Here is a 71417-nt window from a genome sequence, read left to right as displayed (position 1 = left end):
TAAAATCTCTGGTTTTGTTTTGTTTTCTTTGTGTCCCTCTTAAGTTTCAGTCCCCATCACTCTCCCACAAATAGTAATAGTATTACTGCAGTTGGTAATTTTCCAACACTTAATCGACATCACGACTTTCATTAACTGTGCAGGATAGCAAAGCAGAAAAGTGTTTCACTGAGGTAACGATTGCACCACTGCTTCTAAAGAAAGTCTTTTGTTGGGGAACAATGTGAGTGTGAGTCATGTCACTTCACATTTCCTGTTGATGATCAGAAAGGGGGGGGGGGGGGGGGAGACAAATGTAAAGAAACAAAATGCCCAAATTGCTTTTTGCTCTCATAAAAAGTTGATTCGGGCAGTTTCAGACCAACAGAGGATGGATTAATAATTTCCTCAAAGGAACAAGGCCCAGTGACTCAGGGAGAACATTTTCAGTTCTAAGAGGAGTGCCTGTAAAGGATAACCAAACTTTCTGACCTGGGGTGTACTGCTGAGCTGGTGCTATGTGTATGTTTTGTTGAGCAGCCCTGCTCTCTCTAAACCTTTCTGCAGTGATAGTGTCAGTATCAGATTGTTTCTGTTGGACAGGGACAATTCAGTGACACAATCACAGGGAAATACAGACCTGGGTTTACTAGATATGAGCAAGAATTACAGGAGGCCAGCAGGTTGTCAATGAAAGTGTTTACTATAGGTACAAGTTAAAGAGACTGGAGGGAGCATAAAGACAAGTGGGAGGTCCTCTGCTAGGATTTAGGGTTTTTCCTTGTCTGACCATGGTAAGAGCCTCACAACGTAGGGAGAAGGGGTTTTATTGCCAGGACTGAGAAGCTAAGATGCTAAACAGGAGCACAAGGGGAAACACACAGCAATAACAGTGTATGACACAACAAAAGGCAAAGGAAAACACAGGGCTTAAATACACGAGGCAGTGACGAGCGAATGGGAAACAGGAGGGAAACACAGCAGGGCCTAATCAGACATAATGAGACAAGGGGAAGCAAAACTAGATACACTGCGCACAGGACTATCAAAATAAAGCAGGAAACAAGAAACATTCACAAAGACAGGAACTTGACACAGAGACAGAGGGAACATGGAGACAAGTTGAGAAACGTGAAACACGGGAAAGGCAAAGGAACTGGAACCTAAGGCCTAAGAACAAAGAAAAGAAAATAAACATAATAATGAGAATCAAAACTATGAATAACAATAAAGAAGGAATATGCATTAATCCACAACCACACGACACCATGACACAAACTCAATGTAGGTGATATTCTTATGATTTTATAGCCAGCGGTGCCCAATGTCTCATACCATAGCTCTGCCCAGATGGAGTTAAATGATGTGGGCAAGATGTATCCAGTTGCAGCTAAACATCTGGACTTGGGGACTGAGAAAGTACAGTTCTGACCTAGAGTAGCCTCACAATAAACTGGAAGTACAACTCTGGTTTAAATAGAACTGGGGCTGAGATTAACTGCATCTTCACTTTTTTTAATTAGATTTTTGGGCACGTTTCAGACAGAATTTGGTTGATACTCAGAGGCTGTAGCATATTTCATCACTGGATTAGCTACTGATTAGTTGTCTGCTCATGCCCCACTAAGGATTTTAAAACTTGGTCAGTACAACATTACAACACTTCCTGGCTAGCTAGGTCACAGTGGACTGCAACAGTGGTTTTGACAAGATCGTCTGGTTCATGACAGAACCAGAACAAGTGGACTCAATTATGCAGACACAGGCATCAAACACAGTTCAGAGATTTAAAGTGAAAGCCAAAGGAGTATTCCTCACTGAGGGGAATTGGGCTGAGGTAACACCGAGCAGTGGAGAGTGGGTTGGCAGGTGAGTATTTCCAAGAGGTAAGTTTCCCAGAGATGCTCGTTTCAAGGTGGAGGTTACTGGCAACAGGCAGCTGCACCAGAGGACTGTAAGAAGTAAATATTCAAACAAACTAGGAGCCGAACGTGAAGCTGTACTATCTGGTGAAGCATGGATGACAGAGTTGCTCCACGAGTACTCAGGATGGGAAATGTGCTGATGAAATGCAGGTGTAGCAGCCAGATATCCAGCTGGAACTCAAGATGCCACAGATATGATAAGACCTGCCCACTCACGTACACTTACACCCAAAAAAACAAGGTGAGAAAGAAGGTGAAAGAGAGAGAAAAAACTAGAAGAAGGGAAGAGAAAGAGAAAAATGAACCATGAGGAACTGGAGGCAGCCACGGCGTATGACAAAATGATCTGCAAATCATTGCATTCTGCTTTCATTTACACTAAACAGTACTGCTTTTGTGTGTTACAATTTATTACCAATCCTTGAAGCTTTGCAAACCAAATGCATTTAACAAGTAGATGTCCCTTTCAAAGAAGCCACTCCTCACTGGATAATGGCAAAAAGAGGAAGCAGTTCTCTTTTACATCTGCTGACATGTTCTGCTAGCTGCCTCCTTTTCTCTCTGCCTCTCATAGTTAACAATGACAGATCCTGTCTTAGTGTTTTCTTGAAGTTGCTCTGATGATGAGCCACTCTGCTTTCCCCCCATGTTATTATTCTTTTTCATGTTTTCAAGCGTCATGGATGAATATGTTTTCAGGGACAGATGTGGGAGGAAAATAAATTCTTCTTTCATAAAAAAGTCTTTTGTGTATTTATGTGCAGCGCACATCGCACTCAGTCATTGTGGAATGTGAATGTATGTATGTACACCATGCTCTCTGCAATGTTGGCTTTGCTATGAGTGACACAAATTGCATGCTGCTGTGTAACAATTTTTTTGTGAATACATACACCACTGGGAATGAAATGGAGGCTGTGAGTTAGATTTTTAATGAAGGCAGTTGTGGATCCTTTTTAGTCTTGAAGGCATCTTTTGTGATTTAAATAATGAATCCAAAATGTATCTATGCACTAACAAACAAAGAAAAAAAGGTTTAGCATATCACAGCACAAAAATGTCATAGATCTTCAGGGTGAACTTTACTCTGATCACCCTACATGGTTAATGCTTATACTATGTAACAAGTACACGGGGAGGAGGCTAAGCTAACAAAGGCCAGTCAGTTATGTACGTAAATCCAAGCAAACTTTTTTTTTTTTTTTACCATAACCACAAAAAGAAAAAAACGTATTTGGTTTGAAGTGATAAATTATCTTTAAGCAATCTCCACAGGCAATTTACTTGGAGCCAAATTACTTTTGATTGGAGTTAATGGAGCTTTTTATTTTCCATTTGGTTTTTAATTTCTATTCTGTTTTATTTTGCTTTATTTATTAAAATCTAGCCTTAAAATCTAAGACGTTCCAAATAGGTGTTAGAATACAAGCATAGCACTTTGTGAAGGCCACAGTCACAATATTCTCATTTTCACACATATGTTTTTTTCCCCTGTAATTTTATTCTCTATTATTTTCTAAAACTCTTTTCTGCACATACAGGTGAAACTCGAAAAATTACAATATCATGCAAAAGTTCATTTAATTCAACTCAAAAGGTGAAACTAATATATGATATAGACTCATTACTTGCAAAGGGAGATATTTCAAGCCTTTATTTGTTTTCATTTTGATGATTATTGCTTACAGCTTATGAAAACCCCAAATTCAAAATCTTAGAAAATTAGAATATTGTGAATAGGTTCAATATTTTAGACTCAACGTGTCACACTCTAATCAGCTAATTAATCCAAAACACCTGCATAGGGTTCCCGAGCCTTTAAATGGTCTCTTAGGTTGGTTCAGTAGGAATCTGAATCTAATTTGGAAACCAAGGTCCCAGAGTCTGGAGGAAGAATGAAGAGGCACGCAATCCAAGATTCTTGAAGTCCAGTGTGAATTTTCCACAGTCCTCACAGTTGATTTGGGGCGCCATGCCATCTGCTGGTGTTGGTCTACTGTGCAGAGTCCAGAGTCAACGCAGCCGTCTACCAGGACATTTTGGAGCACCTCATGCTTCCTTCCCCAGACAAGCTTTCTGGATTTCATTTTCCAGGAGGACTTGGCACCTGCCCACACTGCCAAAAGTACCCAAAACCTGGTTCAATGACCATTGGATTACTGTGCTTGATTGGCCAGCAAACTCGCTTGACCTGAATCCCAAAGAGAATTTATGGGGCAATGTCAAGAGAAAGATGAAACATGAGACCGAACAATGCAGAAGAGCTGAAGGCTGCTATTGAAGCATCCTGGTCTTCCATAACACCTCAGCATTGCCACAGGCTGATAGCCTCCATGCCACACCGCATTAAGGCAGTAATTCATGAAAAAGGGGCGCAAAACAAGTACTGAGTACATATGTATGATTATACTTTTTAGAGGTCCGACATTTCTCTATTTAAAATCCTTGTTTCATTGATTTCATGTAATATTCTGATTTTCAGAGATTTTGAAATTGGGGTTTTCATAAGCTGTTAGCCATGATCATCAAAATTATATAAAAATAAAATAAAGGCTTGAAATATCTTGCTTTACATGTAATGAGTCTATATTATATATTAGTTTGACCTTTAAGTTGAATTAGTGAAATAAATGAATTTTTCAAGTTTTACCTGTATATCTACTGAAAGTCTGAACTGGTGTATCAAAAGTCCTGCAGACATCCCCAGTCTCAACAAACATCTGTACAAACGTCTCATCAGGCTGGTTGTTTGGTTGTTTGTCTGTATTATCATTTTAGTTTATTTAGTTTTCTAATGATAAAATCTTTTTCAAGTCTAAAATATAATGTGTGCTTCTATTCACTTACTCATAAATTGAGATGATTTGATTATTTTCAGAAACCTTCTGTTGCACAAATGTTTGCATAATCCATGATGGAGATCAGACATTCATTCAAGCTGGAAGATACCGCTGGTGAGCAGAAATCATGGTCCTGTTATTTATGACAGCTCATGAAGCAGGAAAGCAGCCTCGCTGCAAGGCTGCTCGGGGCTTCACTTGAGAAGTATTTCTTCTTCACTCTTTTTTTTTTTTCAATCACTATGTGTTTATGCACCACTCTGCATTTAACCATTAGTTATGTGCTCTTTCCACAACATCTTCCTCTCCTCACTTGCCGCCCCCCCCCTGAGCCTGGTTTTGCCAGAGGTTTCTTCCTATTAAAACAGAGGTTTTTCTCCCCACTGTTGCAGAATGCTTGCTTTAAAAGGGTTGTTTGATTGTTGGGGTTTCTCTTTATTATTGTAGGGTCTTTACCCTACAATACAAAACACCCTGAGGTGACTGTTGTTTTGATTTGTGTTGATTACGCTGTAAAGTTGAATTTATTTAAACTGATAATGGCTTTTTCCTTGGTTCTCTGGTGTCCCACAGCTTCATGGCTTTATAACCCTTTAAAACTGATAGATGAATTTCTGAGTTTCTTTCGATTTGTGGCATGATGTGTTGCTTTGTGAGATCTTTTAGTCTACTCCACTTTGTCAGGAAGGTTCCATTTTTGAATTAACTCCGGTGATCTTGACTAATATTGCTGCACTGCAGTATTTCTTTTTATCTGGGATCAAATGAGTTTGGTGTGCAGGGTATAATATCTTTTTATATGAAATGTAAAAGTCCAATTAAAACCTTAAAAAGAATATTTCCATCAGCTGTTTGCATAAAATTTTTCTGACATCTTTACATTACTGCTTGTCACTTTGAACCTCCATCTGTTCCATGAATTCTTCATTTTGTGCCATATCCTGTTGATACAGCTCCTCCTGCAGTGACCCAGTTTCTATACAGCGATCAGTACAATTTTATCTAATTTGTCATATTCTTGTGTACATCCAGCTATATTCACTGATTTGCATGCCATGTGTTCTGAATTTTGTGCGAAACGTCTTCCTCCAACCCTGAAGTGAGTCTTGCATGGGGAGGCTGACTTGCCCCGGTTTCATAACCAAGGAATGACAAACTCACCAGAGCGCCTGCGATGCATGACTCATAAAGATATGATTTTTGAAATGCTAATGAGGTGAAGATTATACAGAGTGGAAGAGCAAGATAGAGTGTGAAACTGTGATATAGAGACAGTAAGACAGTGGGAGCGATTCTCCGTATCTTGCTGGGTGTTTTGCTGGAGCTGACAGTCATGGTTTTCTAATGAATGTATAAGATAGTTTTTTAAATAATCCCCCTTTACCCGCTTTAGTATTTCATGACTTTGCGATGAGTCAGAGAGGGAAAGCGAGTCTATGCGGTAAAGCCTGCAGCACTGTGAGAACACTCCTTACTTTTTTCTCTGCCTCTCTCTCTCGCTTTCTCTCTCTCTTCATCATGTGTTCATCTCCAGCACAGTGAAACAGGGCTAAACAAGGTTAAAGAGAAGGTCAAACACACATGGACACAGTTAATCTAATTCCTGTCACTCCATCCACATGGGATACGGCTCATCCAGGAGAGACTCAATTATGTTTGGTAGTGAAATACACTGTATTTTCTGCATGCATGGTTATTGTCTATTAGTATGTGAGCACAATTAAGGTGATGTTATGTCACTGACGAGCGATCAGCGGGGCAATCGAGCCCTTCAGGTCAAAGATTTATTTTAGTACACGTGCTGTGATCTCACTCAGTCCCCCCCCCCCAATTCTTTACTCAGAACGTTTTTTGCTCCGTCTGATCATGCTTGTATAATTTTTCACTCTTTTCATCATCCTCTTGCTATTTATCCTCCTTCTCAAAACACTTCCTTCTGCTCGTTCACATCTGTACTTCTCATTCGCGTCTCTTTATCCCACTCTGATTCCGTCGTTCCCTTCTTCCGGCATGTTGAACTTGTGAAGGTCATTTTAGTGTTGGAGACAGAGGGGAGGGGAGGGGATGATACAGCTGCAGTTTTTCACAACTGCTGCTTTGGGTGAGTGCAAGAGGACGGCTGGATGGATGGATGATAAGAGGAGGAAAGTGAAAACCAAGAAACGGAAAAGACAGACGGTATTCAATCCCACCTTTGTCTGCATCCTGATGAGGACACAGTGAGCTGGAGTGTGCGTGCTTGCCTCTCATGATTAACTGTGTTGTTATGTGTGCACTAAAGCATACTGCTACCATTTGATTTCATTAGTAGTCCATCCAGAGGGGGCCCCCTTCAAATTACCTTGCTGTTAGCTGCAGCGTCTTTATTTGTCTTTGACATGAAGCATGGGGAGCTAAAGAAAAACGAGAGCCTTTTAACCCCCAAATGACCATTTGCTAAAACCCGCCTTCAAACAGAGACGAGATATTTCAGCAATTTTAACATGCCAAAAAGCTGCATAAAGAATGGAAAATAGTGTCGTCACATTACCTGCTGTAAATCTTAAATGTTTTTTGCCTAAATGGCTAGTGGTAACAGTGTTATATTGTTTCCAAGACCACTAAGTGTTAACCATTTTGGTGTATTACATAGCAGCTTTGGTAGCTCCACTTCCCTTCAGTGCTTTTTGCTGGAGTTTAGAAAGCACTAGTGTTTGAGATTTTAATGGATTTTGAAAATTTTCCACCCCACCCCACACAAACTTTTTACTTAACACTGGTCTTAATTATGAAATACTTCATTTGGAAGTACTGGATACCCTTGAACATTAAAGGGGTGACTGGGTGCATTTAATCCAAACCAAAGAGTGAGTGAAAAGGAAGGAAAAATAAAGTTCCACAGCTCTGGAAATGGGGTATAAACCATGTTGTCCAGATTTACACTCTCCCGATTTATGTCACCACAACCCCTACTGCCTCCTTATGAGAGCTCTATCGCTCTTTCAAACAGACTGTTTGCTCTTGCCGTGGCCACAGCATCAAGGTTCAGACACCACAGTACACATTGTGCATATCTCATTGATACCAGCAGCTTCTGGCAAAATGACAGTATCTGACACCTGAGATGAAAATGGGTGGAAGTACTACATCTTTTAAAAGCTATTCTGCCCATTGTAAACAACAGCAAACTGGAAAGGTTAATTGCCAGAATAACTAAAGATGTCAGAAGACCTGGTGAGCAGTGTTGGTCAAGTTACTTGAAAAAAGTAATCAGTAACTAATTACTGATTACTTCCCCAAAACAGTAATCCCGTTACTTTACTGATTACTTATTTTCAAAAGTAATTACTTAGTTACTTACTTACTTTTAAAAAACAATTTACAACCTGAATAGGTGATAAAGCGATAGATCTTTCAGCCCAATCTACTTTTTCTACATAATCCATCATACAAAATGTAATCAAATGGAAAAGTCTCTTTTTAAAACTTGTTTTATTATTTTTAATCTTTTAACTTTATGCATCAAGCAAAAATTTAATTATATGCAACATTCTCTGACTGGAAGAAATTTAACATTTAAACCTATTTTCTGCACATTCCAGCACATAAAATAAAATATTTTTTTGTGTTTACACTCACTCTTTCAAATAGATGCAAGTAAAACACAGCAGAAAATAAATAAAGTCAAAGACTAGCGGTCCTTTGGCTCTATTTTCACCTGTAAAGCAGGAGTAGGGTAGGCGGAGGTTTACCCTGGTGCAGGTGTGCCGCAGCAGTCAGTTGAAGAATCCGCGAGTTTCTCTGTGAATTTCCCATTACGTCGTAGCGCACTCGGTGCTTGCTTGGAAGTTTAGGGGTATTTTACTCGTTACTTGAAAAAAGTAATCGGATTACAGTAACGCGTTATAAGTAACGCGTTACTGCCCATCTCTGCTGGTGAGTCTTCTGCTGTTTACTCGCAACATGCTAAAAGCTGAATTTCTTTTCACTGGTGTAAAATATGATTCTGTTACAATATGTTGAAGAGAATTTGCTTTGAAATGGAACATAAAATAGAGCTATCATGTCAAGAGAGATCAAAGAGCTCCAGCAGGAAGCAACTTTTCAGTTTCATTTGGTCTTGCATCAGTTAGCTCTATGAATATGTTGCTATTTTCAGGTGACAGCGGTATCGAACAGAGGACAAAGATTTGTGCCCTGCAGGCTATAAACACATGCACACTCTGATAAACAGCTGGGGAGAAAAAAATGTGCAGATTTTGTGTGGATGTTGCCAAAAAGCTTCTTCCTCTGTCACTGTCAGATATACATCTACACATCTCTTCCTTTGGCTTGGCAGTAACTGCACGCGGGATTTTGTTAAACCTGAACTTTTCCTTGCCTCAGTGAAAAGTATATGAAAGAGATTGAGTTAAAAGAAAGCTGCAAACAGAGCTCAGCCTGAGCTCGATCGCTGCTGCACAAACTGATGTTTCATGAGTGGAGGTGGTTAACAATCACAGGTATTAAATGAACGGGAGTCTTTCCCTCTTGTGGATGTCCTAACTTGATAGTGTAATACAGATTAGGCACTCTGCAGTGAGATAGCATAAAGAAGAGGTTGCTTTTGCATGTAAGGTTATGCTTACTGAAAATGTCTAATAGACATTAGCTACAGCTGCCCTGCACCCTGCCTACTGTCTGACACGCTGTGTGAAACGTGTTCCGATTCCCTCAGGTACTGAACCGGGGCAGCCCTGGCATTTCCATCCTAATAAAAACAATGATGAGAAAAATATGTTAATCTGCTCGGCTGTGGTTGGCCGAAACAAACTGTGCTCTTTTAGAAAGGCCACACGCTCCTGTGAGTAATCACCTATGGCAACTGAATCCATTTAGCTGTTACCATTATGGCTCTCTATTTGACCCATGCGTGTGATGTAAAGATTGATATCTGGCTAGCTTGTCATTTTATGACAGAGCTAAAATCATCCTTAAGTGTCAGGTCACTATTTACAGGTAACGGCCCAAAGGGAAAATCTTTCAGGAGGAACCATCATTGGCAAGTTTGAATAATCCTGTTCAGTGATGCAAAGTGCTGAAAATCATCAGTTTTACACAGAGGACTAAACCCAGTAAACCAGAGCATATCACAAAATGAGCTGAACTGCTTTATAGAAATAGTATAAAGAGTTAGGCTGTTGGATCTTGACCAATAATGTCTCCAAGGGAAGGATTTAGTCAGGCAGAGGCACTCTTAATGTGACTAATCACAGAAGAATACACAGTATGATACAAACACTGTAAAGAAAAATGTATTCGGTACAACTGTCAGTTATTTTCATGAAAACAATAACAGTGAAAAATAAATATACAATAGAGACTTACAGTTTTAAGCTATGATAAAAAAAATGGAGGTGGTTTAAAGTAGAAAAGGAAACACAGTCAAACTCCAGTCTTCTGCATGAAGGTGCTAAAATTAGCTTGTGTTTTTAGAGAGGGGTGAACTACTTATAGTTAATAGTATGTACAGCTAAGACATTAGCATTGCTTATTCTGGCAAGAGTTGACAACAATACTGAACAGTTGCTATGTAGTGTGCACGCACCTGTGTACTGGTGATGGCAGTTCTGACAATGCAGCTACCAGCAGCACTGCATAATTTGAAGGTGGTTTTAAAATGAGAACAGGTTCTGACAGACAAATGTTCCAATTAGAGCGTCAGTCAGCTGATGTGATGACAACAAATCATTATTAAAGGACAAACATGTGGGGAAACAGCTGTAAAAGTTCCTGTTGGGCTGTGTTATGTTTTTAAAATGATCTGGATTCTACTGCTCTAAAAATGATTACACTCACACTGACGCTTATTCACCAGTATGTCTGAAGCAATGTTCTCATCCTACACAAAATATAACACAACACACACACACACACACACACACACACACACACACACACCATTACGATCAAAATCATGAATCGCGCATACCGGCTAATACCGTTCCTACGTGGAGAACAAGGGACATCTGATCTGTCAGCCCTACATGAAAATCTCACTGTAATTACTAAAAACAGTGGGTTATCACCAAGAAATGAGAGTTTATTTTTCAAACTGACGTTTACTGGTGTGTGTAAAATATCTGGAGATGTTTTTGTCTGGTGTTTTGCCTTTTTCTTTGTATTGTAAAGCTTAGTGCTAAAAAGGTCACCTATTAGAATATTTTAATATAAACTACAGCATTACCATTATGAGTCAACATTTTAAGCTTTTTACATGTAATTTAACTCCTTTTGGTAATTTATTTAGTTGAGGGGTTGGTAAAATTTACTATCAAGAGAGTAATTTTAAGCAATTTTTGACCAGAAAATCTGTACAGAGCCGCAAAACATATTCAAGCCTTGTAATTAAACCTAAAATTTAAGATGAACCTATCAGTATAGGGCTATTTATTACTTTAACTTTCTGTTTTCATTTCAATAATACCCTTTATTATTTACTGCATTTATGAAATTATAGAAATACAATAAATTAATCAAAAATGTTTAACTGTTATTTACTTAATTTAATCATCAATTGAACGATTGTGATGTGGATGAAAAATATAATAGCTTGTTGGGTAAATGAATCAGTTTAAAGTAACCTACTTCGATTTTAAAAATTATTCTGTAAACTATTTTAATAATAGAAAATGTTTTTTATGTGTTTTGTTTTTTAAAGGCTAGTTTCAATTTCATTTTAACTAAAGGTTGAGCCATAATTTAACCATTAGCACTGAAATTAAACACATTTGTTTACGCACTATTAAATTCTCATTAATTCTGAATCAGTAGGTGGACTCAAAAATATTTATGCATATACATCCATGGTAGCCACCTCTACAGCTTCAACAAGATTAACTGGATAAAGTGGCAGGTGCTCGATGTAAGCTGTAATTCAGATGTAAAAACATTAGGAATATGAACTACACACATTTAAAACTGTAGAAGATGATCCATAGTGAAGATAAATTTGTATTTTTTTTTTTGTTTGTTTTATGAAACCCACAGAGAGCTACTGGAGATGGGTAAAAGAGCTGCATGGAGTTCAAGAACCACAAGATAACCCTGATTTAGTTCTGATTCTCAGCATGTCTTTCTCATATTATTTTGGAAAGCTGTAAATACTCACCAAAATAAATGGAAAAAATAATAATAATAATAATTAGAAGAAGTAGTAATTCAGTAAATTCAATAAGACGAGGTGCTTTATACTGTAAGGTAAAGACCCTGCAAAGAGAAAACAGAAAACCCCTACAGTCAATTAAATCCCTATGAGCAAGCGCTTTGGTGACAGTGGGAAGGAAAAACTCCCTTTTAATGGGAAGAAACCTCCTGCAGAACAAATTAGTAGTAGTAGTAGTAGTAATGGTGTTGTATTATGTTCAGAGATGGGCAGTAATGCGTTACTGTAATCCGATTACCTTTTTCAAGTAATGAGTAAAGTAAGGGATTACTATTGCAAAAAAGTAATTAGATTACTGTTACTTTTCCGTAAGCACGCTGCGTTACTGCATTATTAAACCTGATTTTGTTTGTGTGAGCGTCTCATGACAATGGCGTACAAGTGTGCGACGCCCGTGGTAGCAACAGATGTGTGTAGATTAACAATGGATAATATGGAGTGCGGGAGAGAGTATGACCATACGGCGCTTAAAACTTAGAAGTACTGACATTACTTTGAGTTTGATCTCATAAAAAGTGACAAAAACAAACTCTGCATTGGAAGAAAACTTCTTTCTACAGCAAAAAATTTAACTTCAAATTAAGCAAGCACCTAGCACACTGCCACGGGAATGTGAAATTAACAGAGAAACCCCCGGATCCCCCCACTGACATGACCGGGCAAACCTCCACCGGCCCCACTCCTGATCTAATGATCATCAAATTAATAATCAATATCTTTGTTTTTTCCCCAAAAACGTCCATTTAGAGATGAAGACACAGAAAATGTTAGAATGAGGAGAAGCATGAAAAACCCCTAACTTTTTTTTGTGTGTACTGTTATGCGTGTACAATATCCTCTGTGTGGTGTGCCTGCACAACAACAAACTTGGCCTGCTGTATTTAGTTTAAAAAGACAAAAGTAAAGTTGTTTCAGCCGACTCAAAATTAGCTGTGTTCTGCTGTCTATGAGATACACAACAGAACTTAATGTACACCGAGTAAAGATGCCAGGTGTTGCCGTAAGGTCAACAATTCCTTACACTAAATATTAATTTTAGTGTAAGTTTGAAGTGGATTTGTTAAATACGTTAACATGGCTTTAAGATATGTAAATGCTCAAAACGCATAGCTGAAATGTGTCAATGAATGACAAACTCATACAGCAGTATCTTAACTGAGCCACCATTGTAGGAGGTGAAGGCACAACTTCAAAAGTTACATACAGGGTTTCACAAATATATTAACCGACCTGTCATGAAAGCAATATTAAAAAAAAAAAAAAAAAAAAAAAAAATGCAAAAACTTGTTTAAAACTAAAATGTTGTTATTTTAGGCACTACCTTCAGTATAAATGCACCAATGACACGCGGCATGCCTTCCATTCTTACTCTCCGCTCTGGCATGGTCTCAGTGTTGTAAAAAATCACTGTAATAAACGAACAAATCTGGCTGTGCCTGTGTCCTCATTGTGACTAATAAATCAAATGACGTCAAAAAAAGTATGAGGTATTTGTGTCCCTGATCCTTTTATGGGGAGAAGGGGCATGTGGGTGGGTGACAGGTTGCCACGAGCAGAAATAACAACCTTGAGGCTGAAATATGTCTGCCAGACCAACTTCCTACTGTGTGTGTGCGCGTGTGTGTGCGCGCGCATGTGGGCATGTGTGAGACAGACTGTATTTAGTCATGCTAAGGGGCAGGACAAAGATACAAAAAACAGAAGCAACAGTAAGTGACAGAGGCGGGAGGGCAAGAAAGGAGAGATTAGTCATTATCAAAGGGAGAAGTGTAACACACACACACACAAAGCAGAGTCATGTTTCCATCACTTCAGAGAACATTGCATTGACTGATATCCTGGAGATTAAGTCAAACCGCATCCATGCCATAATTAAAGCAGCATGTGCCATTCCTAACGTTCAGCCTGACTTTAAACTAGGATTTTACCGCGTTTACTGATTTATGTTCTCAAGACATTTGGCTCCATTATGGAGCCAAATATCCAAAGCATGAGTATAAAATCCAGACAATATGAGTAATACAAGTACACACAACCCTCTCAAGTCTCCACTAAAATGCATTGTTTCTCTGTTTGTAGCCCATGAAAACCTAAGACCACCTCCGGCGTGCACTGTGTGCAGCCTACAGGGCAGACATCTTTGTCCTCAGTTCAATAGTCCTGTCACCGGCCCATGAATTATGGAAGTGTTTGGAAGTGACAAAGCACAGCTTACAGCCAAGAGACAGTTTCACTGAGTTGCGAGACGTGATGGATGTGTGCAAGTCCGTGTGCGTGTATGTGTGTATTTATAATTCTGTGTGTGTTAATCCATTCACCACGGTCCTGATAAAAAAGACACAGATTGCCACTCTCCTCCGCTTTTCTTCTTCGTCACTCTGCCGAAGCAGCACGTCCATCACGATCTCTCTTGTTTCTACCTTTTTCTAACACGCAGCTGCCACAATAAAACAAACTGAGGTTTGAGGTTTTCCTTCTGAGCACTAGGCACAGTCGGCCTGGTGAGACTGTCTCTACTTGTTATTATTCTCCTCCAAAGTAATGGAAAACTGGAATTGTACTTTGCAGACATAATAGAGTGGCTTCACGGCTATGAAAAATATACAAAGTGCATATCTGGGTCCTGTTGCTTGCTGAAGACCATGTGACTAAAGTACTAAATAAGTGGGTCATGTCATATAAGGTAAACTGCGGATGTCATTTTTGGAAGCAGATTGTTTCTTTTCTAAAGCAAAACTGTGTCACATCAGGTTACTATAGCAACACAGGTAGATATAATTCAGACAGGGACTCTAAAACATTGATAACGAGATGTGGATACAGATTTGGCTCTTTCCCAACACTTTCTTATTTATTGTGTAAAAATAACCTTGGATTTGACAAATGACTGTGTCTACTGATTAAAATACAATTATAAAATTCCAAAACTGAAATGAGAGCCCAATTATTGATGATAAATCACTCACATTCTTAACATAAAGATGTGATAACTCCTTAAAAAGGTTAATTGTTTTAATGTAGATTACGTACTTTGCACAAAAGCTTTGCTCTAAATGCAATTTGAAACAGGAAAACTTTGTTTCTTTTGAAAACTTTGGAATGAAAACATAACTACATCACAAAAACAGCCAGGAGCCCTAATAAGCAGAACACACATACACTCACAACCACACAGCGCACGCACAACGTCTCAGGCATAAACTGAGTGTGTTCCCTGAAATGCCCTGAAGTTGTTATCTTAAAGTGGCATCCTGGAGCTTTAGGGTGGGCGGGTGCGTGACTTGTGGAGCAGATTTAGAGTGTCCCTAAAGAGTACTAAACACACATACCCCCACACACAAACACTGAATAGCGACACAGGCATGAAGACAGAACATTTTCTATATGCCAGTTAGTACACATACTGGTAAAGACACACCCAGTGAAAAATATGCAAATGAATATGAGTTATAAATATTACATACTGTGCAGTAATTGAGAAACACTCACAGGATTTTTGTTTTGATAATTTTTTTCTTTTTATCTATTTCCTGGAGGGAAGCGTGGTTCTGCACGTAAGATCAAAAATCAGAGCCCAAACACACATGCATACATGTAATTTTTAATCCAATGTTTACTGGGTATCGTTCTTTGTGTTCAAGCATAGTCAGCTGGAGATAAAACGTCTCAGGGTTTCCTGGCTGGAGTCGTTCCAGGGAGGTTGTGGTTACAGTGATGTGTGTAATAGACTACTCTGCATCAGGGGTAGCCTCTGTCTTTGATTATTTTGGGATTATAGTTTCTCCTGTCTGACTTGAGCCACATGTTCCAGACACCAAGAGTAAAATACCCTGGATGTCCCCAGCTCACTATCCTCTTCTTAGCGTGACTTCTATTTTTAAAGCTCTAACTTTCTAAAACCATGCATAAAACCCACTCAGGTTGAACCTGAGACCAGCACAATAATAACCTCATGAGATGGAGCAGTAAATGGAACTGAGAGGTGGAGAGGAGAAATGTATGCCCCTTTCTCTGCTGGAGTGGAAAACACTGACCTGCGTCTAAATCATTGACGAAAAGAGAGGGAAAGGAACTTAAAGAGATACTCAGAGTATCCTGACGATTTTCTACAGCAGAATAACAAAACCTGCACACGAATTGTAGACAAACAGATTGTTTCTCGAAAATATTCTGCTTCACTGAATTTTTAGAAGCTACTCCCTGCTGTAACACACACAGCCTTTTAAAGTGTTGTTATTTTTGACCTCATGAGCTGGATTTCTTTAAACAATTAGGAAAACTGTTCATTTTTAGTGGTTCCTGTTACTTTAAAATGCAAAGCAGTGGGATAATTTCACCCAGAGAAATTAAACTTAACCTTTTTTTTTTTTTTTTTTTTAAATCAAATGAGTGGAAAAACTCTAGCAGATCAATCTTATCTGGTTTTAATATGAAGAGATCAGTAATTACAAGCACGTTAAATCAAGTATTCAGCGCAATTACAGTCTTGAATTAATTTAAATTCAACCTCAGTTAAAATCGAGCGTTAGAATTAAACAGAACACTTGTGCTTAAACCTAAGTAGGAAAAAATATTTTGCTTTATTTAACCTTGATTCAATCACATCTAAACTTTAACTAAAAAGCTTCCCAGAATGGCAGTAATACAAGGTTTTAGCAGAACAAACAAACAAACGCTACTAAAGTCAAAAAAGGACAACACATGGCATATTTTGCAAATTAAGAGCCTTGTTGTTTTCCCCAGAGTTAATGTAAAAGACAATATGGTATAAACCTTCCCTTTGCTTCCCGATCCAGTTCTGATGGTCATGATGGAAATGCAGCCACAATAGCATCAGGGGTAGGACAAAATATCAATATGGCAATATATCATACCACTTCCTATTGAATGTTAGTATTTTACTGATGCACTGTGCATTCCAACAGCTTTTAGGGGCAGCATTGTGTGGCACCGTACCCACAGGACAGTCAAACTTTCAGGAAATGCTTATAATTCTACTGCCTTTATTTGTATTGGCAACATTCAGGAAATTCTACTCCTATATGATCCTATTCAGCTTGATAAATGCCCCCAAAAAGCACAATTTTCATGCAAAAACTCTTTTAGGTGTTTCTAACAGGCATCGACACCCAGCTGAACACGGCACTTGTAAAAGATCGTGTAATACAGCACACTTCACTGGACAGTACCAGAGTTTCCACACAGGTCAAGTTGTCTTCAGCCTCAGCACTTCATTTCCCTTCATTAGGCCGACTCTCTGTAAAGCTGTCCTCAAGGATTTGACATACATTCTAATTTGTTGCACTTTGAAGTCTGATTAATTCAAATTACTGAAGGAAAAAGGAAGGAAAGCCGAGGACACGGGAGGCAGCGAGAACAAGCGAGCGTATAGATATGTTACACAGCAGAGTGAAGAAGTAGCACGGTAATCTAAATACAGCAGGTTTTAAACAATCCTAATTACAGAAAGGCTGATAAACCCATTTTAGCTGAAGAAGCCAGCAAGTGATTCCGTGTGAAATGATCTTTGGCGTGGCCATATTTATCCAAAAGTAAATGTGACATAAAGCAACATGCATTGAAATTATAGCTGCAAATACGTGGAGTCTAGTTTATATGACAGATTGAGAGCTGTTCCAGGGCAGCTTAGTAATATTTTGAGTAAACTGCATTACATCAGAAACCCAGCAACTGGCTGAGTTTCTAAGAAGAGGCTGACAAGTATATTCTGAGTACAACTATGCTGTACAGAGGATAACGGTGAAATTAAGCATGAACCTGGCCATTGTGGAGAAGATTTATTGAGTCACATCCATCATTACAAAGATGAAAGTGCAAAGACAGTTTTACTACGCTGTTAAGAGCAGGAAATAATGAGCGGTTCAGCCACAGGCCTTAAAACTGCATGATGAATTTAAAGATCTGAATAAGTTAATCTTTTTAGCACTGAGACTGGAAGCTCTAGTACAGACTGACAGATTCATCTGAGTCACATTTGATTGTATTTTTTATGAAAGAGCTGTAGTACAAAATTGTCAAAATATGCAGATTTTGGCATTTCATTGTTAGCATTTTCACACATCTTCTCCATTTCTGACTGCACTTAGTGACCAACTCAGCCCACACATCCGTCGCAATTTTTAAAACTAAGCATCTTTCAAAACCTTGACCTTGGAGAGTGGCAATAAGAATGAGTCTCATCTGTCGTCAAAAGGAAGTCAAATTGTAGAGACCTGCATGACAAAACAACTCTACTGCTCACTCACCTCCGTAAAACACCTTCCCGTTCAGTCTCAGTTGGAATTTTGCATACTTAAATCAAACTTTAAATTCACTTTGGGGCTTAAAGTAGAGTTTGCTTTAAACTGAGTATCTTGTGACAGCAGTATAAATGTGCAGCATCTGATTCTTAATTCAGAGCTTCCTCATGCTTATGAGGTCAAAACAAAATAATAAAATTAAAAATGCTGCTCAAGTCGAGGTTTTTAAACAAGACTTCCAAAACAAGTGGATGACGTTACAGCGGGTACATTCATATTTTATATACAGCCTACAATAAGAGTATAACTTCTGTTGTTAAATAGAGTCCCTTTCCTTTTTGCATGAATAACTGATAATGATTCACATTGCTTTTGACATAAACGATCAGTTTCTGATGCAAAAAAGTTGTTGCAAAAGGTTTAAGCTTGGCTGAGGTGAGAAAGCTGTCATAATGAAAAAGCAGCTGTGACCTTGCAGTGGAAATGGATAAATGATGATGCACATAAAGTGCTCCAATCTGCAGAGCTTCTATTCTAACTGCCCTTCCTCCAACTAATGTGTTTAACTGGCACTTCTTTACTGATTTCAATGATGAGCCAACCCACTGAAGAATTAGTCTATAAAACTGTATTTTATGTTCTGATAATCTTCTGGCTTCATCTGCATTCAGTAGCTATTCAATATCCCATTAACTTCTATTAAATGATTAAAACCAAACTATTTCTTCTACCAGCAAAATTTTTTTTTTTTTTTTTTTTTTTTTTTTTTTTTTTTTTTTTTTTTACACACACACACAAATCTGATGCATTGACACTTGACATACAAAACTGCCTTTATACCCTCATTTTTAATTTCCAGATAGATATTCTTACAATAGCATAACTTTAAAAAGTGAACAATTTCAGCTTAACAAGTCTACTTTGCTAGATCGGACTGTTTAGTTTTACCAGTTCTAGTATCTGCTGCTACATACAGCTTGCTTTAAAGCTCACTGGATTTTATTCATAAAGCACAATATCCAGATTACCTTAAATACAATTTAAGGTTTTAGGAAAGTAAAATCTTAGGGGGGGGATATATCAGGTTAAAAGCAGAGGTTAGGTAAGACTCTCCATCAGCTTTGACATTCACAGATGACATAAGGGTAGGGAGCAGATGGAAAAAGTGGAGGTATACGCTGGGGAAAGAAAAAAGATGGCTCTGTTGAAGCAAGAGGTGGGGGAAGGCGTTTAAATACCTAGTGTCAATGACAACGCAACAGGTAAAGAGTACAGGCAGGATGTAGTGGGTGAAGATGAGTGTCAAGGGTGATCTGTGAAAGGATGGCAACAAAGGTGAAAGGGAAGGTTTGCAAGATGATAGACACCCCTGCTATGATGTGTGGTTTGGAGGGAGTGACAAAAGGGAGGCAGAGCTGAAGATCTTAAGATTTTCACTGGGAGCTCTGAATAGAGACAGGATTTAAAATGAAACTACTCAGATTAAACAGTCTGGAGATAAAGTTTCCAATTTGGAGACAAGCCTTAGCTTTGTTTCTGAGACCTTTTCAGCTTCTTTATGGTCCTTACTAGTGGCATGCAGGGCACCTCTTGTTCTTTCTAAGAAACTTGATGAAATTTCCTGTCATACAGATTAATGTCCAAAACAAGGACATTAGTTTAAATATCTAGAGTCAAACCTTTGATTATGCAATCAGAAATGCGACACTGTAGTCATGCTGAAGAATTTATTTTGAAATTTCATGGGAAAAGTGAAAACACAGGAAAGGAATGTGATTTCTCCCCCCCACAGGTGATGCGAGGCTTCACTCCTGGTACAGCATCCATTTTTCTTCATCTTATGCCTTTTTGTGTCCCAGCACCGCATCATAGATCTTCCCAGTGAGGCAGTGCCGGATGTTGGTGAATCCGGCAGCAGTCAACAGGGCAGCATACTGAACATCTGTCCTCTCTCTGCCCTCCGTCTGCACCAGCATGTTCAGGGAGTAAAGCTGAGCTGTAAGCGGGCCAGAACCATCCTCACTGAGCAGCGCCTCCACCACCAGCACAGCACCTCCTATAGCAGGGATAAAAATACCTGCTTCAGTTCTTTTCCCCCTTTAAATAAAGTGTCCTGGCAAAGCTTAGTGACAGGTTTGCAAGACCAAAAAACAAAATAACCACACACGTTAAACCAATCGATCCAATGTGATGATCCCTACTAGGTGTTGCTACATCAGGCCACCTTTCAGATGATGATTATGGTTAATGACTGGCATAAGCCAAATCTGGGCCCAGGTCTGCTTTTAAACCCCACTTCCTTCTGTAAGCTGGCACTGTGACACTATTCACTATCCCGACTTTCTCATTTTTCTTTTGCTGCCCTCTCTGTTCTGTGAGAGTCGGCTGCTTTGTGTCTGACTTTGATCAAAGTCAGAAGGACAGATTTCTCTGGGATCAGCTGCATTGTGGGATACAATCTGCTCTCTCATTTCAAGCAGACGAGGAAAAAAAAAAAAAAAAAAAAAAAAAAAAAAAAAAAAAAAAAAAAAGGCGCTCATCCCTTTCACACTCAGATATGCTCAGACCTGGTTTGCAGGCTTTATAGATTCTCTGGAGTAGCTCTACGCAGTGTTCGTCTGTCCAGTCATGGAGGATTCTTGCCAGAATATAGAGTTCAGCTTCTGGTAGAGAGTCTTTGAAGAAGTCCCCTGAGAAAGAAAAAACATCCATATGAACATTTTAAAACTCCCTCCATTGAATTCCTAAGACACAGCTGCATTTCAGTCATCCAGTTCTAATGAATACATTATGTGAATGGGAGTTCTAGGCTCTGAATTTAACCCTATAAGTCAATGCTAAAGTGGAAAGGATGCTCCTGAACACGTGAGCCATATGCATCTAGATATGCAGCAGAAATGTAAACAGAGCGGCCATGATTAAAAGTGTACGTTTGATACGTGTTGGTGGAACGAGTATGTCGAGTTAGTGACTCAAACTAGGCTGAGTGCTTCCCTTTGATTTAATTATTCCATGTAATTAATAATTCTGTTGACAAGCCTTCAAGTAGTAAGACATGATTCGTTTAGTGGTTTACATTCTCAAACCTAATTACTACTAAAGGATGATGTCCGTTATAAAATGCATGCAACCTAAAAATTACTAGAGCATATCTCCAGCTGCTGTCTTGTGCTGATAGTTATCAGGGAAAAATTATTTTCCTGCCAACACAGCACCGTTGCTGTAATATCAGTGTGCAAGCAGTAACAATTTTTTTTCTATGCCCATTGTAAGAGTGTCGGCATATTTGCAAGTTATGAAATAAAGCACACTGAGGCCAACACTCCTAAAAAGGCCATGTCACAGCTTCCATTGTGCTCAACACCATGATGGCTAGGAAAACAGCAGGAAGAACTTTTGTGTCTGGGTTTAAGATTGCCATCTGCTGCAAACCTGCTTGTTTTGAGATCAGTGATTTTGAGACATTATGCAGTAATGACAGGCATTACAGGCCAATATGGTTCAGACTTACTGGCCATTTTGTTAGGTACACCTGTTCAGCTATTTGTTAAATCTCTAGACAGGCTGGTTTGAGCATTCCGAAAATGCTGATCTACTGTGAAGGGTAGGCACAGAACTTTGTAAACATGAAAGTATGAACCCATCCTATGATTCAAGACCTCTGCACTGAATCACACTTGTTATTAATCACTGGCTCTCTTCCACAGCATATCCATTATCCTGTCTTCCTTCTCTCTCTCCCCCAACGCGTCACAGCAGGCATCCGCCCCTCCCTGAGCCTGGTTCTGCCAGAGGTTTCTTCCTGTTAAAACGGAGTTTTCCCTTCTCACTGTCACCAAAGTGCTTGCTCATAGGGGTCATATTATTTGGGGGTTTTTTCCCTCTGCATTATTGTAGGGTCTACCTTATAATATAAAGCACCTTGAGGCGACTGTTGATGTGATTTGGCGCTGTATAAATAAAATTGAATGCTGCTTTGGATCAGTGGTTCAGACTGATGTCATGTGTATGAGATATTTGCTTGACACCCTTTGGGCCCTTTAGTACCAACTAAGCATCACTGAAACACCACAGCCTCCCGTGTGTACCCAACAAAGTAGCCAGTGAGTGTATATTTAGAGTTGGCTGACATGGATACAGAGCTGGATATTATGCAGGTGAAGTCAACTTGCTGAAAAACGACCAAATGTCTGCTTTTGTTTACCTTCAACTATTTTCTAAAAAAGCTGGAGAATTTGTTTTCGCAAAAGTCACTCAAACAGAATTATGAAAAAATATTCAAATTAGAATCCATGTTTTTGTGAACAAGGAAACATGTCAACTAGAAAAATGAGATAGTTCACTGATGTCTTTTGGGTAAGAACTGAAGAAAAAGTTTAAGCTACACAAAACCCTCATTGCCATTTCATTGGGATGGTCACATAGCTCCTGTCTTTAATTTCCATAACCTTAGTATCAGCCAGTTTTGTTGACAACCCCTTGCTCTGTTTATGCAATTTGCATATTTAGATCTTATCAAAATGCAGCAGAACTGAGATAATGAGTCCTTTTAAAACCACATGTAAACACAAGAGCTCAGAGTGTATCCAAATGTAGACTGCTTGTCAATAACAGATGTGAATTATGTTATGGACACCAGTCTATTGAGAAGAAAAAGGAAAGAAAAAACATAACAGAAACACATGTTATATTGAGACTTATTCCTGCATCCATCAGGGGGTCTCGCCAAGTAATAATGGTGTTACCTTCATGAAAGCTTATCCTCTGGTCATCCTCCTTGATAAAGTGTTCCTTGGACAGGTGCACCACCTTGGGGAGGTCAAAGATTGTCACAGTGCATTCTGGGTAGGCTGACGTGCAGTGCTTGGCTAATGCCCCACTGCAGCCTGGAGAGGGAGAATTACCGTTAGTTGCAGCACAATGAATCCAGTCTTCATTAAAAGGACTGCATCACTCAAAAGTGCAGTCATACAAGCGGAACAGATGCTTTCAGGTAGAATCTGGTTATTTGCATGATTTGTATGCGGTGGCTTTGGGAATATGGTTCAGCTAACATTCATGCCAATAAAGCAGAGCAGAACAAATTACTTTATTCGACTAATCAGTTTTAGTCTGATTAGACATCTGAATATCAACCTTTATGCTGAATGCATTTGAAATCATTTTTAGCTATGCAAGCTGCCTATTCTCTCAAGCAACAGTCAGTGCACAAATTCCACAGCAGTTCATTTCATCATTGAAGTCTCTTTAGGCTGGATAAACAAATGTTTCAAGTGCATAGAGGATTACTTTGTTTTCCACTTTGGTGACGGTCCAACTTTTCCTTTAGTGCCATTAGTAGGTCAAACCCTTCCACCAGTGAGGATATGGTGAGCAAGCAAATTTTTAGACCAGCTAAACATGAGCATGCAGGCATCCTTGGTGTGCATTTTAACATGACATTAGCATTTAGGAGTTCAAAAGAAGCCATTAGTGTTCCTCTGAGAACCTTGACTGAAAATTGGACTTTATGAGATGGGAAGAGGCTTTGAAATGAGGAAATGAACAAACGTGCACATGGGTGGAAACAATGACTTAATGTGAAAATATGAATCCTTCAACTTCAGGCTTTGGCAGCATCATTACCATCAATTATGCCTCATAAAGCAAACTGAATTTAAAAATTGAGTGTGACAGATATGGAAAGATTGATTGGACAAGAGAAAGTTAGATTGAGAATGTATGAATGAGACAGTGAGGTAGAATACAGGATCAAAGGATTTCACTTTACACAAACCTACAAAGGCAGTCAGACTCAGGCTGGTGTTTGTGTGCATATATGCCAAACCATCTAACCCTGTAGAGCCTTCCTCCTAGTGTGAGCTGTTGCTGCTATATTGTATTCTTACACAGCTTTCTATAGCCCCTACAAACACCCACCTAATACCATATTTGGCTCACATCAAACAGGGGTCAGTAGAGGAGAAAAATCAAAGAGCAACAAGGGAAGCAAAACCCAAACACAATATGCTGTTGGAGTCCTCCCCAGCTGACCTGACTGTCTCAGTTTGTTAATGAAATCCTTTGATGACGGTTTCAGATTATAGCAATACAACAGTTATTGCTGCATTTTAAACTAGTCAATGTCATGAGTGCAAGTTTCCTGAATTTCTATCCACATGATCATTTAAATAAAAATTATAAAGAATTAGGATTTATTCACATGGAGGTTTTTGTTCATTGGACAGTTTAAATCCATCAAACTCATTCTGGTTTGCACCCCAGCAGTATTGTGTCAGCTGGATATTGTTGACTACATCTGCATCCAATGCAGTCACAGAAGAGTCACTGAAGGGGCAACTTTATTTTGCACATCCCTCACAATGGGGAGTACTGCTCAGCCTGTGAACAGTCAAGTAATGCCTCTGTTGCTCTGGAGCAGCTTTCAGAACAAGCGTCAGCATAATTACATTTTTCCTTTATAAACCAGAAGGTCTTTTTCAAGCTGGGGAATGGAGCTGAAGAGGATTTCCTTCGGGGAAGGCTTAATACACCCCAGAGAGATGCATATTGACGAGTGTGCAGATTGAAGTGGAGCCATGCTAGGGGTTAGAGGTGACAATATATTGGCCTTAAGATGTAAATATTTGACCGCCTGTCATTTGGAGTTGCCTCAGTTTTATGGATGAACCAATTTAATTTTAGTAGAGTCAGAATGACACTGCTGCTTTAAGTGGCATTTCCTTAATACTTTGAGATTTTGTTTGCAGTCTAACATTAAAACACTCGGTCCATCAGATGTATTCTGATGTCTTAAAATGCGTTTGCAGAGAAACAAATTGATTAACATGAAAGTAGCTTGAAATGTTTCAGTTTGCTTGTTATGCAGTTACCATTGATCAAAAGGAAACAATTAGTTTATTTGTAGGCGTGTACCTAGACGTAACTAAATTTGATTCCTAATAGACAAAATGAACCTCATTCACTTTGAATGGTGTCAGGGTTTGGGACACAGCTCACATGTCTGTTATAGTGAAGACATGTGACTTAACATTCATATCCCCACAGCAGGGTAGAAAATGATGTTTTCCCCACAAAGATTTGGCTACTTTTGAATGTCCTGTCTACAGTCAGAGCCAGCACTACCAAACCAGTTTCAGATCAGCACAAATGCCCAAATGTATACATGCAAACCAAATTCCCAGAATTGGGCTAATTTGTAAGACATTACAAATTGCCGAATGAATTTGATTCAGTAGTCAACTTGGCCACAGAGATGAAAATATAACTCTTTTGCTGCGACTACCTCCTGATACGTTTCATACATTAGTGGCATAGCCTAGAAGCAGACATTTCAACAGCTGTAAACTGCAAACACTAACAAGCTATAGTGGGCTTGTTTTTGTTCCTTTCCTAGTTTTGTCATAGTTTTCATTACTGTTTATAATAGTGTTTCTTAAAACCTTATTCCACAAGTCTCTCATTAGAGAGATTCCCTTGGGGGGGGATATATAGAGAGATGTCTTGCCTAGATGGCAGTTTATATTTTAGAGGTTTAACAGTGGTTGTAACCTTTAAGTTGATTATCCATTTTAAACAAAAAAACATGCCTTTTAAATTGCCATTAAATGCCACATTAAAATAAATGTAAATAAACCCAGGGAAGGCTCTTTCCAGAGATGTGCACACAGTGTGGTTTGTAATCCAAACCAAATCAGCTAGTTGACAGAGTGCTGGACAGAAAGAGCTCCTGAGCAGCAGGTGTGCACAGACACAACAGATGCTGTGTGAGACTGTCTAGATGGGATGCTGCAGTCGTACTCTTACCGTTTCCCCAAGCACACACTTTTCAGGGATGCAGCATCATGCAAAAGCATGAACATACAAGCCCATGCTGAGAAAGCCACAGAGGGGCGGGTAAAACACTGTACACATGTAGGGTTCCATGTGGGAGAGGTTGTTCTTTTATTGGCTTCACAGCGCCCCTATGTGGTCAGTAGTGGTGCTACAATGAAGCCACCTGTGGTACAGCAATAGTCAAAGTAGATGTTGCATCTGTTCTCAGTGAACTCAAGGTTAGTATGGGCTCAATGTTTTAGTTCACCCGGTTTGTACAGCGCAGATTCTCTTAAACATGAATACTGGACTTTCGGGGATAAGCATCAACATTTTAATGCAAGCACCACATTGAATTCAGGTGGCTCTGCCCACTGACAATTGGTGCATTGTAATATCACCCAGTACTGAAGTACAGAGCTGAGAATACACTGAGCTCCTAGCTCAGCTTGAGTCACATGATGGCAACAGACTCAATATCTCAGACAAAAGCCTTTTCCAGCTTTTATTCATAGTATTTTTAGGATAGAAGAAAACTCCTGTGACTACCCTTTTATTTGTTCTTCTATGCTTCTTTTTGATCTGTTCCATTGTTGGTTGGCTTTCCTGCATAGCTTTACAAGCTCTGTTCTTATTGTGTTTGTTCAGTATTTCTCTCCCTCAAAGTTTATTCATTGTGCCATTTGCTCCCCTTGTAAAGCATTCTGTAAGAAACCTGCTATTCAAAAGACACTATGAATAAATCTGACTTAAAGCAGTACACACAGAACAGTGAAGAAAGCTTCCTTTCAAGTATCCAAAGACGGGTGACTGCTGTGAGCAGCGTCTAGTTTCACATTCTCATATTTTTTTAAAAAAAGGCACACAAGCTGTTCAGTTCAACAGTTGTTACAGTTGTATTTACTGGCTTATGCCCAATTCTAGTTTGTGGGGGAACTTCTTGTGATAGGGTTAATAGGATATACATTTGTCATGTGTCTCCATACCTGTAGAGTCAAGTTAAATACAATCCACCAAAATGTTAGATTGTGTGTAAAGTGTAAAAATATTTGTTGTTCCAGTCTTGTCTGGAATGAGAGTCTAGCTGCCTAACCCTGGAAATCTGCATTTTGTTTAATGAGTCAAGTGTTTTGGTAGAAGCAGTACTGCAATGCACTGCAAAGCAGTTCATCACCTGGACTCCACTGTGCTGATGTGATGCTGTTGTAACAGCTGGAAAATGTGGTCTGGCATCATCTTACTGAAATGTAGAAGGCCTTCCCTGAAAGACATCTTAAGGAGCGCATCTGCTTTTCAGCACAGATTCTCATTTTCCAGATTTGGAAGTTACCAATAGTACAGATACTAATCCACCCTCATATCATCACAGATGAAGGCATTTGAAAAGAGTGCTGATAAGCCAGATGGTTTCTCTTTCATTCATATTTTTCCAAAGAGAATTACAGATTTTAACAAGTATGACTCAGAAGATGCCAGCAAATACGCCAAATCAGGCTCCAAGAACTTAATCTCCTCACAGGCCAAAACTTGGTATTTGTTAGCTGCGATGGTGGCTTAACCCAGATGCTGGTTCTGTTATACTGTAGATGTTCAAAGTCTTGACATTGAGGAATAGTCTGAGATTTTTCCAGTTTGCAAATTTAAGTCTTTGCAGACAGAGTATAAAAGAGCATCCTAGCTGAGTTTCACAGAAAGTGGCCAGTTTTTCAATCTTAACGACCTGTTGCCAATTAACTCATTCCAAGTCTTCTTTCAGCTGCTGAAATTATTCCAATAAATAATAATGTTTAATACAAACTGAGATCTGTTGCCTCGAATTCAAGCTGACCTAATATTTTTAAGGAATAAATCTGTTTAAACATCTTTGTTGTTCGTGCAGGTTTTCTTCCCGATCCTATCAGATCCAAGACATGGTTACTAAAAGGTAAATGAAGTCCTTGACTCAGAAGGTGTGGGGAGATCAAAGATGCGTACACTGCAAATGTGCAGCTGACCCAGCAGCTGCTCAGTTAAGACAAACTTGGACGGACTTATGGAAATCAGATGAAAACTTACCTCCAAGGTCGCAGATGACTTTGAAGGGGGAAAGGTCAAAGGCTGTGACCACATCCTTACCACAGATGTTCCAGATGGAGTGCATTAACTGCATAAATTTCACCATTTCGTCATCAGACCTACACATACACGAGAAACATTGGTAATACTTTTGTCGTCTCAATGCATTGTAGGAAAAGCTTCATTTTCTGCAAGCGATCGCCTAAAGGAGGCTTCTTGCTGCCCCCCCCACACACACACAGCCTCTCGTACAAAGTCTTGCCCTGTGGGGACACCATGTTGTGTGCGTGCGAGACAGGGTGAGGCAGAACAGAAGAGCCTGTGGTGACTGCTGCTGCTCTGAGGAGTCTCCACCTCATCAACCAGCACTCCACCCTGCCATGAGGGCAATGTGCATACAAACAGCCTCCAGTTTGTAACAGAATTTATCCAAACTTCAGGGTAGCAAAAGCCACTTCCATCTGATGCACAAACCAGCTTCAGACAACAGTGACCTCAAGAGTAACTTTGAAAGTGAATCATTGTTGCTTCAGACACTGACTGCACTGGATGGGAAAAGATGAATTGACTGAGGTCAAACAGCAGACTGTCATCTTCAATTTGAAAACATTTGGGGTATAGAATGATGAATGCCCCCCAACGACAATCTTCAGTCGTTTTCCCTTCATGAGGAATACATTTACTTGAACTCTCATCCCATCTCTAGTTCTATTGAGTAAAATGTGCTTAGCCTGGTTTTCTGTCCTCGTCCACATCACGATATTAGAACTGCATGACGTGTCTTATATATTCAGCTTCCCCCAGTCTCCATCATCTCTGCACTTGCTGGAGACCTAGCTAATGGCTTTCTGTTGCTCCAGCCTCTGCCATCCTGGCTGCAATAGAATAGTTTGAGCAGCAATGTTTAAAATATGATTCACCAAGTGTTGTCATGTTTTCTGACAAACTATTGCAGTGTATTCCTGCACTGACAGCTGATGGGAGACATGCGAGCCATGTTCCATTATACTGGAGCCAGTATAAAGTACAATCCCCACAGGTTCAGATGTTTAAATGCCCCAAAATGACAGCAAAAGTAAGCTTGTTTAGATTAAGATTTGTGAGGGGTGGCTGTAGCCCATTTCAAAGATCATTGGGCAAGAAGTGGTGTACACACACTGTACAGGTCAACAGTCTATTGCAGAAATAAGATTTACACCCATTTAAACATACAGGCAATTTAGAATTGGTTACTCCAGCATGCATATCTTTGGACTCTGGGAGGAAGCCAGAATCCCCAGACAGCACATGCAGATTCCACACAGAACTCCAGCCAGCTAGTCTGCATTTTAGAGCCCAGACAATATACTGATAGGGCCCATATTTTCAATTTGCAGATCTACTGTAGTGGCATTTATCATGGCAGCAAAAATTAAAGTTCAAAAGGCAAACTGATGCCTTTCAGCCATGCTATGAATTATGTTTTATAGTTTGTTCACCAGCACAACTTTCCTGCTGGTAACATTCATGTTTGGAGCCACAACCAACCCAAGTAAAGTGAGTGAGAGCATTACAAGTAATCCATGATTTTGTGAAAATCTCAATCTTATTAAGGACTCAAATAACCAAGTTAGAGAAATCAGTTTTGCTCAGTGCTTCAACATCTGCATTTCCTGTCAATTTCATCCAGAAGCACAAATTCAGCCAGTGATCATTTCCTTTTATATGCAATCCTCAAATTGACAAGAAATTTGATTCTGAAACCCTCCTAGTCAAATAAAACTCATCTTCAGAGTAAAGAGTTTTACTATTAAAGGGCATGTGTATCACAGATCGCCAAAGCCAGACCCCGTTCGCTCCAAATCATCTGCTTTCTCAAGTATAAGAACTCGAGCTCTAGATGAGACTTTGCTGTAAATTATTCAGGTGCAGTACATGACTGGTTAAATGGCTGTGAGTAAACAGGAGTGACTCATCCAGCCAGTTTTGAATCATCCTGCTCCCTGCTGCAGCACTCCAAGAATGCACTGATTTCAGTGGTTGTTTTCCCCCTTACCAATTTACCCACAGTATTCACAGGGGGAATCAGCTGGGACAAACAACTGCTTCTCCACATTAAACTGTGTGCAGGTGCAGAAAGTCTCTCATGTAGGGCATTTTCATTTACAGTCAATTAACATTCAACTGCAGAGTCATCAGCACAAAGGTGTATCGTTTTACTCTCATATGCTTCATGGTTTTTGCATGCATCCTTGTTAATGAGGTTTATTCAGTTATATCAGCTGCAGTTTCAGAGTACAAAACGCTAAAAAAACTGCAAGTACAAAGAAAATTTAGCTTTATGATATCTGCTTAATGTGTGCCCAGGTTTACTACACTAAAGACTTCTTTACTTTGGTGCTTTTCAGTCCTATGGAAAATAAACCATCAAAGTTTTGGAAATCATGCCATAAGGATGTTTTATTTATATTTTTATTTATTGCCATTTGTTTCTGGCAGTGATTTACAGTGCACGGCCTCAGGGAGACTGCTCAAAACCTATTAGCAAACAAAGTGAATTTTTATTGCATGTGACCCCTGAACACCGCAGATTGGTGAAGCGTTAAAACTGTGGGCACCAGATACTATAAACACACGAGTCCTAAAGGACAATGGCGGTTGCATTCTCTTTGCCCCAAGCTTCCTCACATCACTGCCTGTCCACACCCCCTCTGTCTCACACAATACCTGCCTTCAAATGAATTCCAGATAGTTTTTGTAAAGAGAAAAAAGAAAACAAAAAAAACTGACAGACAGGCTCAAGATGGAGGGACATTGATGGAATGCAAATGTGGTAAAGTGTGCATTTCGTCTGTTTACCACAAAGAGAGCTTCTCACCTGTAGATTGCTTCAAACAGGTCTCCAGAGCTGACTCCAAAAGCCTTTTCATACTGGGTTCTTCCCTCTCTGGGATAAGGCAAAGAAAGAATTACTTTATATGACAACCATAACATGCAATTATCTGGTTACATGAGACTTTACTAATCATATTCAACTCCTATGATACGTGAGCATTTCACAGTCAGTTCATAAGATTATATCCCAATTTGGTAAGTGGCACATGCTTCGTTCAGCTCCTGCAAGATCAAATTAGTCATTTTGATCAGTGTCTTTGTCCTTTGGCATCTTCAGTGAATGGTTTTTCACAGTTTTAGATGAACTACAGCAACAGTTCATTCAGTCACACTGCCTGAAATATGCTGGCAGCCCACCACCGGATATGAGAATCAAATCAATTTTAGGATGATGTTTTTTTTTAATTTTTAAAAAAAAAAAAAAAAAAAATCAGGAAATCCAGCCCACAATCTTAAGCTACAGGTCAAAACTTACATTCTCACAGCTCATTGCAACTCGCTTTGGTATGCTTTTATTTTCAAACTAAATGTTAAACTCCAAGCATGTGTCAAAGATATTAAATGCTTATAGAAGTACTTTAGTGTGCTGGGCATTGTTCAATTTTCTAGCACTATATAAAGCATAGATTAAATCTTTTACATAAAATAGGCAGTTTAATAGAAACTGAAGAGCTTACTGCTGTAAGACTAAAAAGGTAATGATCTAATAAGCAACAAATATCACTAAGTGCTTGACAAGTGGTCTGTCAAGTATTGAGAAAAATCAAATTAGAAAATTGGTTTGATCATTAAAAACCATTTTGATAAAATTTAAATTGGATGGCAGTTCTCAACCTGGACACTGGATACATTTCTAAGCTTGTGATGTGGTGATGTTCAGTGTACTGACCTGACGGCATCAGTCAGATAGTGCCAGCAGAGGTAGATTGTTTTGGAATGGTAATGGATGGACTGGTAGAGGGACAAAGGACTGGAGCGCGTGAGAAAGAGCCTGGCCTGTTCAGTGTTACTGTAAGACACTGACACAGGTGGGAGAAGGAGTGGAGTAAATTACTGAATGAATGCATGCATGCATGCAACCCTTTTACTTCATATTTGAGATGACGTGATATGTGAAGAAGGGGAGGTGCGCAGGTAGGAAGTGAATCTCCAGACAGATAAATTACAATAAACGATCACAAGTGTTAAATTGTGGGCTTGTAAATTCCAATTTTCTTCCACATTCATATTTAAAACTAGTTCAACCTTAAGTGACAATTAGCAATGAGAACTGCTACATGGCTCGCTTAAGTTGTATTACTGATGTGTGTCGGCTGACCTTTCCCATCGTCTTGGTGTCTATTGAGGAGCTGCATGCCAGTGCAGGCAGCCAGCAGCCTCTCTGTGCCATCCAGACTCGCACCCACAGCCTGACTGATCTCTGCTGCAGACAGGGAGCGCTCTGAACCCAATAACAGCTCAAACACACCCAGCTCGCAGGATGTGAACAATGTCTAGGTCAGTGAGCAGAGAGAATAGAGATAAATGGTGAGGCAAGATAATAGAATAAATTGACTTCTAAAGAATGTTATTAATGAACTTCTATTGGGTAAGATTGGGTTCATCTACACAGATTAATATAGATGAAAGTACTTTTGGCCAGTTCCTCTCAGAGCTGCTAAGTCCTGCATGAACTACATAACATATCAGAGACTACTGGTGAAGGGGAAGAAAGGGCACATGCCTGCTGTTTTGAAGTAACATACCAAACATAGGCTATTAATTTTGCTGACATTCTGGCTCACATTATTTCCAGCATTTTTTGGTCCAATTATTCAAACAAGTGTTTGAAGTAAAAGGAGTTTCCTTTCAGAACCCCTTAATTTTGTTTCTTAAATACTGTAATTTGCCAGTCAACAAGCTTCAGCATGCAGCATCTTTGCACTATATACACGATGGTTTTTGATATCAAGACCTATATAGTTTAATAGATGTACTGATTATTATGTTGGAATTTGTGTTACATAATTAACCAATTAGTTAATGCACCACTGAAATGTCAAGTTTACAATCCAACACATGTCTGCATTTGACCTGTATACATATACGATGTACATATGTTACCTTTGAGATCAGGAAGCCTTCGATATACTCCATTATTCTTTTAGGGTACACGTCTGCAGTAGGCGACACCTTAGTTGGAACCATTTTCCCACCGTCAGCCATTGCCACAGATCGATCTTCCAGACAAGAGAGAAACGTGCCTTCTCAGTTGTTACACCTGCAAGAGGTTTGCATGAATGGCAGTAAGAAAAGAGGCAGACTAAAACTACACAGCATGCCCACCCAGCAGCAGCAACGAGTGTTGCAGTGGGCTAAGCTGATTACAGCCAGATAACCTAGATTAGAGCATGGGCTCAGTGTGTCAGACAAAGAAACAACTCTGAAAATACTGCTGCCTTGTTCATTCTCGCTCAGCCACTGCATTCTCATACCAGACCCAGTTTCTACAAAGATTTCATCACCCCAAATCCAATAGTGTGGGATAGCCAGCTCTTTGACAGGACATAAGAGCAAAGTGTGCTGCTTACATTTCATGCATTAGCACTCAAGTGATACTATGTCACCATATATTTCTTAGAAGCACACATTCATTGTAATTTCATTAATCATTCAATCCGTGATGGTCATACTTGCAGCCACACAAATATAAAGCCAGCAACCAAGACTTAATATAACTAACTGAGCCTCCTTAGTTTCTGATACAAACTACACTTACAAACATATTCAGCACACGTAAGGTTTTGTACCATTTTTTTTGTATTTAATGTAATGCACTTTCTATCTGTTGTGCACACATTTGGTTAACTTTATGCTCAACAACGTTAAACTACATCAGACAAAGGGTTTTCTCTTGTTTTACCAGAGCTGTGCCAGGGTCCGCTTGGGTTCTGAGATCTGCTGGTACCAAACAATATTCTACCCGCCACTGGAGCACTATTACATACAAGAAGCGCTAATTGGGACATACCAAGTGTTGCTACATCATGGGGAGAGGAGTATTTAACTTAAATACGTTGTTGATTTTCTTTGCTTTCTGAATTAGTTATTTTGAATATGGCGATTTTTATATAAATAACTATTAAAAAAGCTTTTGTTTTTGTTTCTTTGTTATTGGATATGTTTTCAGTGTTTGTTCCACTTGATTGCCTAAATTGGCCAGTACCAAAATGATCAATACTTGGTTTGTTTGTTATTTTGTATCCTGGTGCTTCATTAGAGCTTGAGTTTAGTTGACCGCTTTTAAGGGTCTAGAATTATACTTGACTTTGGAAAAAGTATTTTATTTGGGGGGTGGAAATAAAGCCCACTGTTCCAAAACCTACTACACGACTCACACATGGTGGCAGTGCAGTGATCAGCCACCTTTCTCTTTTTATAACTATAATTTTTCTACTTTTTTTGTTTCTAATATGGCACCAGACGCAGTGGATGAAGATATCAACTATCTAACATTAAAGGAACTAGCCATGATCATCCGGGCCTTGATGCCACAGCAGGAGGTCAAATTGAAACAAGAGTCTAGGACAAAAACTGTTTTTAAGGCAATTCAGCAGTTTTAGCTCTTACAGAAGAAAGCACAGGCTTGCTCTTCCCAGAGACCACTTCAGCTGATCCAGAACCACAGGAAGTTGTGATCTGGTGGTAAACCACCACCAGGTCCAAGATAAGACACCCTCCACAAAATAAGAGAGCCAGTATTCCCACAGGTCAGTCAAAAAGCTCATGAGCCAAGGTTACAAAAATTTGCAGAAAATACTGAGCCTTCTGTCCTCCTTACCTTTGAGAGAATTAGAGCCTGTAGAAATATGACTGGGTTTCCTGCCTCATTCTTCTGTTGAGGCTGGAGGTGCTGGACTATACAAGGATGCTGATGAGTCAGTTGCTGAATGTTGAGGCTGCAGACGTGTGACCTTTTCCTGTGGTGCTGGGAGATCTGCCTGTTCTTTATAACTTGTTAAAAATCAATATAAAGCTTTAATCCTGCTGGCTGTTACTGAGACCAAAGTTAACTGTCAACGTGATCACTTCCCAACTTATCACATCTTACTTATGTTTGATGCTAAGGAATCAACCTGGAAAGTCTCAGCTGAGGTTGCTCCAGATGTTCCCTCGAGACTTCAGATGCAGCAAAATGAACCAAACTTGTCAGCCATCTTGTTAAGAACTAAAGAGAGACAGTCTGTTGTTGATGCTGAGTGCAGGGAGGAGTTTTCCCCAACAGAGACATCATTAACCATTACCATTGCAGCGGAACAAGAAATGATAGTTATACAAGCAGGGGATATCACACCCACTACACCTGGCTTGTAGCCACAGCCATAGGGAGTGACTGGACAAGGACATGACCACTGCGACCACTAAACATTATTTCAGTCACCCGGGATTGTGCTCAGATGTTGCTGTTTTGTATGACTGGTCCCCATTGTCAGATGCCAAATGCCCCCACCCACCTAACAGATCCTTGAAATGACAACTCTGCTCCTGAACCTGGGTGTGATGGCCACATTTGCAGTCAGAGCCATAATCAGCAACCTTATCCCAACAACTGACACAGTGTCTGATTTCATGTATCGCACTCTTAGTTATTAAGCTTTGTAAAACACTAGATGTATTTTTAGCACACGTTTAGCTAACTTTTGTATATTAAAAAGTGCGCTCTGATCAGCCAGTTTCTAGACAAAGCTATGGACTTTGTCTTAGATCAGATTTTGTTTCAACATGACTTTGCACCACTGCACAAATTAAGGCCCATAATGACATGGATGTGTGGAAGAACTTGACTGGCCTGCACAGAGTCCTGACCTCAATCCAAAAGAACACCTTTGGGATGAATTAGAGCAGAGACTGTGAGCCATCCTGGCTGAGTTTGTGTTTAAAGCCATGTCCTCATGCTTAATCCAATTGGTTCCTCAAACAGCCACAAATGTCATAATACCAGCATCGCATGTTTTGTAGGCCTCAGGCTGACTGAACATTTTTTTGTAAATGTAAATATTACATTTTGATGAGGAGTAGGAAAAAAGGTAGCAGAATATCCGAAACCTGATTTTAAACCTTCCATTTAAGGTTCACTGTAGTAAGGAAATTGCAGGTTTATCTAGGGAAAGAAAAAAACAAAAACAAAACGGTCTCAGCTTGAATTTTTTTTTTTATTTTAAACAACTTGCAATGTGCGCAAGACATGCTCTAGTGGATCATGAGCACATGGAGAACAAACAGGCTTTGACACAAGTACAAATGACAAAGTGTCAGCAAAACTTGGACATCCTCTGAGCAAGTAAATGTCAAGAACAGTCTGTACAGTAATTAGTAAGGTTGAAGAAATTCACCTGTCACTACAATTGGTCTGTAAAAGCAAGAGAAACGTCCTCATAGTACACTTTTACAAATGCATCCAAGAAACTGCTTTATCAAAGATCTGTGAAGTGTTGAAGAAACTAGACAGGCCTCAAATCCATCACTTGCACTCTAGATCAACATCTGACTGTGAAAGAGCAAATACACTACCTGCAGAGTTGGGTTTAATACATCAAGCCTTCAAACAAATCAAATCACGTCATTCAACTTCAAAAGCAAAAATGTTCTTTGAATTGTACACAAAAGTAATTCTTTAACTAAAACTATGTGCTGTTATTCAAAGTTGACACAGTCACAGAGAGCTGTTTGTGTTTTTCTCTGAACCATTATCAGCAACAAAGCCAATACATAAGCAGTACTTAACAAAAAAAAAAAATGATAACAAAACCAGTCATTGTACCTTACACAGTCTTAAAGCAGGTATGTGTTTCATCATTTGAGAATTCTCTCCCCCCCACTGTAATTGAGCAGCAGCCATTTGTTATGGCTGGTAGTCACCTTTACAGTGTTCGGCAGCTACTGTAACATGCAAGTGCTTGTTAGAACAAACCTTATGTATATTAATATCAGATCCTGTGTCTTATTTTCTAAAAATCTGACTACAAATCTGGACAAAAATAATAATAATCATGTCTGAACTCTCTGTTACTCACTGATCCGTCACAGTCATTGTTTTATGTTTTAATGAGAGAACAGACTGTTGATGTACTAACCTGTGGACCAGGATATAGCCTTTAACTTAAATTTGTCCAATCACCCCTTTAAAACTCACTTTTTTAGAATTAATTTTTAGATTTATGTTTTAGTGTACTTCAATCCAGTTTATACATTTTACTTCACACACAAATAATTTTCCAGGAAAGGGAAAAAAGGTCAAGTTTATATTTTGCATCACTAACTTTTGTGAACATGCTACACTGATTATAGTGAAAATTTAGGTTGCCAACAACATCAATCTGAGAACAACTTGGGTAAAAATCCACAGCAACAACTAAGGTTCACCTGCATATGCAGTCTGTAAAGTTGGACGTTCTTCACCTAACTGAGGAACCAAAAGTATCTAATCTTCTCTGAAACTTGCTGAACTTGAAATGTCAGTCCAGAAATGGTGAGTACAAATGAATAAAATGATAACTGTCATCCATGAGTTTAGCGCCGTGTGGAGTGGCTCCTATCCCTGCTGTTGCTGTGTCTCCTGTATCGTCGACTATGACTGTGACTCCTCCGGTCCCTGCCTCTATCGCTGCTCCTGCCACTGCCTCTGCGATGACTATGCCTGTGACTCCTCCCTCTGCTGGAACTCCTCTCAGTGCTGCTCCAGCTCCTCTCTCTGCTGGAGCTTATGCTCCTGCTGCAGTGGCTGTGGCTACATCTCCTCCTGCTCCTATGATGACTGTAGCTCCTCCTTCGGTGGCTGCAGCTCCTTCTCCTCCTGCTGTGCGACCGTTGCCTCCTTCCTCGGCTGTGAGAGCTCCTTTCCCTGTGGGAATGGTCTCGTGCTCGTTCCCTGCTGCGCTTGCTGCTAAACACTTCTTCCCTTCTTCCCTCCCGGTCCTTTTTTCTGTCCTCCCCTTCTCTCCTTTCTTCCATTAATTTATTCTTCCCTGAAACTCGGGAGTGAGCACCAGATTTGGACATCTGCTTTTCTTTGCTTTCAGCTGCCTTCAATCCATTCACCCCACTCAGGACCCCAAGTATCACATCATCTGGATTACAGATATCCTCAGTCACTTCAGGGCCACTCTGATCCTGGATGCCTGCAGCCTTGCTGCTGTTTTTCTTCAGCAAGTTGGAAAGCAGTCGCTCCCTGAGCTCCTTCTCTCTCCGCTGTAGCTCCAGTGCTCGCTCTTTCTCTACCTCCACCCTCCGCAGCTCCTCCTCTTGCTTGCGGCGACAGGCCTCCAACTGCTGAAGACGGGCCAATTCCTCCTTCTGTCGAGCTTTCTCCTTCCTCTCCTGCTCTTCACGCTCAGCCCTTTCTTTCTTCTGCTGCTCCTGTTTCAAAGCCTGATGAGGAGAACACAAAAGAAAAGATAAACGAAAGCATATGATTTAGGAGTCGGTTGGGGGGGGAAGTATCACAGGAGTAACACTTTCCCAGGAGTTGTATTGTGCAAGTCCCAACACATGCAGTACTCTGGTTGTCAAAATGAAATCCAAATTAGAGACATTAGTCATCGGTATTTTACTTTTTCTGTCCCAATGTATCAAAGTCCTATATGAGGTCCTCAAATGCTTTTCTGATGTCTTGTACCTTTAATAAGTGTGAAAATCCTAAACTCAACAGCAAACCCTTTTTTGAAGGGTTATATACCATGTGGTAAACAACCCTAACTGATTCTATACCAGTGCTCTGTGCAATCTCCCATTTCATCCTCTGTCTGAAACAAGACGCTTAGCACCTCTTGCTTTAATATTACCCACTCTTTAATGCTGAGACTTTGTTTGCAACTCCAATTGAAACCACAGCATACAAACGCATCACTCCATGTTCCTTGTAATAGTACTTTAAAAAAAAAAACTCTTGGTGTGATCCGAAGCTGTGCAAACAACAGACAGAACAAAACTGGGTTGGGGACATTACATCAAACACGCATACCCGGTAGGGCTGGGCGATATGACCCAAAATTCATATCTCGATATTTTTTAGCTGGATGGCGATATAAGATATATATCTCGATGAAGCAATGGGGGAGGAGGGGGAGCTGTGTTCAGTGAAAGAGAGGCGAGGCCGAGTAACGTTGCGTAAAGACAAAAGCGGATGAAAGAGAGGCAAACTTGTGGCTCCACAACTATAATTATAACGTAACATAGACTATATCGATATAAAAGATATTGTCACATCTTATATCTCGTATAAAAATATATCGATATTTTTAAAAAACTCAATATATCGCCCAGCCCTAATACCCGGTGTATTTTCAGGATACCACAACTTTTTTCTGATTGGCTGCCCCTCACAAGCATTAGATAGGGGTGCTGCTCACAGCCAGAGCTGTGTGCCTAAGATCAGCGGTCCCCAACCATTTTTGTGCAACGGACCAGTTTATGTCTGACAATATTTTCACAGACCGGCCTTTAAGGTGTCGCGGATAAATACAACAAAAGAAAACCAGTATCGGTACTAAAAAAAAAAAAAAAGAAAGAAGAAGATTTATTCATAACACAGGGGAAAAGACCCAGGGAAACAGAGTTAACGATAAAAACGGTTAAAAACATAATGATAGAAACCGATAAAAACCCAGAAATCCATAGATTTCACACCCGAGCCTCAACTCTCGCGGCCCGGTACCAAACAACAGGTCTGTGGCTCGGGGATTGGGGACCACTGGCTAAAATGATAATATTAAGGACAATCACTGTCACTACTACCAAACAGCCAAGAATAGCAAAAAATGTCTGAAAGAGAGCAGCCTGGCTGGCTCTGTCACATGTGGATTACTTGTAAATATGCCAATCTCACCATTTGAAACTTCTGCAATTAATAATATAAGCTTCCACTATTATAATCACTCTCAGAAACAAAAATGGAAAAGCAAGATAGTTACATTTTAAAGATCCAACATGAATACTCATATGGGGACAGACATTTAAAGTTGAGCTGTACACACTGCAGAAGTCTTAAATATTGATTAAGCTATTGGGGTTCAACAATAAAACGCAACATTCTGCTGGACCATTGTCAGGGACTGCAGAGTACTTATTCAGATGCGTATAGTGTTGCATTGTGTAAATTGATACCTTAGCCCTGGCCAGCAGCTCAGCAATGAGCCGTATCGATTCCAAGTTGCGCTGAGCCAACAGCAGTCTCCTCTCTTCCAAGGCAATCTTCATCTGCAGCTTCTTCTGCTCCTCCTCTTGCTGACGCCTCACTTTCTTCAGATTCTTGCGCTCCTCCCTCTCTCGCAACTTCTGCTCTCGCTTCCGTAATCTTTCCTCCTTCTTCCTTTCCCTCTCCTCCTCTTCCAATTCCTTCTGTTTCCTGAAAAAGTGGTTCAATATGCTCTGTGAATATTTATTGTTAACTTTTTGTCAACTCTTATCAAACCAGGTGATGAAGTTGTTCATTTAAAAGCCACTAACTCCATCAAATACTGAAAATCAATCCCCCAATTTATTTATTTTTTATTCCTCATATTAAGTTGTTTAAACAGAATTTCTATTTTTTTCCCCCTCTAACATTTTTTCTATTTAACTTTTCAGTATAGTCCAATTTTAGTCCATGTTCCTATGTAGGCTTCCATCATACCTCTCTTCTTCCTTACGCCGCTCCTCTTCTTCCTTCTCTCGTTGTTTCTGCTCCTCTCTCTGCCTCTCCAGCTCCTGCAACTTCATCCTCTCTAGGTTTCTCTTCTTCACAGAAGCATCGCTAAGGTGCTTGCTTGTGTCAAAGGTCACCTGAGGATAAGAAACGCACATCATATGAAGGTTAATTGTCACAACAGCTTTTCATATCGAAACAGCTGAGCACTTCAGTTGACGTCATTGGTTTGACTGAATGTAGCTATTAAACTAAATGGTCTTTGTTCTGGTAAAATTATACACACAAAAACCCCCAAAACAGAAGTATGTAAATTTTTATTAATTCAGTAATTTAACCAACTTTGGAGGGGATAGTGGCTAAAGCAAAACAAAATATCATCCAAGAATACCAGATTGATAAACCCATTGGTGAGTTTAAGGGCTTATTCAAGTGCTTCACACATTTCAGAGTGGTTTACTATGATTACAACATTTTATAACCATGCTTAGTCAGGAACAGTCATTCCAGCTCTTCATTTGAAAGCTAAAAATATTACATCCATGGCAGATTACTGTGGCAACACAGATTTTAAATAAATGAATAATGAACAAATATTCCAGTGACACAGCTACAAATACAACATCTTTTCTGCTCTACAAGTTTTAAGCTATTGTCACAGTACATTTAACATTTTCATATAAGAAGAAAAAAAAAAGCTACACTCACTGGTAGCCTGAATGGAAAAGGAGGTTCTTTATATTACATAGAATCATTCATTTATCAGCATGTTTATCAAACAAACCTCCCAAGGCTGCATGGTTAATACAACCATATTTGAAAGGGCACTGCATTAGAACACCTTAATAATGAGTTGAACTCCAGTTCTCTCAAAACCCTGGCATTTAAAGTTTGTATGAAGAAATTTCTCTCCCAGCAGTGACTGAACATAATTAAGAAAACAACATTTTAGGAGATGGATTAAAAAAAAAGTCCTGGAATGATTGGTTTGATCAATTAAGAGGTAGAAAATAAAAGCAGCTTTAATATGTGTAGGCAGAGGCTTGACACTACTGTAGTCTGCAGTACCTTGATGTTGCAAGCCACGGCTTTTCCATCATCTCCTTTCAGCATCAGCTTCATGCTGCGCATAGTGTCCATGGCTTTCGTGAAGCCACAGTATTCCTGATACTGGACATACGCTTCAAAGTTCAGATGGCCCCCAAAGCTGAATGTGCTGAAGTTCTTGCCCATCATTTCCTCTCTATATGGGTCCAGCATGGGAATGTCAACATTTCGTACCTTAAAAAAAAAAACATGTCTTAACTTTTTATTTCGACATTTATTAGTTTCTTGTTGTTTAGTTAGGCACTGCTTATATCTTCTTCTTTTTTAAAATTGTGAACTAAAAATGTGAATATTAAAAGCTTAATTTCCTTTTAGCTACACAGAAACATGAATGTGAATCACCTTGCCGAATGTCTGGAAAACTGCAATGAGGGCTTCTTCTGAGGGCCGATCTGGGTACTGGCTGTCCTTCTGACTGAACCAGCGGCAAGGAAGCCCTTCTAGGTGGATGGTGTCAGGCCTCTCACCTGGTAGCGTCTCATTCATGTCCTTGGCATCACGGAAAAAAGAATCCCAATCGTGACGTGTCGGGAAGTCCACTTTATTTTCTACTGCACGAACCTTAATGATGAGAGGGTGACATAAATATACTCTGCTGTCGGTTTATTAGTGCAATTAAATTCAACCTGTAATCAATCTATGGTAGATAATGTTATAATACTTAGAACTAGCTGCCTTGCCTTTGGATAGTTGTTTATTTTCAAGGTAATTTCTTTGAGCTGCCAAATTACAATGTATTGACAAAGAGTTACAAACATTCAGAACATTTAAGTAGCAACAACAAACTCCAGTGACTCCAATAACCATGCAGTTACTAATTATAAGTACTGCAATGCTCTACATTTGTTCACCCTTACCTTCAGTACATCAGTAAAGCCACTGAGTTTGATGCTCTTCCCATCCAAACGACTTAGCAGGCTCTTGACTACAGTTTTGTTTTCCACTTCACCTTCAAAGCGGATGAAGTCCATTGTGCTCTTGGAGATTCGCAAGACTGAAAACTGCTCCGGAGCCACCATGGCCTTCACCCGCTCCATTACCTCCCAGTTGGAGATGCTTTTGCCTGGCAGCTTGAGCTGGGGCAAAGCCACGCTGATGGTCATTTTGGCAATAGGCTTGAGGTACAGGTTGTACTCAGCAGAGAGGCACACTGCCTCTGTGGTATCATGTACAATGGTGGTCATTGCTGCAGAGAGACACAGCAGCTGCAGCAGAGGGGAGAAAATAAAGATTTAGTAGTTATTAAACTCTCTTAAAACACAAATAAGGAGCAAACTCAAAGTAATAAACTAAACTGCGCATGTGCTATGAGTAGTCCTCCAAAACCAAAAATCAAACTGCGCTAAACATCGGCTCAAACACAGGCCTCGTGCCAAACGATTCTCAACATTATAAAACCCGTTATAGTTAGCCTTCGCATTTGGTTTGTTATACAGCAGTGTGACAAGTCTTAGAAAATTACACAACAAATGCCACGTTAAAGCATAAAGCCCCTCGCACCATCACAACTTCATACTGCTAACCGGCTAACCAGCTCTTGTGCATTAACGTTAAGTTAACAGAGAGCATATAGGGTGACACAACGACAACAGTTTGTAGGAATAATAATGAATATAACAGTGTCAGGAGGACTACGCTACATATTTCTGGGGAACGGTGTTTACTGGTTACACAAACGTTAGCAAACTCAATGTAACATTAGCTGAAAGCTAACGCTAAAGTCTTCGCTTCATCCCGAAGGACGGCAGGCTAGAAAGCTATGAAATTAACTTAACCAGCGATCTGGTTAACGTGATTAATTTAACGCTATTACGTGCAAACTGCGCATTATTATTTGTTTACTGATTATTATTTGTTAACGTTACGGTTTTTACGAGTTTGGTCCTAAAACATCACCGCTTTAGACAACAACATGCTAACGTCAGCTAGCACAGAAGATAACAGACTAGCCACAACCTACCAAAATCACTTAGCCCCCCTGTAAAAACCGAAAATGCAAAACACAACAAACACACTGTTGTAATTTAAGGTGAGCCATACACTTGAGAGGCATACAGAAAATCCAACTACATGCTACTTCCGCACGCAGTGAACTCCGACCTTCTACAGAAGCCTATACCAGCGCCCACAGCGACACCACATGGATGAATATGGCGGTGAGAAAAATGGAAAAAGATCTCTTAAATTGAATTCAGTTTAATATTAATATTCATAGCAGTTTTCTTCTTGGGCTGCCTGGTCGCCGGGACAGTGAATCATTTGTCTCCATTGCACCCATTTCCTAGCATGTTCTTTTTTTTTCTTTTTTTTTTTTAAATTAGCAAAATCAACATACAACAAAATGCACCATATATTATACATTCAGAAAATACAAATTTCAACCTTTGTACAAAGAAAAAGAAGATACAAAGACGGGGTAATAAAAGTTAACAGAGTATTAACTCACTAAATCAAAATCTTCCGAAAAGGAAACAAAAAAATGCAGCCTTTTTCTTTTTAACTAAAGTCAAAGATTTAACCATCAGGTTTAGGTTGTTTTTCCAGTAAAGTAGGGTTGAAGTAGGGTATAATCTTTTAATATGTAATTACGTCTAAGCAAATTTGGAGAATAAAGACTCCTTAATGAAGATCTCAGAAATGTATTATTGCATTTAACATCACAAAACTGAATACCATCTATATATAATTGCCTTAACTTGGGGGAGATGTCAGAATATATTATATCACTTACGACTATGTTTTTAAGTGACAATGGAATGGATTTTATAACCCGATTAAAATTACTTTTAGAACATTGGATGTTAAATTTTTGCCAAAAATCGTGATGTCCTAGACCTAGAGCATGTCCCTCCTCATCTACAAAATGAGCAATTGCCGAAACACCTTTCTAGAACCAATCTTGAATAAAAATAGATTTTCTATTCATCAGTATATATCTATTGTTCCAAATCGGGCTGTTATGTAGAGTGAAATTATGTTTAAATATAATTTTCCAATACAGAAGGACCTGTTTATTGAATTCAGAGAGTTTAACAGGTAGCTTAGTAATTTCAAATTCACATTTTAGGAGAAAATCGATACCCCCAGTTTGTTAAAGACCTTACTTGGTATAAGAAACCAAATGGAGTGAGGATTATTTAAAAAGGATTTTAACCATTTAAGTTTCAAAACACCATTCATTATATCAAAGTCCTAGCATGTTCTTCTGCTTCAACAACTCAAGGCTACCATCTACTCAAGGCTTTTCGTAGAAGGTATAGCAACCTGGGAGTTTGTCTTCAAACAGCAACCATAATCTCCACCCTTTGGCTTTTGTCTCAAACTAGTATTTCAACTTTTTTTTTCTCAAAATACATTTTTGACTTTATTCTCAAAATTGTCAGCAATATTTTCTTCTTAATAAGGCCCTCCTGCCTGGGAGCTCCATGTTCAACATCATATGCCCAATATGTCCACTCTCCCTCCTCTGCACATGTCTAAGTCAGCCTTGCCTCTCTAACTTTGTGCTCAACCTGAGGTCTCCCTCTGACGTGCTCATTTCTAATCCTCTCCATCTTCTCAACGAAAATCTTAACTTCTTCAGCTCTGGCACATTTGCCTTGGCCTCCTGTCTTTTTGTAGTGTCACCATTTCCAAACTAAGCATCATAACAGGTCTCACTACCATCTTGTTAAATCTTGCCTTTCATTGGTTGACACCAGGTATTTAAACCTATCTACCATCAGTACCTCTCCTCCTTGTATGTTCATGGGGTACATGGCAGTCTGATGATTAGTGCTGTCGGCTCACAGCAAGAAGGGTTTGAATCCAGTCTGGAGCCTTTCTGTGTGGAGTTTGCAGTTCTCACAGAGAGAGAGAGTATGCATGGTTTCTCTTTGAGTACTCAGCTTCCTTCCACTGAGACCTTTTCTGACGAGGCTTCAGGGAACAGTAGATGGGTCAGATGCATCTGTGAGGTCTTTTTTTTAACCGCGCTCACAAATTATTCAAGACTTTTGGTGTAAATAACCATTAGCAGTATTTAAAAAGAGAAAGAACACACACCCTGCTATATATTTCAGAACACACATAATTAATACATAATAGAAACTTTGGCAATTGATTGTAATCGCCCGCAATTTAATTACTTATTAGCAAATTGCTGATATGGTTTATGCAAAAAAAAATGTTGATCAGTACCAAAAAATGGTTCAGGCTGGATTCACTGTCTTTTTTTATATCTGCCACAAGACAAACAGCACTCTGATGACAGTACACATTTGTTACTCACTTGATATCTATTTGGCACTGTTTGTGACTCATTAGGGTTTGTCTGAAAGCCATCATCACTGTGGTAACTGTGTGAGATAAAAATGGACTGGACTTGGATTGGTCCAACAGTGGAGGCCCCAGGCTAAAAAGTTGGCACAGTTTCCCTGAAAGGATGGCAGAGGAATTTGCATAATAGGCATTACTCCCTTCACTGTGCATGTAGGTCAGTTACTGCAGTCAAAAAGGCTCTCTATCCTGTCCTGATCAGCAGTCATCTGGTAGATAGCCTGCCTAAGGCAAATCTGGATTCTACATAACCAGAAAAAAAGCACATCACTTCTGACCTCTATAAATCATTATTTGACTTCTAGATCAGGGAAACCCCAGAGATTACAGAATCATCAAAGGAGCTGGCTTAAGAGCATTCAGTTTTATATAAGAAACATATTGTGTGATACACTGTGACTGTTTACATGTAATCCAGCTTTTATATGGTTGGTTTGATCTGGGAAACACGAAGCAGAGAACAGACAGGGTGCCAGCAGGACATCAGAGCAACAAGAGGATTGGCAGATCTGTAGTAATCTGTTCAGGCTCAGGCACTGAGAAATGTATCGTATCCCCCACACACATATGAAAGCTTGTGGGCATTAAATTCCTCTGTACTCTATGCTTTCTCTAACCAATGACAAAAATAGCATAGCAGGGAAACACAAAACTGATTGTCCTCTTAGGTTCTCTTAAGTATATTAAGATAAACACGATAAAATCTGATTTTCAAGTATTTGCAAAAATGGATTAAATAGAGTTTATATCCCAACAACAGCAGTGTTGACTTTAGGTCAGTCTGCATAACAAGAGGTGCAAAATAAGAACTGGATATTAATCTGTCTGGTGGGCCATGTGGACAGGAAGTTGTGGATATACTGTAAATGCCGGAGCAAAGCTGGGGTCGTCAGATCATCAATTATTCAGCACCAACAGGCAAGGACAATCAGCTGGTGTCAGCAGGAAGGGCGGATGAAGCGACTCGCTTCAATTGTATTTTTAATCTATTCTGGTAACGTTAACATGAGTATTCACAGCTGCTCTTTACATTTTAAACCTTCTCATTATTACCGAGGCCGTTTCTTTATACATCAATGGGACGATACAGTGTAGTTGACAAACTTAAAAACTTTAGATTATGCAAATAAAAACAAAACTTCTTTATTTCACATTTATGGATAAGACATTAATCCAAAAACAAAAGTGGCTCGTTAACAGTGATTTCACACCACACAATCACTTCACAGCATTTTACAATGAAAACACATTTTCTTTCTAAAGACATAAGAATCAACAGTGTGCTGCATTTCCATTTCCTCTACTCATGCCGCTGAGAAAATGACATAAAATCTCTACATCAAAAGTGTAAAGACATAGAATGACACGAATCTCCGTGATAAAAGTACAAATGCTACAAATTAGTAACAGAACATTCATGAAATTTGGGAGGAAGAAAGGTTCACATATTTGGGAAACCACTTGAGAAATCGCTGCTAAACCTATGGCACATTCTGGCCAGAGTCCTTAGAGAAAACGGAGCTTGATGAATAGATGACAGTGTGCATGCAAAGTCAGACTAATATATGGGAACAATATTGACTTTGTCTCAGTTTCATATGATGTCGTTGTTTCCGGCGGATATCTATGACCGTGGTTGCCTGAACCTTTACCCTTATGAACCAATGAATCCTGTGTCACATTTTTGGAGTAAATATAGAAATGAAATGTCAGATAACAAAGCAAAACTCTGCAACTGACATTCAGAGAGCAATATCTAAATATCAGTGTCTGAACATTTGCATACACACCACACACAAAGCAATGTAGAAACAAGTGAATTAGCTTCAGAAAATTTGAGGTACGTTATCGGCAGTAGAAAAATGTATATAAAGTTGGTGACTGTGCTTCTACTAATCTGTGTTTTTGTATAGCTAATTGGAAACAATTAAACAATTCGTAGCAACATCTCCCCATTAGTGAACCTAACTCTTTTTGGCTCCAACTTTAAATAAACAAAAATGAATGGAGAAATAACTTACCAAGCCCCTTTTGAATATCAGTTAACTTTGCATTTAAACGGGTAAAAATCTGATCCCCCTTTGATGTTATGCCTAGAATTTTAAAAAATAGATATGATCTGGGACCCAAATGGATTTTTCTACTACCAATTTTTAAAAAGTGACAAGTGCAAACATGATGACTGTACACTGTTGCTCGTTATAAAAAAAATCTGCGATTTCAACCGTCTGAATATTAAAATCTGCCACTTTAAAAAATAAAATATTTGTTCACATTACAGGAATGTACTAAAAAAAAAAAAACATCAGCACCATCTAATTTCAGACTAATAGTGTGTGTAAATATATTACTCTGCAAACAGAAACGCGGTGAGGAAACAAACCAAAGTGCTTCAAAGTGAAAACTTTCTACAATACTGCTTGTTGCTTTTGCATTTTTATGAACATAACTGTACTGTAACATGTTTAAATTATGTTTGTGATGTTAGTTGTCCAAATTAAATAAAGGGAAAAAAAAGTCAAAACAAAAATCGAGTTTGAAAGAATTCACAGTCTAGCCAAGGCAAATAAACTGTCACGTGACTGTACCCTTCCCTCAGTGACAAACAATAACTGCAACAGGAACAAAAATAAACTAGAATTTTAGAAAACATAATTTTGTAAAATGTGTTAGTTTCTGCACTGTTATATTTTGTCACTAAAATATCTGACCTGTCAGATAATAAAAGATACCTATGCTACAAATAAAAACACCTGGGAGTGGTGTACAGCTCTGTGTCGCTGGCTTAGAGTGGTGTCGATTTATCCAAACAGGTTGGACAGCGGTCTCGTTCGAAGAGGACTGCTGTGTAGCTCCTCTCCTCTTCCCACCTCTCCTGTGTCCCTGAAGGAGGCGCTGTGGATGATCTGGGCTCTGTGGCGTCCTCTGTGCAGCCGGGCATTCAGTCGGCTCAAAGACGTCTTCCTCTGCATCCCCCCTTTACCCTTCCCGTTCCCCGTTCCATCTTCTGATGCCTCTGTTGGTGAATTCAGCAGCCGGAGCGGATTCAGATTCCCTTGGAGGACTTTGGCAAATCTCCAGCCCCGACCTCTGCCGCTGCCGTTGTTCTCACTGTCTGACTCAGGTCCCGGTGAGGTGACCACTCCTTCTTCCAGCAGGTCAGCAGCTAGCGGTGGGGACAAGTACTGCATTGGTCTCCTCCCGCTGTAATCTCGAGCTTCAGGGTCTGCATCCCAGTCTGACAGCAGGACACGAACCACCTGTCAACGCAAACACACCGCATGCAAACATGAGAGGTCTCGTTTTCATGGATATTAGAAGGCGACCATGTAGCTGCATTTCTTTCCCTCTCTCTCCCCACTTTCATGTCTGTCTACACCGTCTCTATCCAATAAAGGCTAAAATGCCAAAATAATAATAATACTAATTATTAAAAAAAATGAATAACTAGACATTTGAAACTTGTCCACAACTGGGTGTTCCAACAGGGCATTAATCCCAAACACAAATAAAAACTAGAAGGTGTTTGTGAAGGTTCTCAGTCATCCAGGTCATCGTAGTCTAAGGAGCTTGGAAAGGAAAGCGTCTGGACTTCTTTACATTGCTTGAACGTAAAGAAGTCCAGAAGTCCAGACGCTTTCCTTTCCAAAAAAACAAAAAAAAACAAAAAAAACAAAAACAAAAAAAAACTAGAAGGGATAGAGAAAGCTAACATTAAGCTTCTGGTAAGAGCACTGATCTGTAATAGGTTCTAAATGAATCAACTCTGCACAGGAGAGTGGTCAAATATCCATATTGCTACTAAAACATGTGGTTGAGGTGCAACTTGCTAAGGAATATTGAACCAAATAACAGTGCACGTTTGAACCCCTATGTATACTTTTGGCACTATGTGGATTGCAGAATATCTAAAATAAGCTCAAACTTCTTGTCATTAACAAAATATGCTGTACAATCATTCCATCCTGGAAAAAAAGCTTCAAAGAAATCCTTAAAAAAACCCAAATTACCACCTAGGATGAGTGTGTTTAAACTTCTGTTTACAACCATAGTTCAGTTAACTTGTTTTGAGCTAATGTTTCTAGCCTGGGCAGATAAAGTGTAGGTAATTATGTACGGCTTCACTGAGCAGGTGTAACACATGATACTACTCCCTGCAACCCACCTGGGTGTGTCCATGCATGGCGGCCAGGTGCAGCGGTGTGTAACCAGCACTTGATCTCACATTCACATTCACAGGTATAATGTTCTCTTTGGCAAAGGTGAGCAGCTGAGACAGCAGCTCAGCTTTGCCCTGCTTAGCTGCCCAGTGGAGGCAGGTAAAACCAGTCACAAAGTCTCTCTTGGTCACCAGGCTGGGTTCGACAGCAAGCAGGGGCTGAAGGCTGTCCCACAGGCCGTCTGAGGCGCACAGCATCCACTCGTGCTCTAGAGGGTCCAGGGTTACTGAGGCGCAGTCCTCGTCAGTGGCTGAGAGGAGGGACGCCGAGTCGCCTTCGCTCTTAACCGAGTCCCGGAGGCGTGACCCACGGTTGATCAGAGATCTCCGCACCTGACAGAACATACAATAGCCGTGGCTTTTGTTAAGATTTTTGTGTCACAGCACAAAATGTAGTCATTTAGAAATTCCCAGCAAACTGTTACTTTCCACAGAAAGCTGCCATTCAAAGAAAGAAAAAAAAGAAAAAGGGCAAAAGCAACAAATACTTAATGATAATAAAAAGCACTGTGTCTTACCTGAGGAGAACTACTCATCATCAGCTCTATGAAGTTCCTGCGACTTCCTTTGGGTGTTTGGATATCTCCTATATGGTCCAGTCCCTCCAGAGCACTGTCTTCAGACAGGCAGCTGGTCAGCATGGCACGCTGTGACCCTCTAGACACTCTGCGTGCCCCTCTTGTCTGCTGGTTATGAGATCCTCCGGGTTGGGCCTGGTCGAGATCTGGCATCCCAAGAACTGGAGCTGACTCTCGTCTCCTTCTGTCTCTTAGCTTCACTTCACCTCCTCCACCAGGGGTAGGAACTCCTGTGCTGGTCTTGCTCTGGGATGGGGTTGCAGGTTTCTTATTGCCATTTGTCTGTTTGTCATTGTCCAGTGGAAAGTGGACCCCTGTAAGACCATTAATTTTTTTTGTGTTCATTCAACTTCATGCAGACTTTTGATCACATGCTGCAGAATTTAACAGGCTGTTGTTGTTATTTTTCCTCACTGGTGTCATTAGTATCCTGAACCTTAGGGATTTTGTGTTTTTGGCAGGAAATGATTCCAAATTAAATTGAATCAAACACTATTTTGTACGGTGAAAAAAAAAAAGCAGTATGCGTATATTGGCCTGTAAAAACAACAAAATAATTGCCAAACCTTTTATTTATTCGTGCTGTATTACAAATAAACAAGTAGACAGTACATAAACAAAAATATAGATAAAACAGCCTACGTTACACGTAAGAAAGCAATTCATGGATAAAACACGTGCGTAAAAATCACGCAAACACAATGGATCCGTCGTCCTCACCTGTTTGGTGGCCCTTATCATGATTGCCGTTGACACAGTTGTTGTCCAGCGTCTCTTGGATATTGCCATTGCACTCCGCACCATCGTGGCTATCTACGTCTGTACGCATCACCGACGCCCCGCTGCCTTCACTGTTCAAACACACAAATTTCACGCCGTTTTCTACCTTCACGAAACCCACGCTGTCAACGATGCTTTTCAGCACCTCGCGATCCACCCCTTCCTTCGACTGTTCATTCAGCGATAGGAAATGATCGATCAGCTCCATCTGTTGGACCCTCCCTCCTCTCTCCGACAGGAACTCCTGCACGGCTTGCACTGTGCAGCGGGACGCCATCATCATCATCGTCCTCGTCCTGAACGACTCAGACAGAGCGCAAAGATCACTGGGTTATTTGCACACGAAGGTTTAAAAATGAGCCCATTAACGCGCTCATTCGCTTAAGGAGAGGATGACAGCATCTTCTTCTCTGGCCTCCTCCTCTCCTCCATGGGAAGACCAGTGTTTAGCTCTTTCAGACAGGGGGCGCTCACATCGTCTCACAGGCAAGGGGCAAGAATCATGTTGCGTTCCAGTGCTCATCGGAAACGCGGGCTTCCCAGACGACTAGTTATTTAAAAGTGCCCATAAATACTGCGTATACATAATATATAATAAAATACACATTTTTTTTCCGGTCAACACACTCACAGTATTAATAATAATTGCACTGCACAATTTGAACTTTTCAAAATAATATCCAAGGTTCATCCAGATTGCATTATGTTCATCCTATTTACGGCTATCTTTCATGCCCAGCTGGAGTTTCTTTTTGCATGCAGTGAGGAAACCGGACTCAATCTCCTTGTATTTTTGCAAAAACTTGGCCAGATTAAGAGGATTCTGATCCTAAAACATTTACCTCACCTCACAAAGAAAAGTAATCCACCGCAGAACTTGATCTTTCAGTCCTTATTAAAATTTTTACAGAACAACAAAAACAGGAGGTTATTTGAGTAAACAAATACACCTTAACAGTCAAGAAGTAAATTCAAGGGGAAGAGCACAAATTATTGACCTAAAAGGTGCAAATTGAACCTTAAGCTTATTAAACCTGTACTTATTTGTTATATTAAGATTTCAACCAAAATACACAAAAGATGATACAATATGAAGAATCGAAACAGAACCAGGACAAAAATAAATGTTTCTTTTAAACAATGGAAATCATTCTGTTCCACATTTTTATATTTGTTTACGATCTGATTTTTAGACTGTTTTTAAAATGACATAGTGAACAGAACAATCTTAATTCCTCATTATAGTTACTCACATTTACCCATATAACAGATACACCTTGTATTTGTTTTTAAATTGTCCTGGCCCTGTTCTTAGTTAACATGCTTTCCCTCTAATTTAAAACCTCCAAATACAGTTTAGAAGGAGATTTTTTTGTGCTTTGTACAATATCGGTGGAGTCCGGAGCTCAATGAAACAGTAGAATTTTAAGGCATGCAATTTAATGGATATTCTAATGCCTTGATCATAATAATCTGATAATCTTTAATCTATTTATAATTGCTTTAGCTTTCTTCTGTAGCATATAAACCGGATTAGTTAGTTGGTCTTACATGCATTTCCCCATAGCTATACACAGCAGATCCTATATGGAACAGTTTTAAATTAATATGATATATATAATGATTTTTCATTTCATTATTTTATTATAATAATCACACCTCAAAAAAATCTGATTTCATACATTTTAATGTTTTGTCGGTGCAAACAGTCCCCAAAGTAAGCACTGGGAAAATTAAATTGCGCTGTACCATTATTAGAAAAGGGGGGCGATTTTATTACTGCATTATGTTTTTCTTGCTTTTCAGCGCTATCTTATCTTTTATTTTTGTAAATCACATGCTGTAGAACATTTAAATATTGGAGCCTCCGCAAAATTTGCCATAACTTGCATGACTGTCGATATAAAGAAAATTTAGAAATCGTCCCATTACTACATTGTTTTTAATGGTGTCGTCTGTCCAGTTGTCGACAGCAGTAGGGCGGTATTGAGCGAGATTCTTTGAGAAAGAAGTCGATCCTTTTCTAATTTTAATTTTTTATTTTTTTTAAAGTTATTTCTGAATCTGTTTACGACCTATCTTAAGTTATGGCTTCTTCGGATGTTGCGCGGCAGCCGGTTAGTATTTTTTTTTTTTTTTTTACTCTGTTTTGTCGACAATAAACTTCTTTCTAGACAGTTGAGCAGGGAGTGTCCGAGGCTATCGTTAAGTTAGCTCCTAGCCTGAAAACTTTCAGTTATTACACTTATGGAAAACATTCATGTTTAAACGGGGCAAAGTTTAAAACTCGACAACATATGTATGATGTGCTATCAACACAAGCACTGAACCTTTTTTTAAAAAAAGATCTCCGGTTATGCCTTTCACTACGGTAAACGGCTGAGAGGGCGCTAGCTGGCTAAGGCTACACTAGCAGTGCTACATTAGTTTCATAGAATCGTTAACGTTAGCTCCGTGATAAGCTTTTGAAAATATGTGTGCAATTCGTGCCTGCCGCAAGATGTATTTGTACGTTGCGGGAGCTTTATGACACAAATATCATTGATTATTAGCCCTCACAAATCTGAATGAAAGTTGGCGTTTCGACCTCCAGCAATGATAAGGATTCAGAAATAAAGCACAGCACCGCCCACAGAGTTATTAAAGGTTCTTAGTCATAGCATATCTAAATCAGTGCTGCTGACCACCTACACTCGGGATGTTTCATTAATTTAGACTGGAGAAGGTCTGACAAAGTGGACGACGGTGATATTTAAAGTTATCTCAGGCTTTTGGAAGTTAGGTGGATTTATCTTATTGTCCTATTTAACGTCTTCTAACCGCTTTTGTGCCTCTTTGGCCCACACACAGGCTTTAAAAACCAGATTTATCTAATCAGGCAAAGAATAAAGACAAAAATACGTAAACATCTTGGCTGGACTAGACTACTCGGTGCATGATGTGATTCTGTTTGTTTGTAAGTGCAATATTTTGTGAAATAAGAGAGGGAAAAAAGCATCATAATGTTACAACCCAGCTTTTCCTGTCAAATTTATTCCACAGGATAAAGGAGTCCGGTCCTTGTCTCTTGCTGGCCATGTGGGCTTTGACAGCCTTCCTGACCAGCTTGTCAACAAGTCCATCTGCCAGGGCTTCTGCTTTAATATTCTCTGCATCGGTACTGTGTCGCTCACACATAGATACATAGATGAAACTCTGCATACATTATGCAGAGTTTCTTTTTGCTGTTGATGATGAGCTAATTTAAAAAAATTTTTTTTTGGTATGTAGGAAAAAATTAAGACTTTTTTTTATTATTTGTCATGTCATTTAGACAGGAGTAGTGGACATTTTTGTTGAACAAATTGACAGGAATAACAGAACATAGACTCTCTCAGAAAGTTTTATTGCCTTTATAAAACGTAGGTAGATTGTCTGTCATTAAATAGTAATAGAAATGCATTGCTAAATTTTATTTTGCATACAAACATTCAGTTAATGATCTCAGTTTGCAGCTCTTAGTCAGGCATTCCTGATGTTAAAGCTCCTGCACACTTAGCTAGAATTCATTGTGACCACAGTTGCATTGCTGGATAAATCTGACTTTCTGGCAGTTATAGTTACAATAAAATTGTGCTGAAAAGTTTCTGTTTCAAGTTTAGTTACTAAAGATTGCATCATACGTCTCTTTTGTGCCCCTAGGTGAGACGGGTATAGGCAAGTCTACACTGATGGACACGCTATTTAATACCAACTTTGAGAACTTTGAGTCATCCCACTTTGAACCTCAGGTGAAGCTCCGGGCTCAAACGTATGACCTGCAGGAGAGTAACGTCAGACTACGTCTCACTGTGGTCAACACAGTTGGCTTTGGAGACCAGATGAATAAACAAGAGAGGTACGAGGAAGAGCTGAGTAGGTTATTAATGTTGGAGGATTGCGACTGCCGTGAAGTGATTTTACTGTCGTTGTGAACTTGCCAGTTACTGATGATCACTTTATGTATGTCTTTTAGCTACCAGCCTGTGGTGGACTACATTGACAGGCAATTTGAGAGTTATCTCCAGGAGGAGCTAAAAATCAAGCGTTCTCTTCACAACTACCATGACTCACGAGTCCATGCCTGCCTTTACTTCATTTCCCCCTCAGGCCATTCACTCAAATCCCTTGATCTGGTCACCATGAAGAAATTAGACAGCAAGGTAGGAGAAAGGACCACAGTGTCTTCTGCATGTCAGAGGGTATAATAAATGTGTTGTATTTCTCAGTGTCACTGTAATGTAATATTTAAGAAAATCTGTCAGTTTTAAAGTTGTTTTCTTTATGTTTGAAGTAGAAAAAGTAGCAAGTCAAGTTGTTTCACGCATTTTGTGTAATTGATGGCGAAACTTACCTGTGTCTGTGGTTGCAGTGCTACTAAGTAGCATAGTTAATAGCAGGCTTAAGTTTTAAAAAAAATCTAGCCCAGCAACATTTCAGTCAGGCGGCTCACATTTGAAATGTATTATTGCAGCACAAGAATATAATTGGCGTTGGCATCTAGATATGTTACACTTGTTCATTGGGGAATGATGATGTACTCCAAAGGTTAAAACGTAATTAGAAGGGCATGTTTGGTATTTGATCTGAGGAGAGTCAGGTGTGTTGATGTGTATGTCACAACATACCTTCAAACCTAGTTTGTGCTCACAATTGTTACTTTTGCAAACAGCAGCATTCACGAAAACTGACGTCACAACTATTGGCATGCGCCATGCTGTGGTGTAGTTTGGGCTTGTCGTTTCCCTTTTCGATTCCCTTTTCGACCTGACACACAAATCTATGATCATGTTGGTTTTTAACTACCATTTAAGTAAATATCAGAACAGAAGCTAAGATTCCCGGAATATACAGATGGTTTGAAGAGATTATACGTTTTGGAGGAAAAAACCAAACCAACTTGCTTTTCACGTCTTCTTGTTTTGACTTTTCTACTCTTATGCCAGCACTAATGCCAAGATTTTTTTTTTAAATGGTAAATGGCCTGTATTTGTATAGCGCTTTACTTAGTCCCTAAGGACCCCACAGCGCTTCACACTACATTTAGTCATCCACCCTTTCACACACTGGTGATGGCAAGCTACATTGTAGCCACAGCTGCCCTGGGGCGCACTGACAGAGGTGAGGCTGCTGGACACTGGCGCCACCGGGCCCTCTGACCACCACCAGTAGGCAACGGGGGAAGTGTCTTGCCCAAGGACACAACGACCGAGACTGCCGGAGCCAGGGCTCGAACCGGCAACCTTGCGATTACAAGACAAACTGCCAGCTCTTGAGCCACGATCGCCCCGTGCTGAATTCAGGAGAAAACCTGTCATTCAGGAGAAGTCTGAACTGAGCTGGTTTGCTCCAGGTGCCAATATAAACAATGACAGGGCTGTGGTGTGCGTTGACCATAAACCAGGCTTAAGTTGTCTACCTGACCTGGACCACTGCCCTCGGTCCACAACAGGCCAGTGATTACCAATGAGGAAAGGGGCAATAATGCAGTAGACATTCTGTAAGGCACCATTTCATTACAGTTAAAAGGGTAAGACAATGACAAGAATTGTTGTGTGGAGATGAGTAGTAAAAAAATAGAATATGATGTAGACCATATACTAAAAGCATTGTAATCTCCGCATTTAGTTTGGAGCTAAAGATGACGAATTGAACATTATAAAAGATGGATGCTCTGAAAAATCAGGCCAATGCTGAAGTGCTGTAAACGTTTTATGGCCGCCAGTGGATAATAACTGTGGTTCCAAAAAAGAATTTATAAAAGGTTATCTGAAAACCACCCTCAACTTCCTTTCTTTGTGACCTCAGTAAAACCCCTTATTGTTATTTTTAGGTAATCCTGAATAATAAAAACAAAAGTTAAAAATCTGGTCAAGAGAATTATGGAGGATATGTTCAGTTTCAGATCCTCCTCTTATTAGAATAGAATAGAATAGAATTCAACTTTATTGTCATTGCACATGCACAGGTACAGGGCAACGAAATGCAGTTTGCATCCATCCAGAAGTGCTTTAGTGATATAGATATATTACAATATATTAGCAATAATATAGATATGTGAGTATATTACAGAAATGGGTCTATTATGGTATGTTATAATGTACACGGTATGAAGTATGTTGTGAATATTCTAACTATAAGTATGTACAGGCTGTAGTGAGTACAAGCTATGTACAGGATATGAACAGGATATAAATATGAAAAACTATACAGAATATGAAATAAATAACTTTACAGAATCTGAGATATACAGCTATACAGAAATGGGAACTATGCAAGTTGTAAACAGTTGTAGGATTAAAGATTATCGAATGTACAGAATGATTATTTACACAGAGCTATACAGTAGTGCAGTTAAGATAAGTGAGGGTGTAGATAGTTTCTACAGAGGTGCTAGTGCTAGTGGTTGTGAGTGGTGGTTCAGTCCATGTTATTATTGTGTGTTTGAGGGTACAGTTGTCCATTGTGTGTGTGTGTGTAGGTGGTTGTGGGTGTGTGTATGTTCAGTCCATGAGTTTAACGTGGGTCAGATGTCAGGAGGCAGAGTTCAGGAGTCTGACAGCTGTGGGGAAGAAGCTGTTCCGGTACCTGCTGGTCTTAGTCCGGAGGCTCCTGTGGCGCCTCCCAGAGGGCAGGAGGGTGAAGAGTCCATGCGATGGGTGACTGGGGTCTTTGATGATTTTCCCAGCCCTTTTCAGACACCGCTTCCTGTAGATGTCTTTTATGGCAGGAAGTGGTGCTCCGGCGATGCGCTGGGCAGTTTTCACGACCCTCTGCAACGCCTTGCGGTCCGAGGCAGAGCAGTTCCCGTACCAGACTGTTATACAGTTGGTCAGGATGCTCTCGATGGTGCAGCGATAGAAGTTCACCAGGATGTCTGAGGACAGGTGGTTCTTCCTCAGAGTCCTCAAGAAGAAGAGGCGCTGGTGAGCCTTCTTGACCAGCTTGGAGCAGTTGGTCGTCCAGGTGAGATCCTCGGAGATGTGGACTCCCAGGAACTTGAAGCTGCTCACACGCTCCACAGCCGTCCCCTTAATGTGGATGGGTGGATGTGGGTCAGCATTCCTCCTGTAGTCCACGATGAGCTCCTTGGTCTTCTCGGTGTTAAGCAGCAGGTTGTTTGTGTCGCACCACTCAGCCAGACGATCCACCTCTTCCCTGTAGGCGGCCTCATCGTTGTCACTGATGAGGCCAATCACCGTGGTGTCATCTGCAAACTTAATGATGGTGTTGGAACCATCAGCAGGTCTGCAGTCGTGGGTGAAGAGGGAGTAGAGGAAAGGGCTCATCACACAGCCTTGTGGTACACCGGTGTTCATTGTGATGGTAGATGAGCAGTGGTTATCCAGCCGGACATGTTGGGGGCGGTTGGTCAGGAAGTCCAGTAACCATTTGCAGATGAGGGAACTGATGCCCAGGTCTGTCAGTTTCCTGATGAGTTGTGAGGGGTGGATTGTATTGAATGCTGAACTGAAGTCTATAAACAGCATTCTGGCGTAGGTGTTGTTGTTGTCCAGGTGTGAGAGGACAGAGTGCATTGCGATGGAGACTGCATCCTCTGTGCTCCTGTTCTGGCGGTATGCGAATTGGTGGGGGTCCAGGGTGGGGGGGAGACAGGATTTGAAGTGTGATAGGACCAGTCGCTCTAAGCACTTAGTGATGATGGGGGTGAGTGCTACTGGGCGGTAATCATTGAGGCAAGATGGGTTGGAGTTTTTGGGTATCGGGACGATGGAGGTGGATTTGAAGCAGGCCGGTACCACAGCGTGGGCCAAGGACAGATTGAATATGTCTGTGAGCACTCCTGCAAGCTCCCCAGAACACGCTCTGAGAACACGCCCGGGGATGCCATCAGGGCCTGCAGCCTTGTGGACATTGATCCTGCTCAGCACCGCTCCTACATCGGTGGGGGAGAGAGTCAGAGGTTGGTGGTCTGGCGTCATGTCTGCTTTGGTTGTGGTTGTGGGGTTCCCTCGCTCAAAACGAGCATAAAAGTTGTTGAGCTCGTTGAGGAAGGAGACATCAGAGGATGCGGGGGAGGGTTTGGTGGTCCTGTAGTCTGTGATGGTCTGGAGTCCTTGCCACATGCGTCGGGGGTTGGAGTTGGAGAAGTGTTCTTCTACCTTCTTTTTGTAATGGTGTTTGGCTTTTTTGATGCCCTTCTTTAGATTAGCCCTGGCTGTACTGTAGGCGTGTGCATCTCCTGACCTAAAGGCAGTGTTGCGGGCCTTCAGGAGGAGACGAACATCCCGGTTCATCCAAGGCTTCTGGTTGGGGTACATGGTGATCCGTTTCTGGGTGGTGACACTGTCTGTGGTTTTGGAGATGTAATCCAGTACAGATGAGGCGTACTGGTCCAGGTCTGTGTGGGTGAACATATTCCAGTCTGTGTTTTTAAATCTGTCCTGGAGCACTGCGTCTGTCCCCTCTGGCCACACTTTAATTGTCCTCACAGCAGGTTTCACACGTTGGATGAGTGGTGAATACCGAGGTGTGAGGAACAGGGAGAGATGGTCCGATTGTCCAATGTGGGGGAGGGGTGTGGCTTTGTAGGCTCCAGCCAGGTTGGAATACACATGGTCTAAAGTCTTGTCTCCTCTGGTGTGGCAGGAGACATGTTGGTGGAATCTGGGGAGGACTGTCTTTAAGTTGGTGTGGTTGAAGTCGCCAGCAACAATAAAAGCAGCCTCGGGGTGTTTATTCTGGTGTTTGTTAATGGCTGCAGAAAGTTCTTTCATGGCCAACCTAGCATTAGCGTCGGGGGGTATATACCGGCATGAGTATATGAGGTGAGTTCTCGGGAGATAATAAGTCTGCATTGACAATTAAACTCCGTTTCAGCGTGCCTCTAGTATTCACACCAAGCAGTTTCAAAAAACCTCACCTCCACCTTATTACACGCAGTTTCAAAAGACCAAGGAGGTGATGGCAAACGCTGTTCAGCTTAGAACAGGATTTCACAAACCACTGGCTGATGTCACTGTGGTTACATCCATCTTTTGTACTGTCTGTGGATGAAGATGAAGGCTGGCTTAACTTTGATAGCTTTGTCTTCAGTGAACTACAGGGATAACAGGAGATTAATGATGCGTTCATGATGCATTTGCAGGAGATAAATTTCAAACTTGGAAGCGACAACTGCAAAAGGTGCCTTCTTTTAGTACTTCTTTAGTAGGAATACACTGTGAAAACATTTAACATGAAGACAGATTATATGTGGTTGTGTGTGGGAGAGATGGTGGGAGTTTCTGTATAAGTTGCTACTGAGGTTGTTTTTATGTCTGACTGCTGGGAGAGGTTCACTGTCCAACTAACTGAACCCCCTTCTATCCATTCCTCTTGAAATGGTTAGACACTTTCCCATGCTCCCTGTGTGTAGCAACTTTGTGCTTTTTGTGTGTTTGTGTGGTTTCGCTGCTCTGGAGTGTCGGTAACCCTGGATTTGCGTGTGAAAGGGATAGAAGCAGCACTGGAATGCTGTAATCACCTCACGCACACACACTCGAGTTGTCCTTCTGTGTCAGTGTACAGAACCACACAGAAAGCGCCAATTGTTCAATCTGCAGCAGTGACAGACAGACAGTCACTCACTCAGACAGCTGTTGGATCAGATCTCTTAAGACTTCTCTGCTGGGGTCAGTGTGTGTATTCTGTATGTGTGTATGGGTGTGTGTGGTCTGGCCCCAGAAGCTCGCCCAATGACAACAAGTCATTCCAGGTCCCAGTTTGGTTTGACAACGTGACAGACAGACAGGAATGTGGGACAGCATGGTGAACTGCTGGGCCAGAAATGACATTCAGAAAACATGGTTTTTATAACACTTAGCAAAAAATAGTTGTAGGAGAAAGAATTTCTGATAAAGAGAGAGACAACAAATACAGTTCCCGTTCTTGTTGAGTGATACTGTTACCAGTCTGATGACAGGATTTATTTAATGTGTCTACATGTACTTTCACGGTATGCTGTGCTGTGAAAACAACTTGTTTTAGCTCAATTAGTGGATGCCTGTGATATCAGGAGTTGCTCTTTTTATTGAAGATAACTTTGTGAATTTAGTGTTTTGAATTTTATATATTGTCTACATGCAGCTTAAAGACAACAGTAGTTGCTGTCATGGTATTTAGTTCTTATTGAGAATAAAAGTCTCTAAAATAATGTGATAGCTGTGATGAAAATACATTTATTTGTTTCTATTTTATATTTTTCAGTATTTATCTGTATATAAATGTCCTTTAGCATACTGAGGGGAAATGCAGTGGTTTGCATGTCTTAGTTCTCAGTGTCATTGAACCATATCAAGCTACTGATATCAGTGTGGCCTTGCATTCTTTAGTGGATTTATAATTTTGTGCATTTGAGGCATTGGATGTTAATGGAGATGAAGGTCTGACTATGAAAATGGAAGCTAAAGTGTGACTCCATCATAACAAAGACATGGTGAAAATATGTGTGATGGTAAACTGGATTATCAGATTATCATTTTGTTTTTAATTATTATTATTATTTTATTTCACAGATGGCATGAAAAGTTATTTTCTGTAGCTGGCATGTATTTGTAAAAAATACTGTCACTATGCTTATCATGAACATTTATCACATCTGTCTGTAGGTGAATATCATTCCAGTGATTGCCAAGGCCGACACCATCAGCAAGAGTGAACTGCACAAGTTCAAGATCAAGATCATGAGTGAGCTGGTCAGCAATGGTGTCCAGATATACCAGTTCCCACTGGATGATGAGACAGTGGCCAAAGTCAACACTACAATGAATGTAAGGAAACACACAGACGCACAGACTTTTCTCAGATACAGGTTTAGGTGAATGTTTTTACTGGCAGAAATGTTCGAAACATATAATTCAAATTTCAGACACACACCGTGTGTGTTTTGTTTTGTCAAAGGAAACATTTCTGAGGTGTAAAAGGAATCTGTGATTTTAAGTGAGAATATTAGTGTAGGCGTTTGATCTACAACAGCTTTAGTTAAAGTATTTTTCCAAGCTGTGTCTTTTGCTTCAGATGCATGAATCCGTCTTGTATATGATTTTTTTTTTTTTTTCTTTAAGGGTCATTTGCCATTTGCTGTAGTAGGCAGCACAGAGGAAGTTGCTGTTGGAAACAAGATGGTGAAAGCTCGCCAGTATCCATGGGGTGTAGTGCAAGGTAGGATGAATTACTCTGTTTATGGATTTCTTTAAAGCTTTGGCAGTTCACCTTAACATTTTCCTTTACTGTGGTTTTCACTGGCTACACTTTGTGTCATGCTTGAAACTAGTGCTGGGCGATATGGAAAAAATATTTATCACAAATCAATTATTTTATATCACGATAATGATATATATCACGATATACGACAATTTTACCTTGTTTCCAGTTATTCTCTGGAAAGTTTGACAAATTTCATTGCTCACTTTTCTCCAATTTTAATTTGAAAAGACATTTGAGGGAACTGTTACAAATAAGAAACAAACATTTTAGTGCAGCAATATCAATGTATCAAATGAAAACAGCGGCTACTGTGATTTGTTTATGGCCCTGGGACGTTTTCTCATACGGCGTGCCTTGTGCGAAAGACTGCTGTATCTTCAGCTGGCTATAGTTCTTCTTTTTCCAACTTGCTCCCATTGTTCCACAACTTGGTTTAGCTCGGGTTTTCTGGGTTCTGGAGTATTCTTTTTCTTGGACCTTCTGTAGGTGATAGAAGAGATTTGTTGTGTTGCCATCAGGCGCGGGAATAGTTTTATGGCATAGCTTGCAAATGGGCGTCTTCCGCTCTGTCGGTGCTGTTGAACCCGAAATGTAACCAAATCACAGACGTACCCCCTCTTTTCGGTAAAAGTGCTTCTTCTTGGGGTGCTGTGTAGCTGTCTCTGCCCGTTGCATGTCCGGGCATGAAACTGCAACCTGTCGCGCGTCCATTGTTTTGAGTTGCCATAAAGCATCTCGCAAATCCGGGTGCACATAAAGCAGCACCATGTCGCAAAACCACAAGACGGAGTTTTTTTACGAAAAATATAATTATTTTCTTTTATACTTTATTTTCTTGTGCATAAAGTTAGAGTATGTATAGTGACAAGACAACACTAATATATTTGCAACAGGCTATTTAATGATAAATTTTATGTAATAATTTATACAATTAGGTTAGGAACGATAGAAACTATAGAAGATAAATGGCACGATAGACACTTTTCTATCGTCCAGGCGATATATATCGTCATATCACCCAGCACTACTTGAAACTATTTTTTTTTTTTTTAACTTGAAGCTTAGAATGTATTTTATTATGAAGAATAACCCTTTGATTTCTTTGATGTGTGTGTGTCAGTGGAAAATGAGAATCACTGCGACTTTGTTAAGCTGAGGGAGATGCTCATATGCGTAAATATGGAAGACCTGAGAGAGCAGACCCACACTCGGCATTACGAGCTCTACAGACGCTGCAAGCTTGAAGAGCTTGGTTTCAAAGACACAGACTCAGAGTGCAAACCTGTCAGGTATGACGTCACAAACCCATGCATACATCCACAAAATGAGAAAATGCACGGGCATATGACTTACAGCTGAGTTATGTGTGTTGCAGTTTGCAGCAGACGTATGAGGCAAAGCGTCAGGAGTTTCTGGTGGAGCTGCAGAAGAGGGAGGATGAAATGAGGCAGATGTTTGTGCAGAGGGTAAAGGACAAGGAAGCGGAACTAAAGGAGGCTGAAAGAGAGGTATACAGTGCATACATGCAAACTGATGTCCTCACAACACACCTTAAGCAATGTGCTTTTTGCCCCGAGTTTCCTATTCTTTATATTTAATAGACAAATAAAATCTCGCATCAGCTGAAGAGATTAAAGTAAAAATGTGTTTCCTATTGGGAAAAATAAAGTCAGCTTTTCCATTTTTCCCCATTAAAGAAGTCATTTATTTATATTCCGCTTTCAGTTTTATGCTCTATTATAAAAAAAAATTCACTGATGTTTTGTTTTCACCCAATCAGTCTACCTTTCTACACTTTTACATTTAATTTGTTCGACGTGTGAAAGTAAGTATTATGTAATGAACATGTGTTGTCACATCTCATTCTTTCAGCTCCAGAGTCGTTTTGAGCAGCTCAAGCGCCTCCATGCAGAAGAGAAAGCTGCTTTGGAGGAGAAGAAGCGGCTTCTTGATGACGACCTAAGCTCCTTCGGCAAGAGAAAAGCTGCTGCCCAACTCCTGCAGGCCCAGAGCCTCACTGCCAATGGCAAGAAGGACAAAGACCGGAAGAAGTAAGAGAATTCTGCAAATACCAGTGCCTGTGCTTTTATGGAAAAAATGATGGCTTAAAATTACAGTTTTGATTTTTGTGAAGTTATCAAAAAACTCATGACTCCTCGAGTGATGCCACTGACCAGCCAATCGTGGCATGCAGTCTGTAGATGTCATATTTTTAATACCTGCTCAGATTGCTTGGAACCCCGGCTGGTCAGGTACTATTTTAGTATCTGGTACCAGGTACTATGACCTAATGGAAAACCCTGAAAAGTCGATCTGAGTAGGTAATAATGGAAAAGGAGCTATTGTTGCCTCTTAGTGCTCCTGTTGTTAATTTCATAAACACCTCTGCTCCTTAACTGGCCAGATCAATACCCCAGAAGTTTACCTGGCGTGATGCTATACTTTGATTAAAAAGTGTTCCTTTATACATATATAATCATAATATCATATTGTGAGTAAGCACCCCTGCACAGGTCATTAATTACTTGTTCTCTAAGAGACAGTGCAGATGAAGGCACACTCATTGAACTCAAGGGTATCAAATCTGATAACTAATGAGGATGTTTAAGATCTGTGCACATGTAAGATGTTTAAGTTATTGTCACTGATTAACTGCAAACGGGAAATTCTGTAAGTTGCTCATATGTCTCTCTCTTGTTCTTTTTTTCAGTTCTGGTTTCATGTGAAGATTCTCAGTTGTGACCAGCAAAACCAGTGACATTATACCCCACACCCTTTCCACACCCCTGTGGCCAGTTGTAACACTAAAGAAACCGCCCACATAAATCAGTTCAACAAAGTCCAAAATGGTTTTTAAAATGAATCTCGTATTTAATTTTTTATCTTTCTAGCAGTGAAGTGGTTCCTGTGAGGTACAATTCACTTTCAGCTTGTCAGCACCATATGTAATAATCCATCACCATTTTTACAGGTTTGTCTAGTGTTTCTGTCATTAAGAGTTGTCAGAAGTGTCACAGGATATTATATTTCCCTGTTTCTTTCTAGTTTTTTATATTCTCTTTGTTTGGTACACCACCTTGATGCTCTAAATCTTCAATCTGAACATACTAGCATTAACTAAAAAAAACAACCCCAAAAACACTGTTAGGAACCTCACACGTTCTCTTGCGGTTGTTCCAAAGGGAACAAATTGGTTCAGAGTGTTTCACTTCTCTGCCGAGGTTTACAGTTAAACGGTTTTCTGAGGAGGGTAAAACAGAGGCTTGGTTTGGGATTAGGTACATGTTACTGTGTATTTTTATACATATATTTTTTGTTTTACTTGCTCTCTTATTTTCATTTTTATTTTATTTTTTTTATATATTGACACAAACCGTTGACACTTGCAGTCCTGTCTGTATGAGAAGAGCTGACTCACGGGGAAAAAATGCATCACACCGAGTCGCTGTTTGAGGGAGAATTGTATTTCTCTGAAGACTGTATTCTACATATTTCTGTTCATCGCTTTTCGGACTTTTTAACTGTGTGAAACCCTTTCTCAGCAATACTCCAGCATAAACCGCTGCTGGTTTCAATGATTTAAAAAAAAAAAAAAAAAAACTTACTGTATTTACACTAGTTAAAGGTAATAGTGCCTTATCTGTATTAAACCTAAAAACTACGTTATCCAGTTTGTGATCACATCCAGGGAAACACATCGATGCCTACTGGATAAATGCTTGCCTGAGACACATTTGTACTACACTTATATTTAAGGAATAAACAGTATTATATGGGAGCTTTTCTTCTTTCTAAATAAATCTTTGTATTTTTATGATGATGGATTGTGTTTGTCTACTTCATTAAAGGCTGGGATGTTTATAGGCAACACATCTACTGGTACCATCTACTGGTACAGCGTGAGGTTCAGACTGTGATGTAATGAATGAGGACTGATTTAACCGTACCCACAGTCTGTTTGCACTGGCTTCAAAGATTTGACAGTGGAAGAGCTACAAACTGAAATGTTATGTCCATGTGTAATGGCATCATTGCAGTCCTGCCAAGGAATTCCCCCAGGATATCTAATTGTGGAGATTATTACACTATTAAATGTACTGTTGGTCTGACATTATACACTGTATTTGGGGGAAAGCATTTCTTTAGCGAGGCCTGTTTTTGCCTCACTAAAGTTTTATTGTTGGTTGCTGACACCACATCTAATCACTGGAATAACACTTTTAAGGCATTTGAACGTTTTCTTTTATACTAAAATAAAAGAAAATGCCTCCATCTGTGTGGTTCAGTTAGAAGAAATGTTAATGTCTACATTTCCTTTTCCTTTTCTCAGAAGATACGTGGAAGAAGCTCTCCCTTTGCTTTAGAGTAAGATTTAGTAGGCAACAGCAGCTTAACATCTCCCCTACCCACCACTTGCTATATCTGAACACACACACACACAAAGGGAGTGCCCTATATTGCCTGATAAAGGACTTGTTCCCTGCAGTGTCTTACCCTACAGCACTCTTTCCCTTAGTGTGACTCTGGAGCTGGCACACAGACAGGTGGAAAGACAGCTCTGGCGTAAAGCAGAGGAATGCTGATCGATTCCTTGCAGGAGCCTGCAGCACCTCACTGGTATAATAAGCTGAGAAGTGGATACCTAGAGGAGAACCATTTCACCCAGGAAAACTGTGGAGAATGGGCACGTGTGTGTGTGTGTATATACAGACACCTTCAGCTGCTCTCTAGGAGATTCAGCTCCCAGGTGGGAAGTGATTTCACCCAGTTTTCCTGGAAGAACACAATCTGTGCACTGCAGAAATCTGAAAAATCAAAGAAAAAAAGTGCAGCATGCCCTCTCTCTGCTTTAAACGCAGCAGTTTGAGTGTTAGAGTCGAGCTTTTTATGACTGGGTTTACAGCTAAGATAGCTGTCATACACCTGCACTCGCACATGCAGACATTCCCGTACACACCCCTGTCACCTTTTGCTAGTCACTCTAAATGCAAATGGGGGTGATCGCTGGAGACAGGCTCGACTCGTGGAAAGATAGGGTTGTCATTTAAGGGGAGTGCCGCTGACGCTCTGAAATTTACCAATTACACCCCTCATCCACGCCAGCGCTGGCTTTTAGAGGCCAAGAGGAAGAAGATAAGAAAGGAGGAAGATAGAGATTTGAGAATGAGTCAAAGAGACAATGGGGGGAAGGATAAAAGAGGAAGAATGTCTCCTTTATGCCTAAACACCTCTTCACTTCACACACTTCACTAATGATACGCCGACAACCATACCTGGAGTGTTGCTCCCACAGCTTTTCACAAGATAATTATAATTATAGCAAGATACAATATGACTCTCCAGGATGGATTCTCTAATGGCCAGCTGTGAAATCTTAATGGGCTATACAGGTAATGTCCTTGTTTTTGTACCAGGAGCACATAAATGTGAATTGATTCTGCCACTTCCTCTTTCATGACAATCATAAAGTTGCAGGCAACATGTAGGGAAAAAAACACACTGAACAGCTGTTTTAAAACAAAGGCATTTATTGCGAAAAATGCACTTGACATGAAAAAACAATCAAATCAACCACGGGTCATCAGTACAAGACGATGTATAATGATCACATGGTAGAGAGCGCTGGGCGTGGCCAGCACAGAGCATGACTTCAATGGCACAAAAGGCCTATAAATATTCTGCACAATATAGAATAATATATATACTTTTTTTCCTCCCTCTGTTTCTCTCACTGCTCTGCTGGACTCTTTCCTGGAGAGGCATGAGTATCCATGCTCCACCGAACTGTTTTTTTTAATTTATTTTTTTTAATAAAGTTTCTTTTTTATGTAAAGAGCTACATACAGATGCCTCCTCCCAACCTCTCTCATCACACACACAAACACCCAAGTATCCATAGGAACAAATATGGCCAACATCTAAGTCAAGATGGCAGGGTGACACAGCTCAGGCTTCCTGGAAGGACAAACCAAAATTAACTATTATTATTTCAAATTCATAATCTGAAACAAGCTCAATCGAAACAGGAGCGTCATACAAAATCCAACGATGTGTTCGCGTCCAGTGGGAGCTACCGCTGCTGTTCAAAGCCTGTTCACATTTTCCACAACCAGGAAGCTGAGGCGAACGACGAGCTTACATCACGTAATCAAAACACATGAAGACAGTTTGCAAAAACCAGCGGTTCAAGTTATTTTGCGTAAAGTGACCACCGTGCAGTGGTTTTATTCCTGACTTTTTGACTCTTGTAAACGCTTTCTCCTCACATCACCCACCCCAAAGAAAAAAAAGAAAGAAAAAAGAACAAACCGGGCAAACAAGGACTTGTGCTTAAGTTTGACTCTATAGAAATTAAAGTCCTCAGTTTAGCGGGCATCCAAACAGATCCAAACTTTGCTCAGTGTTTCTTCGGAAACTGTTCTGGGATCCGCTGGTTTTCCGTCTTTGTGCGGATTGAAAAGCAACCAGCAAACTTATCACACTGATACAAACAAAACAAAGAGGGAAAGAGGGCACTGATCTACCTAGAAGGAAAAGTAAGAGCGTATACTTGTGTTTGCGTGTGTATTGACATTTGTAGGCACTGGGGTTTGACTGACAGGTTTTGAAGGCCAATGTAGATATGTTCAGATTGAAGTTTCCCATCACAATATCAAAAAATTTGGCATTTACTTTCCCTTTTGTTTTTTTTAAGGTAAATAAACTGGCACTTTTAATCGACTGACCCCAAACGCCCCACTGAAACACATACAAAGATCATAGTCTAGTACACTTGTATAAAATAACATCACATAGACAAAATCGACCAGTTAAACATTAAACGTGTTAAGAATTGAAGCGAATTTCTTCATATAAGTAATGTTAACGGAAAACAGCCTAGCCCTAGTCTGTATGTGTTGGAAAAAACTTTAATTTAGAGTCCAGTATATTTATTTTGCTTGTTTTTCAAAATTATATGCCTACTGTTCAGAAAGCACAAGTATCTCACAGCATCAAAAGTATCCGGGAGGGAAAAAAATGGTTTCTAGCGAATTCGACGTTGTAGTCTGATTTAGCATCTGTTTATGTTATGTGCTTTTTTCTTCAAGTATCCACTGATTTCGCTGGAAGGTCTCAGATTTGATCATTCGGTCTGATAATTTGTGGAAAACACGTGACAGTAGCTTCCAAACATTTTGTCCTCTAGAGTTTGTAGAGTTTCCTCTCTGAGGAAGAAAAAAAAAAAGACCAAAATGCGACAAGTTTTGTGCCATTTATCTTGTGGATGTTCTTTAAATTAGCTAAAATTGTATGCATGTTCAAAAAAGTGCTCTATAAATAAAGATTCTCAGAGCAGTGTAGATACCTTTTTGTATCTACACTGCTCATTTGATCAACAAAATATAGCACAATGTCAGTTCGACTTCAGGGACATCAATCTGTGCAGGTAGGAAGCACGAGGAACCATTGTGGTGCACATGAAAGTGACAGCAAGACAGCCCACCACAAAGGGAATTACAGGAATTATTAAAGGATTTAAAGGTGGTGGCCACAGACCATTCCTCTCTCCTCATTCCTCCTTACTCATTTTTCAGTAGTTTTTATTCTGTCTAGTGTCCTTCTCACTACTGGCAGCATGTGACGATACTAGCAGGTTATACTACAAAGGGAGTTTTCTGTGTCTTCTGACTAAATCACCGTGGTAACTTGTGCTGATCACATAAAGTGGTCAGGGTCAGGTTATGTTCAGAGTTTTGGTTTAAAATTGACCGGGAGCTCCACTTTCTTGCTGATTCTTTTATTTACAGCATGTTTTAAGCGGAATGTAAATTGTCTGCATGGTGAATATGTATTACGTGCGCAAGCTGTTAACATCATGAACGAATCAGAGCGTTAAAGGTTCAGCAGTGCAAACTGGGCATTGGCATGATACATTTATTCATTTGGTGATGCAGAAAATCTATAAATGTTGTTATACTTCACACGAATCTGCTCTTAACTCTCTTTTAGACTTCTGGAACTGCAGCTAAAGAGCGCAGAACACACACCAATCAATAAAATTACTTTTACTTTGTTCTGCTGACAAACTAAAGCAATTTCCATCCAGATGAGCAGACTCAACGTTATGGCATGTCTGTACGTGATCATCCATCATGACACTTTGACACAATTTAGCAAGGATGGCTTAAAACTGATACGTAACTTTGATGTTTAATTGTATCTATTTGAAAGTTTCAGAGCTCTGTAATTGTTTGGGTTTTATGGAATTAAGCTAAAGCAAAGAAAGCCTGGCTTTCTTGAACTTTGTAGTATATCCCTCTGCTGTGTCTCCCAGCACATCACTGACTGGCATCAGCAGACTACACCAGAATCGGCATGTCAGCTCTTGGTGGCATCATAAAGTTTGCTACAGCATCTTCATGCTCTTTCACATCTTTCACATGTGCTCAGTGTGAACCTGAACCAAAGCAGGTGAAACTGATTCACAATGGTTTGTGCTTCCTAACTGTACAGCATGACGTCCCTGACATTTTATTTACTTTAGTCTGTACTGTGATGATCAAATGTTCCCTTAATGAATGAATTTTTTTGTGAGCAGTGTATTTTTCTTCCCACATA

At 40.0% G+C, this 71417-nt stretch overlaps 4 protein-coding genes across 4 annotated transcripts; 1 reads left to right on the top strand and 3 right to left on the bottom strand.

Moving 5' to 3' along the window:
* Positions 1–19900: 19900 nt before the first annotated feature.
* Positions 19901–33958, bottom strand: asmt (acetylserotonin O-methyltransferase). Its single transcript, XM_040028354.1, has 9 exons — positions 33834–33958; positions 33035–33191; positions 32250–32424; positions 31821–31950; positions 30915–30983; positions 28058–28176; positions 22933–23073; positions 20755–20877; positions 19901–20243 (listed from the first exon to the last, which is right to left on the bottom strand). The coding sequence occupies exons 2-9, from the start codon at positions 33134–33136 to the stop codon at positions 20026–20028; spliced, it is 1077 nt and encodes a 358-aa protein (XP_039884288.1). The 5' UTR covers positions 33137–33191; positions 33834–33958; the 3' UTR covers positions 19901–20025.
* A 2146-nt stretch (positions 33959–36104) lies between these two features.
* Positions 36105–43761, bottom strand: akap17a (A kinase (PRKA) anchor protein 17A). Its single transcript, XM_040028329.1, has 8 exons — positions 43740–43761; positions 42557–42904; positions 42380–42418; positions 42042–42260; positions 41661–41873; positions 40581–40729; positions 40073–40313; positions 36105–38338 (listed from the first exon to the last, which is right to left on the bottom strand). Exons 2-8 carry the CDS (start codon positions 42881–42883, stop codon positions 37481–37483), a joined length of 2046 nt encoding a protein of 681 aa, XP_039884263.1. The 5' UTR covers positions 42884–42904; positions 43740–43761; the 3' UTR covers positions 36105–37480.
* Positions 43762–47317: 3556 nt separating this feature from the next.
* Positions 47318–52083, bottom strand: sowahca (sosondowah ankyrin repeat domain family Ca). Its single transcript, XM_040028338.1, has 4 exons — positions 51534–52083; positions 50754–51127; positions 50182–50568; positions 47318–49276 (listed from the first exon to the last, which is right to left on the bottom strand). The coding sequence occupies exons 1-4, from the start codon at positions 51877–51879 to the stop codon at positions 48818–48820; spliced, it is 1566 nt and encodes a 521-aa protein (XP_039884272.1). The 5' UTR covers positions 51880–52083; the 3' UTR covers positions 47318–48817.
* A 1466-nt stretch (positions 52084–53549) lies between these two features.
* On the top strand, positions 53550–66639 carry sept10 (septin 10). Its single transcript, XM_040028351.1, has 10 exons — positions 53550–53710; positions 54636–54750; positions 55275–55470; positions 55588–55774; positions 62222–62383; positions 62678–62774; positions 63940–64108; positions 64195–64327; positions 64692–64870; positions 65530–66639. Exons 1-10 carry the CDS (start codon positions 53681–53683, stop codon positions 65543–65545), a joined length of 1284 nt encoding a protein of 427 aa, XP_039884285.1. The 5' UTR covers positions 53550–53680; the 3' UTR covers positions 65546–66639.
* Positions 66640–71417: the final 4778 nt, after the last annotated feature.

This window comes from Simochromis diagramma, unplaced genomic scaffold, assembly GCF_900408965.1.
Source record: "Simochromis diagramma unplaced genomic scaffold, fSimDia1.1 OVJJ01000343.1, whole genome shotgun sequence".
Lineage (NCBI taxonomy): Eukaryota > Metazoa > Chordata > Actinopteri > Cichliformes > Cichlidae > Simochromis > Simochromis diagramma.
The sequence above is the reverse complement of the archived record's forward strand: the minus strand, read 5'-3'. Positions and strand labels throughout refer to the sequence as shown.

What these genes read in the sequence shown, in the direction of transcription:
- akap17a (XM_040028329.1), bottom strand. Translation starts at nt 42,883, where the DNA reads ATGACCACCATTGTACATGATACCACAGAGGCAGTGTGCCTCTCTGCT. An exon ending in AAATAAACAACTATCCAAAG is followed by an intron (nt 42,261 to 42,379) that starts GCAAGGCAGCTA and finishes CTCATCATTAAG; the next exon opens with GTTCGTGCAGTAGAAAATAA. An exon ending in CGGCGTAAGGAAGAAGAGAG is followed by an intron (nt 40,314 to 40,580) that starts GTATGATGGAAG and finishes CCACTTTTTCAG; the next exon opens with GAAACAGAAGGAATTGGAAG.
- sowahca (XM_040028338.1), bottom strand. Translation starts at nt 51,879, where the DNA reads ATGATGATGATGGCGTCCCGCTGCACAGTGCAAGCCGTGCAGGAGTTC. An exon ending in TGATAAGGGCCACCAAACAG is followed by an intron (nt 51,128 to 51,533) that starts GTGAGGACGACG and finishes ATGGTCTTACAG; the next exon opens with GGGTCCACTTTCCACTGGAC. An exon ending in TGATGAGTAGTTCTCCTCAG is followed by an intron (nt 50,569 to 50,753) that starts GTAAGACACAGT and finishes ATGTTCTGTCAG; the next exon opens with GTGCGGAGATCTCTGATCAA.
- sept10 (XM_040028351.1), top strand. Translation starts at nt 53,681, where the DNA reads ATGGCTTCTTCGGATGTTGCGCGGCAGCCG. An exon ending in CAGATGAATAAACAAGAGAG is followed by an intron (nt 55,471 to 55,587) that starts GTACGAGGAAGA and finishes TATGTCTTTTAG; the next exon opens with CTACCAGCCTGTGGTGGACT. An exon ending in TCCATGGGGTGTAGTGCAAG is followed by an intron (nt 62,775 to 63,939) that starts GTAGGATGAATT and finishes TGTGTGTGTCAG; the next exon opens with TGGAAAATGAGAATCACTGC.
- asmt (XM_040028354.1), bottom strand. Translation starts at nt 33,136, where the DNA reads ATGGCTGACGGTGGGAAAATGGTTCCAACTAAGGTGTCGCCTACTGCA. An exon ending in ACACCAAGACGATGGGAAAG is followed by an intron (nt 31,951 to 32,249) that starts GTCAGCCGACAC and finishes CACCTGTGTCAG; the next exon opens with TGTCTTACAGTAACACTGAA. An exon ending in CTATAAAGCCTGCAAACCAG is followed by an intron (nt 20,244 to 20,754) that starts GTCTGAGCATAT and finishes TCCCTGCTATAG; the next exon opens with GAGGTGCTGTGCTGGTGGTG.